Source organism: Osmerus mordax, chromosome 2 (genome assembly GCF_038355195.1).
Source record: "Osmerus mordax isolate fOsmMor3 chromosome 2, fOsmMor3.pri, whole genome shotgun sequence".
Lineage (NCBI taxonomy): Eukaryota > Metazoa > Chordata > Actinopteri > Osmeriformes > Osmeridae > Osmerus > Osmerus mordax.
The window spans coordinates 15,421,333-15,474,415 of NC_090051.1; the positions used below are offsets into that span (position 1 = coordinate 15,421,333).

The 53,083-nt window shown below is 48.3% G+C and overlaps 2 protein-coding genes across 2 annotated transcripts; one reads left to right on the forward strand and one right to left on the reverse strand.

The window, feature by feature from the left end:
* Window positions 1-13,974: 13,974 nt before the first annotated feature.
* Window positions 13,975-28,307, forward strand: LOC136961530 (coiled-coil domain-containing protein 138-like). The gene is made up of 16 exons (XM_067255138.1): window positions 13,975-14,117; window positions 14,449-14,494; window positions 14,600-14,723; window positions 14,971-15,071; window positions 15,252-15,442; window positions 15,547-15,684; window positions 15,879-15,998; window positions 16,245-16,322; window positions 16,449-16,562; window positions 16,760-16,906; window positions 17,051-17,167; window positions 19,683-19,881; window positions 20,815-20,988; window positions 23,469-23,607; window positions 24,325-24,607; window positions 27,695-28,307. The coding sequence occupies exons 1-15, from the start codon at window positions 14,037-14,039 to the stop codon at window positions 24,449-24,451; spliced, it is 1,896 nt and encodes a 631-aa protein (XP_067111239.1). The 5' UTR covers window positions 13,975-14,036; the 3' UTR covers window positions 24,452-24,607; window positions 27,695-28,307.
* A 1,204-nt stretch (window positions 28,308-29,511) lies between these two features.
* On the reverse strand, window positions 29,512-44,588 carry edar (ectodysplasin A receptor). Its single transcript, XM_067255137.1, has 12 exons — window positions 44,560-44,588; window positions 41,472-41,534; window positions 40,033-40,155; window positions 37,926-38,107; window positions 36,120-36,205; window positions 34,058-34,138; window positions 33,854-33,979; window positions 33,655-33,729; window positions 32,155-32,227; window positions 30,249-30,522; window positions 29,995-30,055; window positions 29,512-29,852 (listed from the first exon to the last, which is right to left on the reverse strand). Exons 2-12 carry the CDS (start codon window positions 41,517-41,519, stop codon window positions 29,512-29,514), a joined length of 1,470 nt encoding a protein of 489 aa, XP_067111238.1. The 5' UTR covers window positions 41,520-41,534; window positions 44,560-44,588.
* Window positions 44,589-53,083: the final 8,495 nt, after the last annotated feature.

The window sequence follows — 53,083 nt, forward strand, 5'->3', positions numbered from 1 at the left end:
GCAGCTATGCATTCTGGTGTGAAATTGAACATTTCGCAGGATAAATGCAGCTTTAAATATTTCAAGATTCTTTCCTAGTCATAGTGCCAGGACCAGCATTATTCTTTTCCACGACGGACAGCTGTGCAAGAGAGTGTGTGTTTGTGGGTGTTTTAGTGTCTCTGAGTGAGATGTCTGACCAGGTGGTGTGAGCAGTCATCTAACATTCCAGCTTCCTCTGCCAGTCAGACAGTAAAGAGGTCTCACTGCAAAACACTATGAGCCTACTCAAATTCCATGCTGTAGAAAATATTCTTCTCATAAAAGAGTTACAATGAATCTTAAATATATACAAATATATACAGAATGTACTGTATCGCTCTGGATAAGAGCGTCTGCTAAATGACTCAATGTAAATGACTAAATGTATCCTGTAGATGCTACATCCTTTAACAATGGATGCAGTTAATGAAGCTTGACGTGTATTTATTTTGTGATGGTCCCTCATAGCTGTAGCCCTACTGGACTTGAGTCGGGCTCTGATTGTTGCACTGGTAGCTGCTATCTTCTCTGACTTCCAGAGGAATTACATGTTTACATGTTCGTGTTTATTTTTATTTTTTTTACGTGTTCTTCTGTGCTGAGACAACCCAAATATAACCATAGATCATGACCAGTAAACAGTCTTACTCGTAACTATAAGGTGGCCTCCATTACTGCAGCAAGGGTCTCCATAGATCTCCAGTAATTAGTGCTTAGTGGGCTAGACCAGGGAGCAAGATGAGACTGGGTAAGAGAGCCAAGCAAGTACATGCTGCGGTGGTGGAGAAAGGGGACAGATCAACGGAGATACCACCCATGCCCCTACTCTCCTCCCCTTTCCTCTCTCCTCTCTCCTCTCCTTTTATTCTCTCCTCTCCTCTCTCCTTTCCTCTCTCCTCTCCTCTCCTCTCCTCTCCTCTCTCCTCTCCTCTCTTCTCCTCTCCTCTCCTCTCTCCTCTCCTATCTTCTCCTCTCTTCTCCTCTCCTCTCCTCTCCTCTCTCCTCTCCAACCTGTAGGAACAGTGCTACAACTCTGGCTTGCTCCTCATTAGCATTAGCATGTATCCTCCGCATCAGCATGTCATGCACTTATATGCTAACGGCACTGCACTCCTGCTGGCTGCCCGGGGGCGCACCACAGGCGCTTCCAGTCAGGAGGAGCCAGAGCAGGGGAAAGAGGAGATGAAGCAATCCCAGCACAGAGTAGAGGCAGGGGACAACTAAAAGGATGACAGCCGATGGGAAAAACGTAAGATGCGTCAGTTCACATTCACTACAAAAGTGGATGGAATGGGTAGAACAGTGTGTGAGACAACAAAAGAGAAAGATGTTTAGGAAATGGGAAATGCAGTCAAAATGTAGCATTCACGTTCGATTCGACTGAGAGAAGGTGTTTATTTTGCTTTCTTAAATATCCCTGACCTGCAGTGTAAAATACCAGTGTGAATAGTAAACACAGGGACTTCTTTAGGCTTTCTAAAATAGAATGTAATGAGAACAGGCTGAGCTGAACCCTGAGCCAATCTCCCTCACGCAATCTCCTCTCACAATGACATGACTACTCAACAGACATCTTAACTTACCTTTATGATTGGTCTTTCATACCGGGTTCATTTCATCTATGTGACAAAGATTTAATTTGACAAAGGGAGGAAATGTATTCTTGAATTGTTTATCTGGCTCGCATACTTATGCAGACATAAGACTGGATTTTTAAGCCAGGAAGCTCGCATGCAAGGGCTATGTAGACATTTGACTAAGCACTTTCTCTTGAGGGGCAGTTCTGGGTGTATGTGAAGCCCTCGGTGACATAGCTTGTAAAAAGGGCTTTACAAAGAAATTGGATTTGATTTGATCTACCCAGGTTTGGCCTCTTATAAGTTGTTTACTAATAACTATTTTCATAAACTCTGTGGTAGAAGGATAGAAGGAGGATCGGAGAGGAGAGAGAGGGGGTTGTGAAGATGTGAACAAAGCGAGGTCATCCAGAACTTCCAGATGAATGAAGAGAAGAATGTTCCAGATCATTCTATTCTGCTACTTACCCCAACAGTATAGCTTCCCTCTGTCAACTCTCTCACACATATCTTAAAAGCCAAGCTGATAAGATCTCGTAATCAAAAACATATAAGTGTGATGATTTGAACAGATGTTTTTTGGCCTGAGATTTAATTCAAAAGTACGACCAGGGGCTTAATGCTTGATTAAACAGGTCCTGTGTATCTTTGCTGTGGGTGTGGTTAATCAGACTGCGCCTCTAGATTCACTGTTCATGTTCCATGAGAAGTAATCCAACAACATAAACACTCAGGATGACGTGGCCCAACTTCTTTTTTTACTTTACTTCAAACTTGATCAAAGTCTTATCGAATGAGCTGTGTGGTCTTGTAATGAGGGTGACATGTGAGATTCTGCCAAACACAATCGAGCCAAACACAACCTCACTTCTCTCGGAACACTCGGAGCTCGTTTATCCTCTCCTTCCCTTCTTGCTACACCCAGAAAGTACCAGTGAGACCAGGCTAGGACTCCTGTCTTCTCCAGTCAGCCAAACAGAGAATGAGAGTGGAAGTGCTGATCTGTCAAAACATGGCCCCTGTCCCCATCCGTAGGCCACATTCCTGAGTAATTGAGCGGATGATTAGTCTAACAATCACCAACACAATGCCAGCTGTCTGAATGTGAACCTGCATAAATACAGACATTGGGCTTGTACGGCTAGACAGAGAGAGGCATATGGCAGTCATAAGCTAGCCTCAGTCCTCCTCCACCCCCCCCCCATCCTCCACTCTGCACACTCCCGTCCATACACCAGCTCTTCTCCCTACTAGCAGGGTAATTGGAGCTAATTTGCCCTCCTCATGCGAAGCAAAGGAGATGAAACACTAGATCCTGGGTGTGTTTAAGTATTAGGGGTGTGTGAGAGTATTAAGTGTGTGTGTGTGTGGGGTATTTGTGTAAGGGCCTGCCTTTTGACACAGCCTCTTTCTGTCAACACCAGTATCTAATGAAGAAGGCTGGGGTTGTTAGAAGACACGTGTCCCCCGATTAACCTTATTGGGGGGTCAGTTGCTTTTAGGTGTCACCTGATCGCTCACAAACGAGCACCCGAGGACACCCACAGAGCTCATGAGTGATAATGGATGCGCCCCCACGATCATAAAACCCTACTATTTAGAATGCCAGAAAAGATTGAAAGTGTCCAAATTCATGGTATGTCCTTTATTCCCCCCCCCCCCATTTTCATGTCTCTTCCACACAGTTTGGATGGATGATAAACTTCCACAACATGTACTGTAATCACCCATCTCACTGAAACCCCAGCAGACGGAACCCCACCAGACCTTTCCAATATTGTCCCTGCCTCTCCTCGCATATTTGGAATCTCCAGCACTGTGCCATGAGAGACACATGTCACTTCAGCATGTTTAACGATGCACAATATAGAGCGTGTTATTCCCTGTTTCAACCACAGCCGTGCTGTTTACATGAACGGCAGCCCATGGCACGGGGCTCTGAAACGATGCTTGCATGCATGTGGTCTGTTGGAACTAGCAGCTGACGGGGATGTACAATTAAAGTCAAATACAACAGTGAAACCACAGGCTCGGATCAACAATGATGAGTGTTTACAATCTGCAGTAAGAATATCCCCCCTCTACACCTGCCCACACAGCCTGGAATGAGGGCACATACCTCTCTCTTGATCGCTCGCTCTCTGCCTCTCTCACACTCATGTAGTCTTACTCTTTTTTTCCCTACCTCTCTCTTTTTCTGTCCCTCAGATGACACTGTCACACACACACACACACACACACACACACACACACACACACACACACACACACTCTGTCTCTCTTTTTGCCTCTCGTATACTAGTAGTCTTACTCTCTCTCTATCTCAGGGTCTCTCCCTCTCACACACACACACACTCCCTCACTCTCTCGCTCTCACTTTCACACACATAGTCACTCTCTCTTTCCCAACCTCTCTCTCTTTATTTCTCTCAGAAAACACTGCCTATCTCTTACACACGCACAATCTTTCTCTCACAAAAAATCTCGCTCTTTCTTGCTGTCTTTCCTCAAATGTTCCACTCCCCCATCTCTCTTTCTCTTTCCTTCTCTCTTTCATCTTCATTCTATGTCTATATCTCACTTAATTTCTCCCTTGTCTTAATAGACTGTGTAATAAAGCTTTAATGACGCCATCAAATGTTCATATGGGCACTGTGCGGGATTACTGTGGAAGAGGTGCTGGAGCCATGTTGTTGCTCAGGGGCACAAAATAAATGTAATGGATGTTAGTCTTTCCATGTGCTACATTGCCCTGGTAGTCCTGGAAACCGTTTTTGATTTGAAACGTGTTGTCAATGGTAGCCCTGGTACCAGGACCAAGCTATAGTGTATACTGTAGGTATGGTTACAGCCACAGTTGGACACAATGTAAAGTGTTAACTGAATTCCCTGTCCCGACATGGCTGTTTGTGAAAAACATGAGTAAATTAAACTCATGACAAACAGGGGGAACTGGTGAAGGAATAACGCTCGATCCCTAAATCCCCCTAAACATTTTGTAAATCTAAATTTGAAACCATTCAAACATTCTATTAAGATTGCAATGTATCATAATATTTTCAAATCTGAAGTGCCAATGTGACAGCCATGAGCAGCATCTGCTACTGACAACATAATGTTAAGAACTAATGGATTTCGGAGAAAAATAATGGATTTCGGAGAATTTCCATCAGAGCCAAAGATTCCCGTGGTAATTACCATTGAGAAAGTTGGAAGAATTGTTGTGTGTGTGTGGGGGAGACATGACATTAGGTGTAAGGTCTACACGGTGTCATTACCCAACAAGCCACCGCATCTGACATTTGTTGGATGTTCGGTGGATCTCATGCCACCTCATTTTCCAAGATAAAACAACATCCATTCGGACGCAGAAAGCCTTCTTTGCCATAAATAATGGGTGCTTGTCAACACACAGCCAACACATTTGGTCATGCGCGTCTGTTTGTTTCCAAGAGAAATCTACAGCACTGTGCTGTGACTGAAGACAAGATACAGTACCACGTGAGATGAATCCTAGAAATTGTGTCGGATTTGAAGAGGAGGTTTTGCATTCATTCACAAAAAGACAGACAGAGCCGTTAAGTCAGCCGGTGGACTCTCTCTCTCCCTCCTTCCCTCCCTCGCCAGACCCGGGTATTGCGCCAGGAAGCACACAGCCCAATGCATAGCTAACATTCCTCAGCTCTCTAATAGCAGATTAGTGGGCAGCCAACACCTGTTTCCCCTGCTCACCCTCACACCCAGGCTGTGGAGGCAGACTGCAGGCCTTTACTTTGCTCTGCTTCTCGGTAAGCATTCAGCCCCGTCCAGCACACTGTTCCAGACAACTCCTACCTGGAGGACAGGACTACGGATGTGTGTGTGTGCTCGCGTCCTGTTCCTCTCCCCCTCCCAGAGTTCCTGTGGTCTCTCTCCCAGAGAAGAATCCGACTAAACACACACACACACACCTCCCCTCACACACTGCCTTTGTTATTTAATTGAGTTAGAACAGAGCTGAGGGTTCATAGAGGAAGTCATCTGTCAGTAGCCTGTCATGTTTCCAATTACACTCAACCAGTGAGCCTTCATGTCCACAAGACATTTTGTAGCACAAAACATTCCACGGGTGACTGATGAATGTATTTACACTGATTTTGTGCACCTTTGGTGACAAAGTGAAAGGTTGAATCTCACTCACACACACACTCACGCACATGCACACCCAAACAAGTGACTGCCTGTGACAAGTGACATAGTGCCTTCCCCTGTGACACCTGCTAGTCATTCCTGTCCCTCTGCCCTCCAACCCTACCTGCTGCTACTGTCCCTAACTGCCCATACCAGGGATTCCAGCCTCGCAGAGGGACATTCCTTAAGCACTGAACCCTGCATTTCAGTGTGTCCAAAAAAAGGGGGATGGATGAGAAATCTGAAGGGACAAAAGATTAAAGATGCTATTGCCACCACACAGGACTCAATATTCCTATCATATCATACGGTTGTCTTCTTGTTTATTTCTGATTGCTGTTTAAAGTGGTAAATTGGTTCATATATACCTCTGCACTATGACTTATCCAAATCAGTGTCTGTTGCAAATCCTACAGTTCATTGTCTTAATTGTTAGATTGTTAAGTGTATACAGGTGGGCAAGCCACATCCATTAATTGACAACATCTGTTAGTTGGTAATAAAAAGTAGTTAAACTGTTTGGAAAGGAACCACAGAAAAGGACATGCTGAGTGCTTTGTATGGACATTGCCATTTTAGGCATTTTTGGGTTTTGAAAACACCATTGTTATTGTTATGTAACAGATTAGTATTACATTTGTAAAAAATGACTGTTTTACTTGAGCCGAGCTGTTTTCTTTTTTTTCCGACCCCTTACAGTGTCACCAGGTTTCGTCCCAGAGAGCAAATGACGCTTTGGCGAACGAGGAATCACGGATCCAAGTATGGAGGAAGCCGTTTGTTTGCGTGTGAGAGAGGGAGAGTGTTTGTGTGTGAGAGAGGGAGAGTGTTTGTGTGTGACAGAGGGAGAGTGTTTGTGTGTGTCCTGTGCCGGTCAGGCGTGAGCGAGACCGAGCCTGTGTGATCCTGACAGTGGAGAGTGTAATCTGAGGGATAACGTTCTTTATCCTGCTGATCCCCTCCGTCCTCAGGCGCTGACAGGCTGACATGCATCACTCCAGAGGGGAACTCAGACTAATTGGCAGCTAATTCCCTGCTCCCCTCAGATCCCCTACTGGCCAGGCTTTTGTCCTGCTGTCCAGCCAGACTCCCTGCAGCCCCTGACCTCCCTCTGGGAGGCCCCAGCAGGGCCTCTTGTCCAGGCCTCGGCCTGCCCACTGGGCCCTGTCACGGAAACCTGGGACTGGAGTTGGGAGCTTCCCCCCCTGCCGGGCATGTCTCTCCCTGGGTGACAGGAGAGCCAGCCCTAAATCAGCCAGGCCGGCCCCCTTGTCACATGCCTTACTCACACACCACACACACTCTACACCGGCAAATATTGCAAATACAGTGAAAGATTAACGCCCATGTTTTTACAGAAGTACACTTTCACCCTTTAACTTGGGAATGAAAACACACAGACAAACACGGACAAACAAACCCGCCCAATCTACACCACTGTACTTCTCTCCCTTCTGTGATAGTGATTGACAGGCGCTGTCAGAGGGACATGTGACGTATGTGAGTCCTTCCCTCCTGTCTTGTTCTCCTTCCCATGAAGCCTTTGTGCCGTGGGTGCAGGTGGCAGGAGCAGTCAGGAGCATGTCACACAGACAGGAAGAGTAGAACACACATACACACACACACGCACACAAACGCATACATTCTCTCACACACAAACACACTCTCTTTTGCACACTATGTAAACACACAGACAGACACACACATACTTTCTCTCTCTCTCTCTCTCTCTGTCTGTCTGTCTCTCTCTGTCTGTCTCTCTCTGTCTGTCTCTCTCTCTCTCTCTCTCTCTCTCTCTCTCTCTCTCTCACATACACGCACACACGCACTTCCATATCCCCATGAGGCATTAATAGTCACATCCTCCAGGAAGTGGGCTCTCTCGTCAACTCCTCCATCCGTCAGGTGTTCCTATCTGGGGTCCATATCGGGAATGCATGCCTCCTCTAGGTCTCTGCTTCCCAGCATCTACCAGGAGAGGCGTCAGGAGAAAGAAAAAGTGAAAGGAAGCCTTTTTGTGTAATATCCTCCCTGTGGATGAAAAAAGAGGGGGGTGCAGAAGGAATTTGAAGAGCTATATGCAATAAAAGAAGTGCAAATGCATGGAAGTTTGGAGTGTGCTGTGTGTGTGTGTGTGTCTATGTGAGTCGAGGCAGCGTTTGTGGAATGTGTGTTTGATATAAAGGCCATTGGCGGCTCTCCGCTGCTCTCATCGGGCCACAATGGTGTCTTTGACAGGCGGGAGAACAGGGGCATTGTGGGGCGTGAGGGGTGACACCACACAGTGTTGTGAATGTCTGGCATAGCTGGCATTCTCCGCTCTGTGCCCTCCTCAAGGCTCCGGGCTTATCAGGGATTCCTCTCCATTCCCTGCCCACACGGCCCATTGTGTGTCGGAGGAAGGCTGTTAACACACAGGAGGATGCAAATGAGGTCGGGGAAAGAATAGGCCTCTTTGAGTTCAGCTCTCTAAAGTTGACCGATTAGGGTTGAAAACTTTGATTTGGCTGGAAAGTCTTGGGCTGTTGGGCTCTGGGGCTCGTGCAAGCCAACCCCTCTTCTGTCAAGGCCTCAGCGTTTATTCCGTTTCACTGAGAAGGCAGTGCTGCACTTCCAGTGCTTCTCGAAATGAAATCCTATCAACATCCTCATCATGTCCTGCGTGAGGCTTGACCTCAGTGTTACGGAGCCGCCGAAAGGACGAGAGACACAGAGAGAGGGTCAAGAGAGTAACCTGGAGGAACAGATGGGGCCCACTGCTGAATGAACAGTACATACACTCGTCCATGCCATAGCGCTAATGAACCTGGTGGGTTCAAGGATGGTCTTTTATTCATGGAGAGCAGACGGGATCAGATGGGGAGCAGGGGCTTCTGGGAGTTTGCCTGTCTCCCCCGGCAGTGACACGTCATCGGAGAAAAGCTCATTGTTGTCGTCCTGATGCCAAGGAAATCGTCCATCTCCCTCCGCTACTTGGAGAGAGTCCTTAACTGATTGGTTTCATTTTGGTTCGGGGGGACGCTGAGGAGGAGGGGGATGAGGGAGTGGAGGAGGAGGAGGAGGAGGAGGAGGAGAAGAAGAAGCGAGAGGGCGGAAGGGAGGGGAGGAAAAGAAGGAGAACGAGGCTTCTCCTCTCTTTCTTTTTCCCCTTTATGATCATCTTTGTCTCTTTTTTGCCCTCCATTCTCCCTCCTTATCCCCCCTCCCCCCCACCCTCCCCCTCTTCTTCCACCTCTCGTCATATGTCTTCCCCATCGATGTGGTACAGAAACTAATTTATGAGGAGAAAACACGATTCTCTGACCTGTCCCGGTCCTGGGCCTTCACTGTCAGGGTGCTGCCTCCTTTTCTGTCACATACCCCTATTCGATCGGAGGCCTGCCCAACCCAAACTGGTCTGGTACCCAGATGGTTGTACCCCAATCTCTTTCCCTCTCTTTCAAGCTCTCACTCTCTCTCTGTCTTTCTCTCTCTCGCTCGATTTATCTTTTGGACACTCTCGAACCATGTGCACACATACGCACACATACTGTACATCGACACAAAAGCACACATGCAAACAGGCAGCTGTTGCTGTGCCCGTCCATTGCCAGGTTGCTTGTGTTTGATGTGCGCAGCTGTAACCTGAGGGTCTGCCTTTACTTAACATGTTTACATCTCCTAACCCAGGCTAATAGACACTTGGCAACAACAGAGTTGTGCTAGGCTCACTTCAAAGACTGCAGCTGAAGCAGCCCTCATCTGTCCTCCATAGGCAATGGGATAGGAAAATAATGCACAGCCATCATCTCAAATGAAGATGAAGTCATAAAATATCCTCATTGAAGTATATTCATAAACTGTTATTGTGAGCACCTGTTTCAAAATCCCATTGGAAGAGCCCCTACTTCTTTCTCAGCCAAGTAACAATTCCCCATGTCTGTCATCATCTATTTTGATGTCTGATGGTCTCCCACTTGTTTCCACATCACCACTCCCCCCTCCTTTAATGGGATGTTAGTCCCAAGAGGCAATAAAAATGGGGAAGTGAAATGTGATGCCAGGCTGCATTTTTCTACCTGTGTTTAGCATGCTGTGTTGGGTGGGATCCGTTTGATCCTTACAGTTCCCCTTTGGGGACCAATAAAGTTTTATCGTATGCATTCGTATTATTTTTTTCATTATCTTGTCGAAACAAATGATCGACCGTTACTGTACCTCAGAATGCACACATACTCTCACACACACACACACACACACACACACACACACACACACACACACACACACACACACACACTCATGGACAATTAACTTGTAGGATCTCCCAAGGTAGTACTGGAGTAGAGTCAAGCCCATTCCGTTGGACACAGCACTATCACTGTGGAAATAACTTTAACAAAAGAAATTAGCCTCTCCAATTCCACGAATACACCTGGGAACTTCATGTAATGTTCATGTAGTGTTCATGTGTGTGCATGTGTAGCGGTTGTGTACTCGTCGTGCGTTGTGTATTGATGGCACCCGTTCTATGCATGTGTTTGTACGGTATGTGTGTGCATGTGGATGTTGATTTGCAGGAACACTTGTGAAGTGCTACATGTTGTACATTTGTGTGTGTGTGTGTGTGTGCGTGCGTGTTTGCGTATGCCATATGAATGTACTCTCTAGCCTAGAGACACTACAGTGAAGAAGTCTGGCGCTCAGTACCTCACTCTCCCCGTCCCTGAGAACAAGGCCAATCAGCTATCAGTTATTCCCAAACACAAGCCTGGCTCAGAGCCTCATACAAATTCCACAACCTCCAGACAACTTGGACTGTATTTTCAGGGTAACGGTATTGGATGGCCAACATGACATTCCCAAAAAAGGCTGTTTGGCCCCAGACTAACCAGAGTGCTCCACATGACTCAACCGTATAGGAATTAGAACCCAGAAAGGGTCAGAGAAAGACTCCACAAGCCACCACAACCGCACCAACATTTCGCTCTCTCTCACACACAAACACACACACTGTACACTGCCAACAACAAACAGTTGTTTTACCAAAATGCTACAACTCTATCATGTAGTGATACTGGATAGTTGTGGCACAAATGGGAAGTTTACATGCACACACTTATAAACATGTGACCAAAGGAGAGAGTAAAAAGCTGCTCTACCATGTGCCCTGCAGTGGGGGTTAAAGTATGGGACTCGAAAGCACACATGTAAAGGGTGTCATAGCAGTAAAGACAGGGGCCAATTCAGCCAGAGAGCCGATCTGCAAAGAGACTTTGACGCAACTGAAATAATTTTTTCAAAGGCGGGCCAATCGACTCCCTCTTAACTCAGCTCTGACAGAGGTCTCGTGTGGGCAATTATCATTGGCAGAGCATACATCACCACAGGTCAGGGTTCACTCTGGTGTCATACAGTACCCCATTCTGAAGGAACATTCAGTCCAGACTGAGATCCACTCTCTCCATTGCACCACTCATCATTTCTTATCTGTTCATTAGGAAAGTCCAATGTTTGTAAAGTCTCAACAAAGTGAGAGAAAACAATAGAGAGAGAAAGTAGAGAAGAAAGTGAGAGATAGTGAGAAACGAAGAGAGAAACAGAGAGATTCAGCCTGATGACACAACAGATCCTTTTTTTGCCTTAGTCTTTCACGGCCAGCAGAAGCGTCAATTACTGCTCATTCATTCTCTCTGACAAATTTATGAAAACGATGAATGAAATTCAATCATCAATGATGAACATAAGAGGAGAGGATAGACTCCCTGGTTCAAAGACAACAGCAGCACCTGTCTTTCACATGACGATCATTAAAACTTCTGTAAAACTGGAGCAAGCAGCAGAAACTGATTCCTACAGCAGAAGTTATTAAGACAAGAGTTGAATGAGTTCCAGACAGAGCGGCCCTTGATTTATGCCAACTATATAATGGGTGCTGAAAAAACAAAGGGTATACCACAGGGTAGAGTAATTGGACCATGGCATTATCCTATGCTGCCCTGAGTTATACTGTGCCAGATTATATGGATATGGTTTAAAGTTGTGTCCGAAAAATCCAATCAGTATCAAAGTGTAAAATGATCATGCAGTGTAAAGAGCTAATCTAAAAGTCTGATTAGAAGCCGTGGTCATTGAATAATTCAAGCAATATAAGACATTTCTACAAAAACTCAGTTTTAAACAGTTTAAACATTGATTAGCTTTACTTTACCCAGAGGTCCCTTAGGGCTTATACAGTGGGTTAGCGGTAAACATTAAAATATTCATGCATCAATTAAATCTGCTTAAATTAATATCATAAATACAGCCTGACAGAGCTATTAGGCCACTTAAACAGCAATATTATTATGCAAGTAAATCCTGTCTAAATCTGCTTATAGTTTCATCTTTCAGAGCAGGTTGTTTGAATGAATTTAGAGGTGTGGCACACACACACACTCACTATAGTGGGTGACCTGGGCTGATGTAACAGTCTGGCCTGCACAGAGATCCCCCTCTCTGCCTGGGTCTGAGCAGTGTAATTGTGTTGGGTGTCCCTGATCCAGGCCTTCCTCTCACAGCCCCTATTAGCATATATAATGCATCTCTGAAGACACAAACCTACACCAATTGAAAAGCAATCAGTTTTACAGAATAGCGCTGCAATCGTGGTTTTAAAGTAATTGAGTCCCTGACTGTCTGTGTTTGTGTGGGTGCCCGGGATGTGTACTGTGTGTGTGTGTGTGTGTCGTGATTGCTTTGTATCTCAAGACAGAAGATAATTGGTTCAGCAGATCGTACTGAGATGTTCGTAATTGAGGGATTTGATGTTTATTGTCTTTGTAGAGTTGTATCCCCAGGCGGACTGAATGGATGGTGTGTGTCAGAAACAGACGGAATAGACACTAACTGTCTATCATTCTGAGAATCACACACACTTCCACATGTATACACACACACACACACACACACAATTAAGCAGGATGTGCTTTTAAGAGTCACAGTTATCTTGCTGTTCAGAGATAATCTTGTCTAATTTCAAAAACAGTGCTTATGCCAAACCAGAACAAGAATAACAGAGCCTTATTCCCCCTTAGAGGGTGAGTGAGACGAAAGAAGTTGGTGGTGAGAGACGGCAGAAAGGGAATATAAGTTACCGTGAGTTTGTGTTCTTGTGTTGATTATTTTCATGATGACTTCAGTAAATGTTGCTCCATATTTTTCTCTATTGCTTCTCTTTCTACAGTCCAAACATATACACACACATACACACACACACACACACACTCACCTTGTTTGCTCGTGTTTGGGTGCGTGGCCCAACACTGTCCTCCTCTGGCGAGAGCCATTAGAACACTAGATACACTTTTTGGGGGAAACAGAGAACCTATTTTACACTAATTCTAACAAATGAAATAGATCTAATAGAGATTAGAATGAGTACAATTAGATTCAATTGATGTGTGACCCCAGGGAGAATGAGATTGGTTGGGAATGGTTTCTAATGGCCTTGCTAATTACCCTAACACGGACTTCATCAATCTTCCTCTCTAGAAAAATAAACCCTCCAGCTCAGAGCTCACTTTATACCTCACAAAGGGACATAGGGCATCCATACTGTATAATCTAGGCAAATGGTCAGTTCAATAGTGTTTGTGGGTATTTGAACCCTAATTTAGATAGCAAACATTGATCCGTTTTTACCAAGTACAGAAAGACCGAGCTGTAGAGCTAAATAGTCTGTCAAACCAAAAACAAACCAAAAACAGGATTAATTTGGTCATATATACTATTTCTACCTCTCTAAAGAAGAGCTGGTTTTGCAGGTAAGGTTGGGGTTTGATACTATACAGATCACATCAAATACTACCACCTACTGGGGGAGTTTGTGTAGTACACTGACTGAATTAATGGGATACATCATACCCGTTTCGTAGACTATTTTTCTGTGGCTCATTTCTCACGGACGGGAAACAAAACTCAAATTACTATAAATGGGGTCTCATTTTTTAACTCTCCCCCTCAAGCGAGATGTTTAAATTAGAATTCTGCATAGCCAGTCAGTCAAAGTCAAGCCCTAACAAAAAAAAGCGCGCCCACCACACAAATCTCCGCCCCCATTCCCCGACATCTTCAGTTCAGTTCAAACTCAGATAGCCTACCCTAATAATTGTTAGCCTGGTATCACAGGACGCTGGTGCAGCATTGCTCACTGCAAACACAACACACACGTGCACTCATCAGTTCTGATCTGTTTGATTGTCAGCTGGTTAGTAACATAGCAAGCAGTTACGCAAATCTGATGCCAAGATGAGTAATACATCGTCTGAGACCGACGTGGACTTCACAATAGAGAAGTTAAAGAGGAAATACTTGGGGCCAAGGGAACTGGTAACGTTATACTAGCTGGCTAACTCTCGTCGTAGTTACTAGTGTTAACTATCTAAGTTACATAGAACTAGTACGTAGCTAGCCTACAGTAACGACTAGACTAGTTGGCGAGAGCTAACAACTTTGTATACAGTAGGCTAGCAGTCGTAGCTAGCACTGCTTGTCAACTAGCTAGCTTGACATAACCGTGGTTGCTAAGGAAACACATGCTCTAGTTTGGCATAATTAAACAACAGACTACAGTAACTAGCTATTAATGGTCACACATGCAAAATAGGTTGCTATCTAAAGCTAGTGAATGTAAATCTAACTTGTCCTCCCATCCTTATAGCTTTCATCAGACATTAGAACTGGGGGTACAATCTGTCATTCTAATGGTGAGAAAGGAGTGTTTCATTTGTTTTGTCATGGCAATTTGAAAACAACTTATTCAGCTGTCAAGTGTGTCTTTATTGCCGAGACATGTGCTGTATGTTTTAAAGAACCTCCTACATCGACGGTGACATCCTCCTCCAAAGTCAAAAGCCCCCACAGAGGCCTGAGAGGTTACAAAACGGCTCTAAGAGAACTGTTCAAAGCAGTCACCCTCACACCCCTGCCCGAAAGGTTTGTTTCTGACCATGACTTATCCCTATTGAGGCTCATCTTTAGTACTGATCTATAGGTAATTGACAATTGTCTTGTTTAAGAAACCAATGGACATTTCACTTTGCCACACTTACAAATATCTGCCTTACAGAGATAAGGAAGACAATAGAGATGTTTATTTGGCTTTCAGGGTTCCTATTTGCAAGTACACATTGTAATGTAGGCAACTGTTTTTGTGAAATTGTCTTTTCTCTGGTTATCACAGGCTGGACAGTGATGGTGTTATGAGTAGCAGTGCTGAGGACCTCAGCATGGACTACAAAACCTGCCCCCTCCTGGACACCCTGGCGCATTACACGGAGACAGGTGGGTTCCTCCAACAATGCCTAGTAGAGGCTGCACCGTATTCATTATTCAAGAGGACCACCCCATCTATACAGCATATCGAAAAGATGTGCGTTCTAATCCTGGGTTGATAACATTTGTGATGACTTATTGTTATGACTTGGAACATGGCTTCATGCCCTGTGCTTGCTGTGATTCCAGATGTGACCCTTCCCTCCAGCCTAGCCAGTAGCCTGGGCTCCAGGGAGACCGAGCCTGTGCTTGGGATGGCCAGAGAGGAGCAGGGGAGAGGGCTAAGGGAGCAACAGCCACAGTCCTACTCTCTCCTCTCCCCCACCCCTGATATGGGACAGGTGTGCCAAGAGATGCTGGTCATCTATCAACAGTTGAGAGTGAGTGGTGAAGAACTGGACTGGGCTAAAATCACGTAGATTTTCCAGTAGATTTATGAAATGATTTGCTTAGGAAGGAGTTTATCGTGTGTGTGTGTGTGTAGGCTGAGAGGGAGAGCCAACAGCAGTGGCAGAGAGAGCTCCAGGAGAGAGAGAACCGACTGCTCCAGAAGGAGCTAGCTCTCAGCAGGCTGCGAGGGGTGGAGGAGGAAGTACACGCACACATCCTGGAAGTTCAAGAGGCAAGAGGAACAGGAACGGCAACACGAACGGCAACCCCCCCCCCCCCCCCCCCCCCCCTATCCGTACATTTCCCGGTTGTGTGGGCCATCCTTTCTTTGCGGCTGTGAGAAGGCTGCTTCACTCTGCTGGTCAGGATAGACCTGCGGGGGTGAGAGTGAGGATGTGTGATTGGGCTCTGTTTGGTCCCGTTCAGAAACACCAGCGTGAGGTGAGTGTACTGCAGGAGCTGCTCAGGGAGCGGGCCAAGGAGAACAGGAGGCTCAAGTCCAGCTTCGACACCATCAAGGAGCTCAACGACACCATGAAAAAACAGGCAAGGGCCTCACGGGACCTCTTCCATAATTATAGTCCCTTTTGTTATTTGAATGCCCTGCAGTCGTTTTCTCTGCTTTAACCTTCCGCACTATGTGATAGTCGTATTAGTAGTGATATAGTGATGAGTTTCAAGATATTTGACGTGGGTTTTATGTGAGGAAGATGTAGAAACCCAGACAGACCAGGGGGTGGCAGTCATTTCTAAGCTGGATGTGAGGAAATGATTCGCTGTGCTTGTGTGTAGCTGAATGAGCTCTGCGAGCACAACAAGAGGCTGGAGGGCCAGTCCAGGAAGGTGCAGGCCCGGCTGGAGAACCTACAGGTAAAACTGTCCCCACCCCTCCCTGGGGCTTAAGGTGTGGAGTCTTCCTCCCCCAACGGCTAAGTACCGCTGCAGTCCCCAGTGTTTTGGAATACTGAAAGCCGCCACTCGTTCTGCGTTCTCCAGAGGAAGAACGACTACTCGCTGGCTCTGAGAGGTCGAGAGAACGTTAGTGTGAAGATGGCGGAGACCAGGGCTGCCAAACAAGAGAAGTCAGCCAGCTCATCTAAAACAAAGAAGGTATACGTTACCAACAACTCGGTATGTCCTCGACACAGTCCTCTACCATTTACGTCTGTTCTTTCTTGGGCCGAATCGCTGATCTTAAATGAGAAGATTGGAAACAGCTGTGCAGAGACACTTTCACCGACCCAGTCATGGTTTGGTCAGAAGTTGAGGACCTCATGCTAAAGACAGAATTTGATCTCTTCCCTCAGGGCTGTATAGGTCCCGCCCCTGTCAGGCTCCTGGCTCTGCTATTGGACTGGGTTGTTGATGGACAGTCCTTCCCCCCAGCAGCAGGAGACAGAGAGGCGGTCCTAGACCTCCCTCTGGTTGTCTCGCTCCACGAGAGGTGCTCCAAGGTAATAGAGAGAGAGGGAGGGCGGGGTCATTGTGCTGTCAGGGTGCCGTTTAGCATGTTCATCAATGTTGTGTGTTTCCAGCTACCGTAAGGAGTTTGTGTTGTTCGTGTTTGTTGTTTATGCTGTTGTTGTCTTGTTGTCGAGGTGTTGCCTCTGTTGGTAGAGCAGCTTCAGCTGACCTCAGGGTCAGATCCTTCCCTCATCCTGCCCCTCCTGCGCTTTACCTACCAGGCCCTCCGCCAGCTGGACAACACCACACAGGTACACACACACCCTGTACACAACACCACACAGGTACACACAGATACCTACAAAACACCACACAGGTACACACAGATACCTACACAACACCACACAGGTACACACAGCTACCTACACAACACCACACAGGTACACACACACCCTGTACACAACACCACACAGGTACACACAGATACCTACACAACACCACACAGGTACACACACACCCTGTACACAACACCACACAGGTACACACACACCCTGTACACAACACCACACAGGTACACACACACCCTGTACACAACACTACACAGGTACACACAGATGCCTACAAAACACCACACAGGTACACACAGATACCTACAAAACACCACACAGGTACACACAGATACCTACAAAACACCACATAGGTACACACAGATACCTACAAAACACCACACAGGTACACACAGATACCTACAAAACACCACACAGGTGTACACACAGATACCTACAAAACACCACACAGGTGTACACACAGATACCTACACAACACCACACAGGTACACACACACACTATACACAACACCACACAGGTACACACAGATACCTACACAACACCACACAGGTACACACACACCCCGTACAACACAGGTACACACACACCCTGTCCCACACCCACAGCTCAGTGTTTCCAACAGGAGTTAGTGAGACTGGTGAGTGGTCCTGGGACAGTCTGGGGGCATGCTGCCCTGGAAAAGAATGTTGTGCGTTTTAAAGTTAAATGCCTCAATCTGGTGTACTTTGAGAGCGAAAATAAGAAGTTAGAACTATGAAGAACTCTTGTAAACAATGTTGTGCTCTTGTAAACAATGTTATGCTCTCCTAGTAAACAGTGTAATCGTAAACACATTGGTTGTACAGATATGAACGGTGATGACATGGCAAAAAAGTCACTCGCAAAATATGGTATACGCAGATCACAAATGGTCAAAACACAAAATTGACTAGAGTATATTTGAACTGTCAAAGAAATGAAACAGTGGTGGTAACAGTAACTGGTTTATTTTTTAGAAGAAAACAATATATACTGGATTACAAAAAGCCTAATGTTACATGATGGGCCAACTTGCTCCTGATGCTGGAAATAGCTATGATTTCAGAGCCGCTGGTATTTTTTTTAAAATAATTAGCTAACGTTAGCTAGCTATTTGATATAATGTTATATATGTACAGTATACACGGTGTAATGGTTTTCATGACAACTAGTCGGATGTGTCTGTTGACATAAGCGGAGAGACTGACAGCCAACGTCGTTACTAGCTAACGTAGGCGTGAGCGATGCTTTGCTGAAGCAACTGTTCAAAATACAATATCACTATAACATATATTTTATGTTACTATGATTAAGTGTAAAAATACTTTCGGTTGATTCAATGACACTGGGGGGGGGGGGGGGACATTAATGGGAAACACACCCTGTACCACACCTACACAACATCACATAGGTACACACACACAGCTACCCTGTACCACACCTACACAACACCACATAGGTACACACACACAGCTACCCTGTACCACACCTACACAACATCACATAGGTACACACACACAGCTACCCTGTACCACACCTACACAACATCACATAGGTACACACACACAGCTACCCTGTACCACACCTACACAACATGACGAGCTGTCATGCTACAGCAAGGCCAAACACTAAACAGCATTTAAAGCCTCTTTTGATGTCCTCCATCCTATGGAGTTTTCCTTCAAACACTATTAACTGGAGTGCCCCAAGGTCCTGTGACCGTTCTGGATGGCGGGAGGACCGCAGAACAGGCTGTCCTTGCGGCTTCGGAGCAGCCACTCCACTGACTGTATAGGACCAGCTGTGTCAAAAGGCCTCCACCTTCTCCTTCCTCTTCTTCCACTCCTGGTTTGAATTACAACAGCAAGCTCAATAGTCAACAAGCAGCCGGCACAGATGTCAGCCCGCCTGTGTTGTGCGTGTGTGTGCGTGCGTATGTGTCCAGGGGTCAGGTGGACTCTCCTTGCCCCTAGCCCCCCCCCCCCCCTTCCTCCTGCCCCCTGCTCCACCGCAGCACCACAGCATCCCTGCCGGTGTGTCCGTCACGCCTTGGAGGGCCCTGGCCGGCCCTGGCCTCGCATGTTTGTTTGTCAGGGCATGTCCACCACTGCTTTCTGACGAGCTTGATGTTTCAACTGGAATCACATGTCCTATTACTGCAACATGTGGGTTTGCTCTAAAGCTGCCTGTTCCCTGGCGGGCCAGGACGCCTCGACGCCGCGTGTGTTTCCGTCCGTGCCGGCCCGAGAACGCACGCGCACACACACGCGCACTGGGGAGGTTTGTCTGTGTGTGTGAAAAGAGAGACCGAACGGGATGTGTAGGGAGGGAGACGTGTGGCTCAAAGACACTGGGAATGTATTCTAGAAGATTCTTACGGTTCGTAGTGTCCCATTGAGAATGGCTCTCTGCGTGCGTGCGTTCCCGATGGCGCGTTCCTGACTCTGTGTGTTTCCGCAGCCCGTGACTCTGTGTTCCACCCTGCGGCGTTTGGGAGAGGAGGTGTCCCGGCCCACAGCTCTCCAGCCTAGCGGCCCCCAGGACCCCGGTGGGGCCCTCAGGCCCAGGGGCCCCCCTCGGACCGCCCCCCTCTACAGGAGCCCCTGCCCCCACACCCGCCTCCTCTCCGCCCTCATCGTCCTCAGAACCGTCACTCAGGGTACGTAGGCGTGCTTCCGCGAACTGCCCAGCAGGGGGCAGCGTTCATCCTGCGGGTCGACGGAGGCCATCTAGTGTCGTGTCACCGAGTTAACGACGGCCCGGCACTCTGGGTTTTTATCTCTGCCGCTGCAGAGCTCAAGAGAGAGCCATAGTTTGATATCATTGAATCCAGTCGGTAGACTGCAGAACGGCCCGCCATCTGCCTCGGATTGTTTCACCACGTCCGCACAGCCCATCGGTCTCTGTTGTCTCTGTCAGCTTGGCACAAGCCTGGCCTGTTGATTGACGCGTAACTTGAGGTTGGAGAGTGAAATATTTTGTTTTTGTACTCCAGGATAATATTTAATAGTTACCATATTAAACTGGTAGCTCAATCCAAAAGGCTTACCGAACCCCTAAACCTCGAGCAAAGACGAGAAGCAGATATAATCCAAAACGGCCAGCCTCAAGCTGTTTGTTTTTCTTATTTTTATCATGTTTTTCCTCTGAGCAAATTACATACATTTAAGTTCGGTTTGAACCAACCAGACAGAACGAGTCTGGGTCATATAGAATAGATCTGGATCACACAGCTTGGCAGGTCAAGGGTCAGTGAGGGCTTAGGACGGGAGGACGGGGAGGAGATCGAAGGGAAAATGAGGCAAAGTGATTGGGGGGGGGATTTCAGAGCATGGTCAGGTAACCATGGAGAGATCATGAGATTGTAGCATGGAGACAGGGAGAGGGGGCCTTTGGACAACAGGAAGAGCGAGAGCTTCGTGGACGACGGTGGGTGAAACCTCTGGAGGCGGTGACGAATGGCGCGTTCCACCACCACGACGGCATGCTGTCGCAGGGGGTTCGCCGTGCGGTTTTTGCATGGGACTCCCGGTGTGTGTGTGTGTGTCTGTGATATCCACCTCCTCTCTCTCCCTCCCCTTCCCCCCCGTAGCGGACGTGCTGGCCCAGGCTCTGGACAGCCTCCACGGTGAGCTGGCGTGCGAGGAGAGCCGGGGTCTGTTCCTGCACCACGCGGGCCTGCCTGTCCTGCTGACCCTGCTCAGGGGGGGCCGCGGGGGCCTGCACGCCCCCGTAGACATCCTGCTCCGGCTCGCCTCGCCGTCCAGTAAGTACAGGACAGGACACGGGGGGGGGGGGGGGGGGGGGGGGGGGGGGACGTGAACCGAGTGAAGTCTAGGGGTGTCGAGGCCGGTAGTGTGCCTGTGCGTGCTGACACAGTGCAGAGCACGTATTAGTGGGCCGCGAGGGGCTGTAATGTAGCTTGGGAGCAGAGACGGGGGTGGTTTTACTAGGGGGGGGGGGGGGGGGGTGTGGGGGTAATGAGGGTAGACTTTAGAGAGGGGGTGGGGTTCACACCTGAAGGGGACCAGTAGACTTCCTCCCCTGTCTGTCTCTGGCTATTTTCTGTCAATGTTCACACACAGCCTCTGTTCCTCCAGATATCAGCTCCCACAATCCCTTCGCTGGCTACGTCTAGACCTTCCAGCTACTGTAGCTGCCCCGTGACCCTCCGGCCCCGAGCTAGCTCCCCCCCCCCCCACCCCCCCATATCCGCCAGCTCGCTCCCCCCCCCCCCCCCCCAGCTCCAGCCAGTCTCTACTTAGCTCTGCTGTTAAAACGTACTGTACAATTCCCCCATGCTGTTCACACCTGAAGGTCACCTGTAAACATACCCAGGTCACCCCCACCCCCTCGCTAGACCTGGCTACTGTCAGTGTCCACCCCCCAGCTGCCCCCGTCTAGACTCCAGCGACGGTAGCTAACCCCCGGGTCGGGTTCCAGCAGGACTTTGTCATGCTGTTCACACCTGAAGGTCACTAACCAACCCGACCCTGCTGGTTTGACTTATACTGGCCCCGCCAGTCTGCCCCTGCCACAATATGACTTTCATTCTGGTAATCCTCTCCATGTGGCCGTTCCTCCATAAAGAGAACACCACCCTGTCCTCCTAAATCACTTGGACATGGACCACTCTGTCCTAACCCATGCTGTTTGAAGTTTCCCTCCACCCATGAACTCGTCGTACCTGTGTGAAGATGCTGGGAAGCAGATGTCGTGCGTGCGTGCGTGCGTGCGTGCGTGCGTGCGTGTGTGTGTGTGTGAGAGAGAGAGAGACTGCACTCTTTGCCCTCACCATGTTGTTCTCAAGATGAGTCATATTCCCCTCAGAGCCAGCTACCTCTAGATCCAGGGCCTGGCCCCCCTGTCCTGGCCCCCCCTGGCCTGGCCCCCCTGTCCTGGCCCCCCTGTCCCTGGCCCCCCCTGTCCTGGCCCCCCTGGCCTGGCCCCCCTGTCCTGGCCCCCCTGTCCTGGCCCCCCTGTCCTGGCCCCCCTGTCCTGGCCCCCCTGTCCTGGCCCCCCTGTCCTGGCCCCCCTGTCCTGGCCCCCCTGTCCTGGCCCCCCTGTCCTGGCCCCCCTGTCCTGGCCCCCCTGTCCTGGCCCCCCTGTCCTGGCCCCCCTGTCCTGGCCCCCCTGTCCTGGCCCCCCTGTCCTGGCCCCCCTGGCCTGGCCCCCCTGTCCTGGCCCCCCTGTCCTGGCCCCCCTGGCCTGGCCCCCCTGTCCTGGCCCCCCTGTCCTGGCCCCCCTGTCCTGGCCCCCCTGTCCTGGCCCCCCTGTCCTGGCCCCCCTGGCCTGGCCTGGCTAACCTCTCAGCCACCTGAGGCAGGCCATGGGCAGACTGTGAATGTCCCGAGCCTTGCTGTCCTCCATCACTCCATCATTAATAGTGGCTCTCCCCCAGTGTTGGAGCCCCTCCTGGATCTGAGCCAGGCTGCTACAGTAGCCGCCTCAGGACCATATTGGCTCGTCACACACAATTACACCGCTAATTACACTCATTCCCCAGGTTGTTCCTCGAAATGTGCAGAGTCTGTTCTCAATCAACATACCTTACCTGGCCACACTATACAACGTGTCAGCTGTAGGGCTCGCGTCCCTCCAAACCGATCCTAAGATTGGAGTTGTTGCAACGTTGCATCAGACACACGACTTGGTCAAGACCCCTCCACTGTGAATTTCCATTGTGTAACTCATCTCGAGGCTGAAGTTTGATGGACAGGGGGAGTTGGAAGGGGCCGGCTGGCGCGAGGAAAACCGCTCTCACTGGAAGCGGACTGGTGTTTGGTTGCCATACGGTCTGTGTTTGCTTTTGTTGACAGAGTCGGGAGAGATCAGCAGCTTTCTTCCATCTGCTGACAGTCGCCTCTGCTCCGGTGTTTAATCTGTGAATGTTTATGTCCTCCCGGAAAGAAGGAAGGCTAGGGAGATAACTTTGACAATATGGACCCTGTCTTGAAAGGCGATCACTTACTGGTATTTGACCCTGTGTCCACTCTGCTCCACACACTGTTAATCTAGGGTGTGTGTGTGTGTCAAATCCAATTCCACAATGCAGATAATCCTAACTGGTAACACTCGAGAGTGAGAAAACGACTTAAAACGGTAAAAACAATCGCGGCACCATTACGACATCACCGCCACAGTGACGATCACATCAAGATGAAGCACCACGACACGAGACGAGGTGTGAAAAAAGAAATGACACAAAGAAAGTGCGTGTGTGTGTGTGTGTGTGTTCGCTGGTAGGGTTCCTGAGTCGGTTCCTCGAGGCGTGCAGCAGCGAAGGCTTCTTCCGCACGGCCGCCCTGCTTCTACAGAGCTCTCGTCTAGCGCTCCCCCTGCTGGAGAAACTCTCCATCCTGCTGCAGAAGCTCTCTACCCTCAGGTGAGAAACCCCCCAGTATACCTGCACCCAAATAACGCTACGGTCTGACACACGCTAACACTGTCCAGTAGACTTATCCACTAGACTTAGCATGTGGCTAACACCGGTGGCCAAATCCATAGGACTGAGTTAGCACGTGGCTAAGACTGGCTCGTAGCTTCCGCCGACAGGTTTGAGAGGCTTCAGCTGGACTGCTAGCCTTCATTAGGAAAGATTAGATCACAGGGCCGGGGCTAGAGACCGAGGGAAATACTCACCCTGTCATCAGCCCCCGTTCTGTGTGTGTGTGTGCGCGCGTGTGTGTGTGTTCAATTGGCAGTCCATATGTGTGTTGTGTGGGGGCTGAACTGGGTTCTGTAATTCAGTGATGTACTTTAAAGGCCATCTTCAGAGAAGGGAGCATTATGCTGAATATTGAGTCTATTTTCTTCTCCTTTCTGGCTCCTCTTGTCAACAGCATTATAAGATCATTGTTTACGGGAAGATAAATTTGTCCCTTGGAACACCAGTGTCTTCTTTGATTGGGTCACTCATTGGCCATTGTGAAATCGTATTATTGAGAACACATTCTCCAAAACAACAAATAACTAATGCAGGGAAATGCTTTGAATGTAGCTATTGGAGGGTTGGGGTGGTGCCACCATATGTCACAAGACTGAACACACCTATGTTAAGTCCCAGAGCTCCGTCTGATGTCACTTCCTGTGGTCTCCCCAGGAAGAACAAGCGTCTGTTCGAGCTCTGCTCCCTCCACCTCCTGCTGCAGGAGATGCTAAGGACCACAGACCCCACACACACCTTCCTTTGCCTCAACCTCAACTCCATCCTGCTCAACCTCAAGTGACGGGGCCCAGCCACCCGTCACACCCGTCCCGCTCCGGCAGAACCACCGCCCTGCTACGGCACAATTAGAATCTGGAGGGCGTCAGAAACTCTCGATGATGACCTTTAAAAAGGTGCCTCCGTCTGCAGTCTACATGTGTTTGTCGGCTGTAACTGTGTGAGTTGTTTGTCAAGGATTTGTTTGTACCTTTTTTCATGTTTTTTTCATGTTGCGCAACTCAAAATGGCGCGGTGACGCTAATCATGTTTGTCAAAGGCTGTAATGTTTGTCTCATGCGCTCTGAGGGACAAATCGTTTTTGCCGTCGGGCTTTTTAACAACAATAAACAAAGAACCGTCGAGAGACAATGGAGCACACATTCAAGGTGAAAAGCGTGTGTTTCGTGTGTGCGTAACTCTGTTTGTCAGTTGTCAAAGTGATGCCGGACATTCAACCACGTGTGATGTCACGCAGGTCAGGGGCTGCTGTTTGGGACGGCTGGAAGGGAATAGCAACCTGACAGCCATGTCGTAGCCGATCTCTCCCATAGGCTGTGCGATCCTCCCCCTGCCCCTCGACCCCAGCACCTTCACACACAGACCCACACACCTGCCCACTCCAAATGTAACTCAATCACTTCCAACAGGACTTTTAAGCTTGTGTGTTACATCCCAGTGTCACAGCCATTCCCTCTTTAACAGAGAACCCTATTGGAAACACAGAGGATTCTCACTTGACTTTCCAAGGCATTATCTTTTAAACACACACCAGATAGTGAGTTTGGTCCCCATACTGTTAGAAAGGTACTTCGTAAATAGTCCGGGTATCATCCTTGGCTGGTGGGAAGAGTTTGCTGGGATGAAGGGGGTTGCATGGGAGAGGTGTGTGAGAGCGAGGCGGGTGGGGGGGGGGCTTGTCAGACTCTAGTCTGCTCGGGCGGGATTCCCCCTCGTCTGAGCTCCGAGGAGATCATAATTAGCTGTCAGTCTGGATGTGATGATGATGAATCGAATCAGGCAGCACCAGCACAGGGGACGTTCCGTGCAGTCCAAGAGGTGAGGGTGGAACATCTCACCCACACGGCTGAGGGAAGTAGAACCGACAGTTCCGAGCAGTCGCCCTTCTCTCCTGACATACCCTCTGGTGAAGGTGCGTCTTGACGGAGACCGCAAAGTCCTGATGGACAAGCGAGGACATCTCTTCTGCCCTGCGGCACACTGCTCACCTCCCCGTCCTAGGTTCTTTAGATATCTACCCCTGCTGTTAGGCTCCAGGTTCTGGCCTGGCCTCATCCATCTTCCCCGTACTAAGATAGCACAGCTTCTGGTCTCAGCGGTGTGCCAGAGAACAGACAGACAAGTACCCGGGTGCAGCCGTGGTAGGGTTTGTACCAACTGTGAGAGTCTATTCATCATAGGGATTGACTGATGCTCCCACCCCGATCTAGGCCCCATTCCCTCCTCTAAGCCCTGGTCCCATCTGATCCCACAGCAGCCTCGAGAAAAGGCCTGAAAGGACTGAAACCTCAACTGTCATCATCTGATTTATTTACTTTCATTACTTCAATTACCGAGGGCCGGGTCCACAGCGGGCTGTGCTCTGTGTTCCGTACACACACTCATACCCCGCTAAGCTTCAGACACGGAGCTGCGGTCTCCGTAATTTATGCCGGGGCTTTGTCAACGGAGCGAATCTCAGTGGAAACTCCGTTTAAGAGTACCTCTCCTCCAATCTGGCAAGTAAACCTCATTAAAATGTTATTTGCGTTTTCTAAAAAAGGGGGGAGGGCGAGGACAAACATTAGTGGCTACGCTTCGCCAGGATATAAGGTCAGTCAATCACGTTTGACGTCGTGGACCACCGAATGTATATTATGTCCACCAGGCTGAGTATATGAATATAGCACTTGTGTAACGCAATAAATGCACGAGGCAGCAGTTAATCATATACCTAACTGGTATGGAGGCTTGGTAAGTGAAAACATCTGTCTGGATAGAAACTTGGTGAGCGCTTTCTCTCTCTCTCTCGCTGTAATGAAGTTGCCCCTCTATCCCCATTATGATTTGCGATGCTCCATTTGGATCTGCCTCAGGAAGGTAACCGTCAACAGATGCTCCCTGTGTCCTGAAGCCACGAGTGCCACCGATAGACCACAAAACAATAACACAACTAACCTTTTAAATCAAACAGCATTACTGTTTTGTTTTTTTTGGGTCATGATTCGGCTGTCCAGTTTATAGGCTATTTCTCGATCGAGCTAGAGGTTCATCCCAGCGACCTCTGATTGCAGCTCCGCGTCCCTAGCCCCTGGGCTCGTCCCTAGCCCCTGCGCTCGTCCCTAGCCCCTGCGCTCGTCCCTAGCCCCTGCGCTCGTCCCTAGCCCCTGCGCTCGTCCCTAGCCCCTGGGCTCGTAACTGGCCTCCTTCGCCTGCTGTGGCACAGAATACGTCCTTTCATTGTCAAGTCGCTTGGAAAACATTGAGCCCATTTGAGTTTTAATTGGTGCCTTCTCGCTCTCCTTTTTCCATTTCCCGTTATATACGTCTTTTCTGATACCTACTTTGAAAGGAAAGTGTACACTGTTTCCCGTATTTGTCTGCGTGATGGATGCCATCCACAGAGGTGGATGTGTTGCAACATGCTCTGCTATTACTCCGTCGGGATTTCACTCTGTCAATAGTCCTATTCACACTCAATAGTGTTCAATATGTTGCTGTAATGGAGGGCCACGTAACTGATGATTGAATACTAATAATATAATATATACTGCAAGGTGAAGGGCCCAAAACAGACCAGTGACCGGTAGTATGTGTCCAGGTTAACATTCCCTACTGGGGCTACTAGTGATTGGTTACTGATGGCCTCTTCCTATAGGCTATTTGCAGACAAGGGAACTGACAGGGGCGAGTATTAGCTGGCTGGCATGCCAGAGAGCATTAGCAGCAGTAGCTAGCTGGCAATGCAGCATGTGAGCTTTAATTACACTGTCGGCTTGCTTTAACTCACAGTTCGAATGGCATTCCCTGCCTCAGGGAGTCCATCACTCTCTCTCTCTTTGTCTCTGTGCTCATACCAAGCCAAGCAGTGAACACTCACAAAACGGACCCTCAGGTGCCTGTCACACACACATGCACGCGCACACACACACACCACACACAGCGGCTTTTAAGTGAGAGGATTACGTGGAGCTTCGGCTGTGTTTGAAACCCGATGAGAACAGCGCTGCCCGGCATCACCGAATCTGACAGTTCTTTTCTCCAACAGGCGTAAGATCCACAGCCAGGAGAGGAGACTGAAGCTAATCATTTATCCATCGGAGACCCACAGTACACACACATACACATGACCAGAGCTGCCGGTGAGGTGGCTGTCGCCACAATGGCTGACGTCATGCAAAAAATATATAGGTGGTAAGAGATGATGTAACTGGAACTCCCATCAATGCTCTGTAAGCATATCCACCTTCTACAAAGAGACCCAGTTCCCAGCTATTTTCACCCAGAATCTTCCCCATTGACAGAGCAGTGATCTTCCACGGATCAGGTTACATGCTTTCAAAACTTCAACGGAGCATGACGGATAGGTGCAGAACACTAGGCCCACTGTTCACAAACGCTCTCAGCGATCTGAGCCTCGGGCCGATGTGAGTGTCTGAGTGTAATTCATACAAAGAAAATGAAGGAAACAATACTTTCACAATTTATTGATTTTTATTTATTTATGAATGCGTATGTACAATAATAAGTTATATATACACTTACATTTGGTTCCAAAAAACTTTGCTTCCATTGTTTAGTAAATTCTACTCTTGTACAATGTGTTTCTGAGGTAAATAAAGAAAGTCTGTACAGACTATCATACTGTCTCAACCTATCTTCTATAGCTGTGTTTACTTGTGTGTGAGGAGACAAAAAAAAACGTATCAATACATGCTAAATGATGAACATTGTACATGCACATTTATTCATTTACACTACCGGAGTCCAGCCCCTTTACAAACTGTGATTGTGAAAATCCATCAGAGAAAAACATGACAAGGTATTGTCTTGAACTGTGCATGTTGAACCCTTGATGGAAAACGGTCATAAATCATTAATTCCACCCAGAGGAGCAAAAGCATACAGCTGACGATCCAAAAGCTTTCGAAAAGAAATCTAAACCAAGGTCAGAAGGCCTTTTTTGTCTATTTTGCTTGTATCCTAAAGCTTATGAGCTAAACAGTCCTGGAAATGCAAACGTTTGCTTTTCTTACCTCCCATCCCCTCTCTTTCCCTCCCATATCCTCCCCTCTCCTCAAGTCTCCTCGTAGCTCACCATAGGGTCCCTAAGGCAGTAGTCCTCCGTGCTTCAAACTGGCCTCTTTTTATAGTTTTTCCACTGGGCTTTGGTGGTTAACTGGCTGTAATGGTTAATTGGGTGCTGGAAATCACAGGCACTTTGCACCAGGCCTGTAAACCACAACACTTCAGCCTATTAGAGGCGAGACCGCCACACGACAGCTAATCAGGGGCTGGCGGCAGCGCCAGCCCGCAGCGTTGGGGGGGGGGGGGGGGGGGGGGGGGGGGGTCTGATGGAATGGAGCAGCAGAGTGGTTTCAGAGGTCTGGAGATTGTGTACGTCTGAAGTTCGGTCTGTTTAGGCAAGCCCTGAGGCCAAGGCAGGGCAAACAGATGAGTGATGTGTCCACTTGTTGTTGTCACTGACTGGCAATGTATGAGACGATTATAAAAGGTTTTCACTTTTGCACCCAGCGCAATGTCCGTTCACAAGTCCTGTGTCCACTATGAACAATAGAAGTACTCCAAATCGAAGGGAGAGAGACGGAACGAAATCTCAATATAACCTCAGCGATTCCGGTTCATATCCTATTTTCTTCCGCCCCCCCCCCCCCCCCTCCCCCCGGCCGACAGTGATACTGGGGAGGTTTGCTGACATTCTTCATGTGAATGGGTTTGTGTTTGTGTGTGTGTTGAAGTGTATTCACGTCTGGATGCGTGCGAGCGTGCCTGTGCACTGGAAATGTAAAGCGTGTGTACATGCCCGTCCTCCCCCCGTCCCCCCCCCATTCCCCGTCCCCTCCGTCACACACTGGCGCAGCGAGAGGACAGGGCGGGGCCGCTGACGTGCACGGCCCCTCCCTCGGTGCCCCCCAGCACGTCGGAGCACAGGGACTCCACGGCGTCCAGCCTCTCGATCTGCACCAGGCGGGTCAGCAGGTCGGGGATGCTGTAGCCCGCTGTGCTCACCCTCTCGAACAGCTGCAGGCCGTCGCTCATGCCCCCGATCTCGTCCCGCTTCAGGCCGAAGCTCTCGGCCAGGTGCCTCCAGGTCTTCACCACGGCCGCCTCGCTGCTGTAGGACGAGCTGAGCATGCGGCTGGCCTTCTCCAGGCAGTCAAACGGTAGCTCGGTGGGGCTCAGTCCTGGAGGAGGACGGGAGGGAGGTAAGAGGGGGGGTTAGAGTCTTGGAAAAGCATCCAAGCAATGTGGATTCACGGGAACACTGTGTACAAGGGTGCTGTCCATGCTAGTGGTGCTTGAGTCCAAGTAGTCAGAAGCGCTCACCGTCTGCTACGCTGCAGGCTTTAGCATACAAGTCCAGGATCTTTTTCCTTCGACTCTGAATCTGTAGGCAGAGAGAGTGTGACAGGGGGAGACAAGGGATAGTTTAGCCAGTCCGATAGAGTCTGTTACATTCTTATCTTGCTCGTTCCCTCTTGCTCATGGCCTCTGATAGACCTGAAACGGTTTGTCTGAGGTTATCATGAGGATACAACACAAAGTGATGTTTTTGGCTGTCGTACTTGAAGGGCACTCACCCCTGTCGCCTTGTTGTTGTTGTTATTGTTGATGGTGTTGGCGTTGCTGACGTTGGTGGAGTTGCTGATGTGGTTGGCCACAGTCCCATTGGGGTGCTTGTCCCTGGTGAGCAGGCCCAGGGAGAGCAGGCAGAGGTCGGGCTTGTTGCCCAGGTTGAGGAGACAGAGGTTGGGGTTGGGCTCGGCCGCCCCCTGCCTCTCCAGGGCCGCCTCCTCGTCGCTGTCGATGCTGCGACTCAACAGCTGCTCGTTCTCCGACGAGGCGTCGTTCTCACTGGAAAGAAGCACACACGTTGGACTTTAGACAACTAGCAGGCCACGGGGGGGGGGGGGGGGGGGGGGGGGTGTGGGCGGAGTGTAAGATGAGGCCCTGGGATAGGAAGATGAAGATGTTGTGTTTCCTGTGGCTGGGGTCTTGTTTTTTGGGGGGTTGTGTGCTCATGGTTAAACGTGCTAGACTGCCTTCCAGATTCCCTCTCTCCTGTCCTCTCATTTCCACTCTCCTCATTCTCATCCTCCACATCCTCCTCCTGCTCCTCCTCTCCTCTAACCTCCTCTTTTCTCTTTTCTTCTCTCTCCGCTCGCCCGGACTTTCTCCCAAAAGCACCTTGTTGACAAAGGCCCTCAGAGAAGCGCACACAATGGTATTGTTTCACAGGCTTACGCACGTACACACACACGCACGCGCAGACACACACACGTACACCCACGCACACACACCGAGGAGATGCTTACACACGGGCATTGTTTCCGCAGACATCCAACACCCAGTCTGGCAGCGGTTGTAGTGAGATGGCACATCCTCTGTCACGTAGCTGGCCACACTTCTCTACACTCACTCTGAAGGGCACACTGTGTACATGTGTGTGTACGTGTGTGTGCGTGCGTGCGTGCGTGTGTGGAAGACGTGTGCGTCCGCGAGCATTTAGTGCGTGCGCGCCTGTACGATTGTGTGTGTGTTTGAAATGAATGAATGTGGTAATACAATGCAGTTCACAAGACAGATCCACCTGCGTTATTAGTGGTTGCCTGTGTCTATAAATCCATCTTGATGTCTGCCCGTCCTGAAGAGTGCGTGTGCGTGTGTGCCCCTGAGTGTACAGGATCTCTTCTGCTTGCCTGTCATGGTGAATAACGCTTCATTGTCTGATAAGGAGGTGAAGAGGCAGACAGAGAGGGGAGATTGAGACAGAATCTCCTCAGGCAAAGACACCACGAGAGAGAGGAAGAGTTTAGGGCAAGGAACTGCCATCCTCCATATCATCCTCTGAGAGATCCTTTCACCTGGCGGTTTGACTGAGCTGAGGGAAAAACGACTTTTTGCATCCCTCCTTCCCTCTCTCTCTCTCACCCTTTCCGTTTCACCCCCCACCCCCCATGCCAGGCTGCAGGGCTCATCTGTGCTCAGCTACCTCACCTTCCAAAGCCACATAATGACTCTGCTTTTTTACAATTTTAATCCTCAAGTGAACTTGTTTTTCCATGTCAGCACACACACACAGAGACACTCTCTCCACACGTACACACAAACAAATACACACACACAAGCACACACACACACACACTGAACACACAGACCCAGACTGAGCCAGTAGGCTAGCAGCACCCACTGCAGTAACTTGTCCTGTGGTGGCTGAATTACGGGCAGATCCCAGAAACCAGATAAAAGCTTCTCTCTGTCTCTGGGGCCCACTGTCAAGCCCTGACACCACACAGTCCAACCCACACACACAATACTGTACACAAAATACTAATCCTGTCCTGTTTACAACATACACGCATTGCAGACCAACTCCTTCTGTGACGTTCTTTCACGAAACTCTCAGTGTTGGGCTTCAACGTATAGTGGGATTGTTGGTTTGTTTGTGCTATGTGTCTTTTAGTAATACATCATATCGTCTCTTACCTTTTGACCGGTTTCGGAGGCGGCGCTTTCAGCTTGTCGAATTCATCCTTTTCAGCGTAAATGACAACGCTCTCTGGAAGAGTGACAGAAAGGAAGAGAGAGAGTTTTATCTTTGTACAGTCACATGGGGTACACTCACATATTTTCCAGCGCACTGACCATCCATTAGACAGAGACCAGATGCTCGTCCAGTTAAACTGTCCTTCCATGACACTAAACTTTGACTGTACCAGTGCTAAAAGAAAGACAGGGAAGTCAAAGTTCTCTCCCCGAGGACACATTGATTCCGCGCGTGCATCTCGGCGGGAGAGGGAGCGCTTGTGTGACTGTCAGGGTGTGTTGGCATTGCCAGCTTGTTTGTCTGACACTGATTAGAAGGACGCTCCCATTGCTCCGAGCCCTGCCGGTGCTGTCACTCAAACACGCACACACACACCTACTTAATGAAGCCCTCGCATGGAAATGTATATCTGTTTAACAATGCCACACACAAACAAAGACGTGTGCACATTCATTCGCATGAAGTTGTCAAATCACGTTCACGAAGGTAAGTCAGGAATACTTACATTTAAACACAAACTTGTGCAGACGTCGTATGCCAATACAATAATCATTCAAAACCATGTTCACCCTTACACTTAACCCTCGTGCTGCCTTCGGGTCACATGACCCAAAGGTTCATAACGAACCATCGTTGTGTTTACCCAATTTTACCCAATACAAAAACAAATAAAAATAATTTTCTTTAAACCTTCGCAATGTGGGGGGTCTGAGACAGCCCAACGGTTAAAAGAAAATGCTTCACTTTGTTTTTGTATGCGGTAAAGTTGTCGCAATACGACGGTGGGTCACAATGACTGATGGGTCAGAACGACACGAAGATAACACAAGGGTTAAACCGCCCGGTACCTGACTTGAACGTGGCTCTATTTCGTGTAGGAGAACACAGAAGACAAAGATATCAGCTGCATGCCTTGTTCTTCAGCCATGCATCTAGCATTAAGTCAGTCAGTAAGTTGCTGTTAAACAGAACAGTATTGTGATGTGAGTGGCATGCTTGTGGCCTAAAGCTACCACCACAGCCTTAGCTAAACATTCCATCCACCTAGGCTCACTACCCAGGCGGAATGCACATCACAGGACCGTCAACCATACACACACACACACACAGGATTGTCAAGCCCACCACAAACATCCCGTTAAGTGAAATCCAGCAAGTATGGAAATGTCTCTTCACGCTAGTCTGAGGAGCTAGACTCAAGTCATAGCCCCAGGACGTAGTCTATACAACACAGCCCACGCAACGCAGCCCATACTACACAGCCCACGCAACGCAGCCCATACTACACAGCCCACACAACGCAGCCCATACTACACAGCCCACGCAACGCAGCCCATACTACACAGCCCACACAACGCAGCCCATACTACACAGCCCACGCAACGCAGCCCATACTACACAGCCCACACAACGCAGCATCTTTATCTCTTCTGTCTCACCTGGGACGTCTTTCTTGTCCTCCGATTTGTTGGTCTGCGCCTCTACGGCCTTCACCCCCTGCCCTGAACAGCAGGCTGTAAACACACACACAAACACACACACCATGAGTCACACGCAAACCAAAACTGTGAGAGGTTTCAAGAAGTCTTCAGCCAGCAAGGTGTCGGTTCGTGTGCGTGTCATGAGTGTGTATCTCACCCTGGCCACTGGGCTTGGCCTTCAGAATGTAGAACATGATGATTAGGACGATGGCAATGGCCATGATGAAGATGGTTGACATGGCGATGATGAGAGCGGTTGCTAGGTGACCCTGCCCAGTCGGATCTAAGGGACATGCAGCCGATCATGAGTGTGCGTGTGTGTGTGTGTGTGTGTGTGTGTGTAGGGTGTACGTGTGTGTACCTTTCACAGGGTGGGGCAACATAGTGGTGCTGCTGCTGTCGGGGGGCACCCGGCCTGATGACACAGAGGTGGTGCGCATGCCTGCAAAACGACACACAGCTGCTCAGACTGGCCGGTCAGCAAGGCTACTTATATGAACAATCGAGACACACAGTCAATACTGAACTCGTCCTCCATTTACGGCTATGACCGAGAAGCTTCGAGTTTGGGTTCCAATCCCAAGTTCTAGTGTTTCTCCACCGAGTCTGATCATCTGTCATGAATCACCCGAGGAAGGCTGGTTTAACCTTTCATCACCCTCCATCACCCCTCCACGAACACCCCCTAGTCTTTAGCAGCTGTGGTCAGAGAAACCTGGTGCCCCGACAAAACAGCATTGTGGGCCTGTTTGACTGCTTAACAGCTGTTTGTAATGGAGCTAAAAGCCCATAAATCAGCATTTTTATCAAATCAAATCATTCCTTTCGTACAGGCCTCTCGCATCAGCAAAGGCAATGTACCAATTTCATTCTGTGGTCCCACACACACACACTCTCTCCAGCATCCCTGTGGTCACATATACACCAGTTCTCTGCTTGTTTGTTTGCTTTCTCTGGTTAGAACAGGACCAGATCCTGGTATCCTGTTTAGCCGAGGGTAATTTCACATCTTAATCATGATTCAAATGTGCTCCGACGCCGCAGAGCTACTTGCAGGCGAACCCCACTCGACGGCACGGCCGCGTTGAATTTCCGCGTTGAAGGTTCCGACATGCGCACGCAGTCGTGTTTGCCGTCATTCGACAGCCTTCTTCCAGTTGACGTGAGTGTTTGTTCTTGAGCAGATACCGTGTCGTTTCCCTGCATTCAAACGCCCTGTGTTTGTAATTGCAGACGGCCCTTAACAGCTGCTTCGCAGTCATGCGGAGATATGCTGGGAGTGTTGAGAACTCAAAGTGTGGGTGGACTGGGAGCGCGGAGGCAAGCCTAAAGGATGTTCCATAAGAATGAATGGAGAAGAGCAAGAGTTGAACCCCTGTCACTGATGCACCGTGTTTGAGATGGTTGACTGGCTGCCAACGGGTAGCACTGTCGCTGCAAGCACACACACGTTAATCATCTTTCTCATACCCTCCAAACTTTTAATTATCACACCAAGACTCCCTTGGGAGCTTGAAGGGAGCACTGCAGGAGAGAGAGAGTTATTCGCAGATGTTGGCGAGTGCTGGCCTGTCTTCTACCCAACTCCTTTTTTTTTTTCTTTTTTTTTTTTTCAAGGCCTCATTGAAAGCGTTTAATTAAAACGTACCATTGCATGTCTTCACACTCTGTTTCTCGCTCTCCCTCCCTCCCTCACTTCCTCTCTGCCTGACAGAAACCATTCGTGGACCGTTGAAAAGGGATGAGTTTGTTGGTAAACACTCGTTTTTCATTCTCAGTCCTCCCTCGTGGGCCCGACTCTTGTTTTTATATTTCAAAACACAGTCATTAAAAATGACACAATAACAATCCAGTAGATTTCCGGACACTGAAACCAGCTGCCGTTTCGCTGCTGGTCTATGAGCGATGGACGATAAAATTAATTCCCAGGTCGCGTATCACAAGAGTGGCAGTTTGAGAGCCTCTCAATCTCGCTTTGCTCCGCTGGCTCTTATTAACGGATGCCTCTCAGAAGACTGAGGACATGTGAGGACTCACAACCAGAACTGGACTCAGACTAAGACCCAGGGAGTCAGTAAGGAGCCCGAAAATAATGAAATACATTCATTTAGCGGACGCTTTTATCCAAAGCGACGTATGGAGAGAGAGGGGGGGGGGGGGATCTGTGGTCAAAGCCTCTATATCAACTCTGGTTCTGAGAGGCAGAATCCACACTGCCTCATCATCGCCCCCTCAAGCTCTAAACCTGCAGCGACAGCCTCAACGACCCGGACCCCAGGTCGTCTCCGTCTCCACCCCGACCTGCTGGGAGTCTGTGAGGGACTGTTCCATCTCACTGTGAAGCCACTCTCCATTTCACCCTTGAATCTTGTAGATGTGATCTAGGTCTGTCGGACATAGCTAACAGTTAGAGGGAGCCTTACACTCTTTGGTGTTGTGCGGGGCGTTCTGGCAGGAGTGACACACCTTCCCATACAGGTTCCTGGGCCGGATCTCCTGGATGTAGAACCTGAGACAAAGACATGGGAACATTTAGGAAGCAAATAGCAGACTGTCCAGAGAGGCCCAGACCCTGACATGGTGTCAACAGTATTTCGTAGCCTCACAATCTCCGAGGAACCTGGGAGGACAGCTTCAACCTCAGCCGAACCCCTTGAGCCAATTCCCCTCGGAACCCTGAAGCCTTATACCATAGCAGTAAGCTCCCGTAGCGGGGGTGTGATTACTTCCTTCCTGTCATCTTACTGCCAAATGTTTTCTTCTATCCTCCCTATCGCAACACATGTACTGAACACCAATCCCCCTCTGTTCTAGCAGAGTCATCCACTGATGTCTGTCTGCTCCTCAGCCGGAATCAAAGTAGCTGAGGTGAAAAGGTTACATTTGAATAAACTTTATTGATTCCCAGAGGGCAGCAGCAGGCTGAATGGGGCTGGCTGCAGCAGGCCGACTGTTAGAGGAAGGGAGACGCTTCTGAGCAGGCCTCCAAGCTACAACTTCTCTTATTGATCTTTCTCACTGCACGGGAAACTAGAAGAGTGATTGCCTTTGAATGCATGGCAATATATAGGCCTCTTTTCACTGTTAGGCATGTGTGGACAAACGCACGCACACACAAATACACAGCGGAATCTCCAGAAAAATGCTTGAAAAATAGACATAGAGCAGAGATGGAGGGAGATGAAGAGGAAAATGTATTCTGAATTCAATTTTCAAAGATAATTCAATCTTCGCATGTTTTGCTTTAGACCAGATTTGAAGCAAAACATACAGTCGATACGACAGCTCCAATTCTCCCTTTTTAATACAGCATGACCACACGCAACATTTTATATAATCCCCTTTAAGAAGTGCCTGGTTAAGTATGAGGCTAAACGCTATTATAAAAGAACCATGAATCAGCAGCCAGCTTGCTGTATGAGACATGAGCAGCTGAAGGAGTATATCAAAATCAGCCAGTAATGCTGTTAAAAAGCCCTAGTTTGTATGTTGACGTTAAAGTGAATTGGAAGCAGACCCTGTATAAGGGGTGGGCACAGGAAAAAGAGTTGTCTCATCTGGTGGGCCTGTACCACATCACCACAAAGAGGGGAACGGGGGGGGGGGGGGGGATGAGAGGGTGGGGGCAGTACAGAGACAGATGCAGGAAAATAGAGTGAAAAAGACAGAGGGGAGGGAGGGAGGGAGGGAGGGAGGGAGGGAGGGAGGGAGGGAGGGAGGGAGGGAGGGAGGGAGGGAGGGAGGGAGGGAGGGAGGGAGGGAGGGAGGGAGGGAGGGAGGGAGGGAGGGAGGGAGGGAGGGAGGGAGGGAGGGAGGGAGGGAGGGAGAATCAGAGACAGAAGTCAGCCATTCAGCCGTTCAGGTCACCTGTTAACTGTTCCAGGGGGAGGATGGCAGCTGTGTAATAGAAGTGTGCAGCGTGGCCAATCCAAGGATAGGTGCATGTGAGATAGTGGCAGGAGTGTGTGTGTATGTGTGTGTGTGTTATTGAGAGGGAGTATATTTGGGTGGTCCGATCCCATCAATGGAACTCTGCTGTAGTGTGTGTGTGTGTGTGTGTGTGTGCAACATATCATTGATAAGCACACTACCCTCATACTTAAAACCTACTTTGCATTTTGGTGGAGAAAATACATGAATCTCTAGTAAAATGTATACGCTTACATGCATATGCTTCAGAAGACATTTTGTCTATTGACAATAGTTGTGTGTGTGTGTGTGTTCCATACCCAGACAGGCAGGCTCCACATTCAGCATCGCTGTCAAGTGTTCCAGGTAAGAGAACGGTGGCTCGGTAGAGCGCGTGACAGTCTTTGTGCCGTCGGCAGATTTCATACTTCCCTTTGGAGTACTTCCCCGCCGGACACGCCACACACGTAAAGTCCTCATCCTTACTGCCGTAGCCACAGTTCTGAAATAACACACACACACATACGCACACACACATACGCACACACAGATATATGCTGAGTCTCCATGTTTCCCAAAGACACAGGTTGCCTCTTACAGAGCTTCTTTCTCCACAAACATGTCATCAATGTGATCTCATGGTTGTGCAAGCACATCTGATCGATGTGGTGCTGTCCTGGGTGGGGTGTGGAAGCACCACACACACACACACACACGTATGGATCTCAGAGGGACTTGTGTGACCAATCAGATTTCTTAGATGTCCATTTTTGTGTCTCATACCAGCATGTCACATTGACCAAGGTTACAAGGGAAAACAGATGGCCACACACGTTTGTGTGTGTGTGTGTGTTTGTCTGGGACTGTTTAAGATGACCTCTTCATAACAATTTCCTCTTTGCCTCCTCATGTTCTGAACATAGTAGGGAATCACACAACAAAGCTTGCACAAACACACTCCTATACAAACACACACAAACACACACACGCACCCAGGTCTTTCATCTGTTTTTATTAAAACCATCCTCGGACGCCAAACCACCCTGTGTCTTATTGAGTTCTTATTGAAATCTAATATAGCTCAGCTTTTCAACTGTATTTTCCCATTCTAGATGTACCCATTATGATTTTCAGATTTAAACAGCATTAACTTATCAGTACAGCTCTGTCACGACATATCAGACCGCTGTTAGATCTTGTATCATGAGCCTGACTTTGGTTTCTCCTCATTCACATCAAGTTCCAGACGGGCCAGATAAAATCCAGTTTCTCTAAAAGCATTGTTGTCCTGTCTCCCTGGGGCTAAGGTACAACATATCTGTGCTGTAAAAGTCAGCTGGAAAGCCAGCTCTGCTCAGGCCAGGTCAGACGACAGGAAGAGGACAGGGGAGGTATGGAGAAGGAGAGAGGCCAAAACGTTGCGTTTGAATCTGTTTCTTCATTTCAGACTCACTGGGTTCCATTGGGTTACGTCGAGATGGGAAATGTGATTGAAAGATTCTTCTTCTTCTTCTTTAAGCGTGTGTGTTTTGAGGGTTGGGGGGACACTTTACTGAGGTGGAATTATCCACTGTGATTAGTGGTGAATTCACACACACACACACACACACGCACACGCACACATGGGGAAAGCACACAGCTGAATTACAGGCTAACCCAGCACGAGATCACAGACCTGGCCTAAAGAGCTTTCCCACTGATTCTGTCTCTAATCTCACTGATTGAAGTTGCTTTTCTTCCCTCCTAACACAAACAGACAAATTGTTCTTGGAAGGAATTATGCTTTTCAAGGGCATCTAGTATTGATATTTTTGCAAATGGATAAATGGAGTTGAATAGCTACAATTTGAATTTACTGGTGTAAACATCAAAAGTTAGTTATTGACACATGCTTGATCTCACCTTACAGGAGTATTTAGATATTTTGCAGTCAGCTGGAGAGTTTGTCATTTTGAGAAAAGCATTGCCTCGTATAGTGATAAAACTGCAGTAATGTGTTATCGTTTTTTTTCCAGTTAGCTACAGCTGCTCTTTATCAGTGTCCATCTGACTGACTGCCTGTCTCATTGACTGTCTGATGGACTGTCTGACTGACTGTCTGACTGTCCAATTTACTGACTGACTCCCGCAACCACTGATAATCTGAGTGACAAACTGTGAAAATTGTTCATTACCATGTCTCAATCAAGTCTGACTGAAGGCTTCCAGCAGTGTGTGTGTGTGTGTGCGTATTGAGTATTCTCTGCGTGGGTGGTCTAATCAGTCAGATGAAAATGGGGTCAGGGGTTCACAAGCAACCTGTAAACAACTCGGGACATGAACCGTCTTTGCCCACGGGTGTGTCTGGTATACTCACATGCGTGCACGTGTGTGCGAGTGTGTGTGCGAGTGTGTGTGTGATGTGTGTGTGATGTGTCTGTGGCTCACCATGTGGGGCTCCTGGCCTGGCTGACATTGAGGACAGGCCTGGCAGCTATTGCTGGTCTGGTTGTAGAACTCAAACTCCCCACAACCAGCGTACTCTGCTCTAAGGGGGGGCACACAGCACACCTGGGGAGAGTGGAGAGAGAGAGGGAGGGGCGAGGGGTGGAGGGGGTTAAACAGACAGACACTCAAAGACGTATGGGGTCGTATATCCAGATATGCATTGATCCCATAACCACAGTGTGGCTCTCCTCTCTTCACGTCCCAAGATCAACTATGATGATGGTTCCTTATAGTAATGGCTGCCTCCTCAAAACAATTCAGCAGACAATACATCTCATTGTTACGGGAACTGCTGGCGTGACATCACTATCACAACCACCACTGAGACCGCAGAACAGACAAAAAATCTGTACCCACGGCTCTGAGGGATATCAGAGGGGTTCTCTTAACTAGGGACAGACATTTGATTACTGTTTAAACAGGCATTTGGATGATTTATGAGAATGCTTAAGCATGCTTGTGTTTTGTGTGTGTGTCTGTGTGCATTTTTTGGGATGTGTGTGTATTTATCTACATGTGTGTCTATTTGTGAAGAAGACCAGGTAGGACACACACTCACAGTCTCTGACTCAATTTCTCTCTATCTCTCTGTCCCAAACACACACACACACACTCTTTAGTTCTGGGATCCCCCAAATCCAGCATCACACACACACACACAGTTAGGATCTGAAGATCAAACAAGCAACCACACACATAAAGAGACGTAAATTGAATCCAGTTTCCGTTTGAAAGTAACTCCCTACAACAACAACCACAGGAGCAGCTGTGGCAAGATAAATCTGAACATGGGGGTACCGTGGTGCCAAGGGCAGGGGTGCGGGGGGGGGGGGGGGGGGGGGACGACACCAGACCGCAGGATGCTTTTGGTCACTGGTCATGACCAGTGGAGAACCACATGACCAGTGGAGAACCACATGACCAAACATCTGACCTCATCTCCTCTCAACTCAGTGAATGAAATGTTGTTTACCATCCACTGACTGCTACTTTTCCACACCTATCCACTGCCTGCCTGTCTGTCTGTATTTATATATCTATTTATTCATCTCTGTATGTATAATTGGTCACTTCTAAGGGGTGTTTAAAGGATATCAATTGATTTAGAGTCTCAGAAGGTTGACTCCTGGGAGACCAGCAAAAGGGTTTCAACATCAAAGCAAGGAAAGAGAGAGAGAGAAAGAGAGAGGGAAAGAGAGAGAGAGAGAGAGAGGGTAAGTTTGGGTGGTTTGTTGAGCAACTTGTTGGCAGTAAGGAGCTAAAGTCTGGCAGTACCTGTGCCAGTAAGCTTGTGCCAGTGTTGTGTCTCTCAGGTTGTTCACCTGGTGAGGGGATGGGGCCAGAGGAAGGGAGGGGCGGGGGGGGCAAGGTGGACTTACCAGCAGGGACAGGAAAAGGTACTCCATCTGACTTCCTCTCTGAATCATCTTCACTCGTTCCTCCTGACGTAAGAGACACACAAAGAGAGATATAGAGAGAGAGAGAGAGAGAGAGAGAGAGAGAGAGAGAGAGAGAGAGAGAGAGAGAGACAGAGAGAAGGAATGACGACATGATTAAAGGCTGGTCACGATCAGGTCAGATTGACGACCCTGCAGAGGAAGCAGTGTGTGTAGACGGCGTGCGGTCGGTCCCGCAGTGTCAAGGCGTCATTCCTCCCAGCACAGCAGCTCCACTCATCGCGCAGCGGTGTCTCCTGCCCCCCTTTCCTCCTCCCCCCCTCGTCACAGCTGTGAGTGTGTGAGTGCCAGTATGTATAGAGGGGGGGGGGGGTGCTTGTTGGCAAAATCTCTGGTTTCACGAAACGGAATGTGAGTGAGGGATGACATGAGGTAACAGTGCGAGCATCGCCCTCCGTCTCTTTTTGTTTATCAATGCGGGACGAGTGAGTGTGAAAGCGGAGGAGGGAAACCTCGACGGCTGACAGAAGCGAGCACCATGACCAGCCTTCTCTGTCCGCACTCTGATTCTCTGGTGGGTTATGGGTAAACAGTTATTGGAGGGCTCTTGGGTGTTTGTGTTAGCAACTGCACTATTGTCACATTTCTGGAAGCTTCTGCCAGGAGTAGATTCTCTAGTTCAAGCACTCCCGGGTAATCTACACTTCTGACAGAATAATGTCAATAGAAAATAATTAGAAGTTACTACATTTGATGGTGTTTATAGCAACACTATATGTAGTGTCTGTCTGTGCGTGTGTGCGCGCTGTGTGTGTTTGTTGCCAGGCCTAGCCCTGTGCCTTATCTCTACCTACAGGAGACTGTCTTTTATTGGCCCTCTCCCAGCGCTATAAAAACAGTGAGGTCTTATTTCTCTCAGTAAAGGATAAATGAGTGTGTGTGTGTGCGCATGCATAAATAGTGTCGTCACTGTAATTGAAAGGAGATGCGTTGGCGAGGGAAAACTCCCTCAGCAACACCAATTAAACCTGGTCTAAACAGGAACAACCAATCACTTCTATACATTATGTGGGCTTCAGTACTATTTTCACAAATACAATAATCCTTTCTCCTCAGAGATCAAAAAGGATTTGTCATATGCCTCCGCCTCACGGACACACACGTATACACACACGCACATACACACACACACACACACACACACACACCCACACACACTGACTAATGACTCTGCTCGTTATTGGAGCTTAGCTGGACGTAAACAAACACAGATTTTTACTGGAGACTAATTGACTGCAGCATGCGTTCTTTCTCACCTGCGGCGTGAATGTGTGTGTGCGCGCGCGCGTGTGTGTGTGTGTGTATGTTGCCATGGTGTAGAGGTAGGGAGTGTGCAGCCAATAAATTCTGTGGTATCTGGCTCCTGATGGATATCCCTGCAGTCATAGACAAGGATTAGACTATGAGCCGTTGCCTTGTTGTCCTGAATGTTTACTTGCACCAGCCTGAAGTATCTTCAACCAAACACACAGACACAAACACACACAAACACACACAATCACAAACAAACACGCGCACACAAACGCACGCAAACTGCCTTCAAGACCGGGGAGCGGAACACAGAGGACCAAATCCGAGTGAAGGAACGACCTGTCCTTGTTTTGTGCTGCCTGGGATGTATTCTGACTCGATTAGTAATGGCTGGTAACCGTCAGTTCATGCCACCCCTCAGAAGAACACTGCCACGTTCCTACCTGCCTGTGAGGTCTTCGTTTCTGTCTGTCTGACAGCTTTATGACTGGAGATAAAAACCCAAGCACGGGGAAGGATCTCAGATGCCCTCCAAATAACGAGTATTAGTAATTCTACCACTCTATCACCATAGGCAAGCTGTTCTTCCTGAACGGGGTCATCGTGAACTATTACATAAGTCAGAAGTTTGGTGCTGGCGTACCTTGGAAACCACCAGCCTGCTATGATGAGACGCATCTCATCAATGATCATGGAAGGTCTTGCGATCGTGGCTCCGGTCATGTTACCGTCGTGCATATGAATACCGGCACAGCCAATCAGAGCTCCTCTGTCGCACGAACATGTTGAGCCTAGCTGAGGATCTGAGGGAGGAGTCCTGCTCACAGCCGTACATCTAGTCAACATCTAAGCATTTCTTTCATTCGAAATCATATTCACAGCAAATATGTGCATTTGAATTGTAACCAGGACAAACACCGTCGCCTACCCAACTGAGAGAGCGTGCACGTGCACGCGCACACGTGCACACACACACACACAAGCAGGTACACTGTAATTATTGTATCAAGAAAATTTCTCCAGGAGTCTCTTTGACAGATAATTGCAGCATATGCAAGAAACAACAGGTTGCGAGCGTTGAGACAGAGACAGCAAGAGAGAGACAGCTAGAGAGGGGGGAGAGAGAGGAGAGAGAGAGAGAGAGAGACAGAGGAGAGAGAGAGAGAGAGAGAGAGAGAGAGAGAGAGAGAGAGAGAGAGAGAGAGAGAGGAGAGAGAGAGAGAGAGAGAGAGAGAGAGAGAGAGAGAGAGAGAGAGAGAGAGAGAGAGAGAGAGAGAGAGAGGAGAGAGAGAAGAGAGAGAGAGAGAGAGAGAGAGAGAGAGAGAGAGAGAGAGCGAGGAGAGAGAGAGAGAGAGAGAGAAGGAGCAGGAGAGACAGAGAGAGAGCAAGGGAGAGAGAGAGAGAGAGAGGAGGGGGAAGAGGAGAAAAAAACAAGGGAGATACAGACAGAAAAAGAGTGTTATCAGTGTTTCAGAGTTATCATCATGTTGCCCTCCTCTGCGTACAGAGTGCTGCGAGTGACAGGTAACAATGCCAGACACCACATTGCTGTTTCCGGAGGTCTCTACTCAGTGGGCTGCTACTGTACGTGATCCGTGAACACAGTTTAGGATCACATCCAGGATAGGCCCCATGTTATACGGGTCCCTCTGACACTCTACACCCCCTTCGAGAGTCGGATGGCATATCACCCTCATCTTCTCCACCCTCAGACTCCACACACACACACACACACACTCAGACAGACGCACACACTTACACAAACACAAGTAGAGAGAAAGGAAGACTGTGCTCTTGTTCTGTTTTTTTCTCTCTGCAGCACCGTATATTTGGGATGTTGAAATCCTTTCAGGTCACGGTGACCCAGCCATGATAATCTGCAATAATACAAATACATTTTTGATAACATCTGATAAACATCAGACATGCTATTAGTCATTCAGTCAGGCTCCATCAGATTAGAGTGCTAGTGTTTTGTGGGGGTGGGAGGCAGCGCGGTGGTGATTCTTTGAGGGGAGGATGGGTCTGTAGAACACATTTATCATGGCTCCACCTCCCCACTCCCGTTCTGTAATACGCTTCCAGTGTTCCACATCGCCGTGGTAACCTGAGTGAAAAAATAACACATTCTGATGTCGCCCGAAAAGGGTCGCGTCCCTTTCCTTTTCATCCTGCTTAATTACAGCCTTAACACACACACACACACATATCTGCATCTGACCTCAAATGAGCTTAATTGTGCAAATCCTTGTGGAGCAAAACCACAACCGTTTGTGTGTGTGTGTTTGTGTGTCAGTGCGTGTGTGTTGTGTGTGTGTGTGTGTGTAAGAAAGGGTGTTCAGGAGACCAAGTGGCGCTGCTGGGCTTTCAGGATAAAAAGGAGTACATTTAACTTTTTGTTTTGAAAAAGAAGCTTGTCTTTTTATCAGGAAGTGAAGCCGTCTGCCAAGCAGCTATACACACCCGAGGCCACTCATTATCAGACTAAACGAATGCACACACCCCAACACACACACAAACACTCTTCACACACGCGCACATGCGCGCACACACATCAGAGTGCTTTCATCACCCTCCCAACCGTGCACCTCGCTGGCTCCACAGACCCCCACCCCACAACCCTGGACAGGAATGCACCTCCATATTTGAAGAGTCTGTCTGTCTCTCTCTCTCTCTTTCTCCCTCTATTCACACATCCTTTTCTCTCCATCACACTTCATCCACGCTCGTTCTATTGATCAACCTCTTGGTCTTTTTCACTCTCACTGTCTCTCTCACTGTCTCCCACTTTGCCTCTGTCTCATACAGTATGACTATTCTCTCTCCCTCTTCCCCACCCCCCCCCACCCCATCCCTCCACTCCCTGTCAGAACTTGTAAGTGTTGAAAGTCGACTCGCAGACTCTCAGCCTGAGGGTATTAATCTTCTAACGACCACATAATCTAAGATAAATACCCTCAGTGTCATATCTCTGTCATTAACAGACCTGACAGAGCCAGACCCCAGGCACGCTCTCTCTCACACACACACACACACACACACACACACACACACACAAACACACACAAACACACAGCAGACAAACACACATGCACACACTGACACAGTAAGGAACAGGGGTCAGTGTTCCTTGCATCTCTTCCTCCTTGTTCTGTGAGTCTCTGATCTAACGTGGTTGTGGTTGCTTTGTCCAGCGTTCTACAGTTCCAGACTTCCTGTGTGGCCTGCAACTGTCTGCCTCCAGTCTAAAGGGTATCAATTATCACCTGAATTACTAGGAGCTGCCCTGTATCCTATAACTGCCATAACACTTAAACATGTATTACTCTAATAACATACATAGAGTGCATAGCACAAAAGAGGCTCCTTACCGATACAGTTTATCATACTTTACAGCAACAGTGGTGTAAAACTGGGAGGCTCTGGTTGATAGTGATCTAATGAGCTGATTTTATAGCATTAACCAGAGTCATTATTGGGCTATTTAATCCTGTCAGTGTCAGGTTCAGGGCCTGATTTATGGAAGTCCCCCCCATATAAACCAATCATCTACGCACACACACACAAACACACACACAAACACAAACACACACAAACACACACACGGAAGAGACGTGACAGGGAAACAACAAGCCTCTTCAGATTTGCAGTGATTGAGACGGTTTGCATCCTCCTGCCGGATGGGTTTTCATCTACCTCTCCTTCTCTCCATCCTGAACTGGCTCCCTCTCCCTCTCCCTCTCTTTCATCCTCTCTCCATCATCACATGTCTCTCTCTCTCCCTCTCTCCATCCTCAAAGGTCTCTAACTCTATGTTTCTGTCACTTCTCTTTCTCTTTCTCTCCAACAGTGGGTTGACAGCCAATAAGACATCTTTGACCTTTGAGAGAATTCTCAAATATGTGCAGTCCACAACAGGCCACTGTGACTCTTGTGTGCCCCCACAGTGATTACAGCTAGTTTCCGTCAGCTCAGGGGCGATAGGGAAAAACGACTCCTGACCATGAATGTTTAACCCCGTCCTGGATATTTAATGTGGGAGCCGATGATGATTCGCTGTCAGATTAGGAAACAGCTCCTCAAACGGTCCAATCAGGGAGGAAGTATAGCCAAAAAACAAACCCTTTTCCTGGGTTCTTTCCCAGTGTTTTATTTTTGATGACAATTAAACAAACAGCTTAATGAAGTGGAGTTCTGTAATCTCTGCCGCAGCTTGCTCTGGAGGATGTCTGTTTTCCATTCCCTGATCACCCCCCAACCCCCCCCTCCCCTTTTCTATACTCTCCCTGCCTGTATCCCACCCTCCTCAGTCTCACTGGATCCAATGCTCCACTCCCCCCACCCCCTACCCACACATTCACACACAAACATACTTCACATCAATGCTTAACCAACTGGTATACATGTTCTGTATGTATTTATACATGTATATGTTCCCTTGATATACCAGGGCCAAACTTGAGAGAAGGACAGACCGAAAAGCACTGTTGTAGCTCCTAACAGACTCACATGCGCACATACAAACACACACACGACCGCTTCCCATCCATAAACAACTCCTAAATATAATCAATGTTATACTGGGAGCGTTTATTTCTCAAAAAGCCAATTATTTCTATTCTTCACTGCACAGACCTGGACCAAATCCTGCTAGATCTCAAAACACATGTCTGATAGAGAGAGAGAGAGAGAGAGAGAGAGAGAGAGAGAGAGAGAGAGAGAGAGAGAGAGAGAGAGAGAGAGAAGAGAGGAGAGAGAGAGGAGAGAGAGAGAGAGAAGAGAGAGAGAGAGAGAGAGAGAGAGAGAGAGAGAGAGAGAGAGAGAGAGAAAAGGGGGGGAGGGATAGAGAGAGAGAATAAGAAAGAGACCGAGGGAAAGTTAACCAGACTGTGTTCTCATCAGAACACGACTTTAAACCTGCGGTTTCTGGTCAAGAACCCAACAACCAATAACAACAGAAAAAAACGGATTTGCCAACAGTCAGATCATACTGTTCAATGAATTGTTATTGCAGTAACTCCTCTACCTCTTTACACCTCTACCTCCACTTGGGACAGTTAAGACAAATTATTTCACTTTTAGAACACCCCAATAAGTGTTCCTGCTTTGTCAGGGCACTTAGCGTCAGTACAGACTCGATGGGTGGAATGTTACTGTTGCGCGTTTTTCTGTTTGATCTGTCCTGCTCTAAGCGAGGGGGGATGGAGCCATTGTCAGAGGCCTGAGATGGCAGAATGCGAGCAGCTGTGACTCAGAGCTTCAAACTCGATCCAGGACCCAGAGCCACGAGCACAGGACATGCACTGTCCTAATCTCCCTCAGTAGCATCAACACGCGGCAAGTATGGGGCTCTCGGAGTCAGGAAGTCTAGAGGATCAAGATCCTATTTGTGTGGGCTGTATGCTTAGCGGAGTGTGTGTGTGTGGGTGTGTGTGTGTGTTTGTTCATCTCACTTCATCTTTTGATTGCTTTAATTACAGACTTACTGTCAGTTCTCCTCTCAGAGAGCAGCAAAAACAAACTCTTAGTGCACATGAAAAGATGTCCCTATCCACACACACACACACACACACACACACACAGACACACGTACAGACACCATACACCTCCAGCTCTAGTCAGTGGTCCTTTGATTCCCTGCCTGGCGGTGATCTGTCTTTCATCGTCTCCTCCGCCTTATCCCTCGTTCCTCCTTCACCCTCCACTGGTTGCAGAAAGGCGCTCCCTCCCTTCGTCTCCCTGTGTTTCTCTTCAGCACATTAATACTGTAGGTGGGCAGGTTCATTTACTGACACTCTCTGCTCCTCGGTGGGAACAAATCATTTAGTCTGAGCCTCCTCCCTTTGTCTCCTATGGCTCAGTTAGTTCAGCCTGCCTGCCTGCCTGCCTGCCTGCCTGTTTGCCTGCCTGCCTGCCAGCCTGTCTGTCTGTCTGTCAGTCGTCAGTCAGTCAGTCAGTCAGTCAGCCTGCCTGACTGCCTGTATGATTTGGTGCAAATTGTATTTGATACTTTCCACACTCCTGTTTGGATGATGGCATAAAGTCTGTTTAGATATCTCTCAAATAAAGGCTATGCAATTACTTTCAGCTAAAAGAACGGTCAATATTTATTCAAAGCAAAATATTTAGATAAAATGGATGAATACATGAATTACTTTAATATACTCCAGCTGCATACATTTGTCAGAGAAAGTCTACGAGATAACGAGCTCTAGATAAGGTGTATCTAGAGTTTCTGGATATTTAGATTTTCCTGTTATCCCTTTAATCCTTCAGACGCCATATTCAATCATTTGAAGATGACATGCACTTTTTCCACTTTCTTTGCTCTCTTTATCCTTTCTACCTGAAACATGAAAGAGTCAGAGGTGCAGATGAGGGGCTGCGGCGCTGGGGGGAGAAAAGAAGAGGATATAGAAGGATAGAGTTCCACCCAGAGAGGTGCAGCAGTAGTTCAAAGAAGCAAGACTTCTGAGGAGCGGCAGGACCCAGCATGTTTCGGCCGGGCTGAGCTGCTAGGACTGCGGCAGGACTTCCCCCCGAGGCCCGTGGATCGGGACAGTCAGGCGGCACCATAAAAACAATTATGCGCGCAGGGACACAGTGAGCAAATCACACATACCGGGTACAAAGACACACAATTCAAGTTAAAGCCTTCTCTTTGTCAGAGCTGGGAGCATGCTGCAAACTATTAACCTAAACGGACGTTTAGAGAGAAAATTATGCACTCTTACCCCATGCACTAATTTCCTATTATGCCTAACACGCATGATCACATGCGAGTCTACTGACGTCAAGCCAATTGAGTGTAATGATTAAGGTCAAAATAGTTGTTACACCTCCAAAGCTAATGTGTGAAAGAAAAAGAAAAAAAACGTTACAACGAAACCGAAGCCTATAGCCATTCTATCTTTCTATTGAAACATCAAAGATCAGATTTATATTATTTTGGTACTTTTCGGCTATGCAACAAATGCAAGCAACAATAAGATACGCTTATTTTAAAGTATACAATTACAGACTATACTGTATATGTCTGTAACATAACCAGTCCAGGAATTTCCCTAAATCTTGCTGCAATGCCTCTTAGCATTCCTGAAAGCAGAGGCGCCTTACCTGCGAGTAGATAGTCGGGGCAGGGCGGGAGGCTGCGGGTTCGTCTCCAAGCAATAGCGGACCGGCCCAGCGCTGATGTCGCTCTGTGCGAACTGCGATAACTTATCAGTCTTTATCGAGAACTTGGACAGGCATCACCAATAAGTATCCGGCTGTAAAACAATCCTCAATCTCTAAGTCTCTCTCCGCCGTGGATGTAGAGAGGTTAGAGTTGCTCCTCCCTAAAAAGAAAAAAGTAAGAAGTTTCCTCCGCCCCAAAAAAGAGATCTAAATTAACCTTATTCAGGTAGGTGTGAAGGGCCTGCATTAGACTCTAAACTACAACTCTAGTCTGCCATCTAGCGGTATAATGGACCTAGTATCATTCCTTTTGAGATCTTACATCTTTTCTGCAATAAGCATTCAAAAGAGTGCCTAGATCCCACATTCACCTACAGTAGGCTACCACACTTGTAATTTTACTAATCTGAGGATAGGAAGTGGGTTGAGGTTGGGGTAAACAGGATTAAAGGGATATTTCCAAATCAGAAAACTCAGATTTTCTTAGACTTGGGCCTATCTAAGCATCGTAATTCATCTGCACTTGAGTGATCTACAGTAGACAGCATGTTTTTCATGTGTTGTTTGTGTGGTTCAAATGTTTATCGTGCGAGCAGAGAGCAGGTGTTTCCTTCTGGGTCTGGCGCCAGTCATTTGGATCGGACCAAGCCGAGGACTTGATCCCTCGCTTCTCTATCTCCTCTCTTTCTCTCCTTCTCCTTGTCCTCGCATCCGCAGGAAAGAGCAGATAAAAGACGTGCTTTGAGGGCTCCTGGAAGTCCTGTAATTACCCCCCCCCCTCTCTCTCTCTCTCTCTCTCTTCTCCCCCTTCTCTAAGAGTCCAGTGGTCCTCAGATCCAGCTGACAGAAACACAAATCAGCTTCCTGACTGGGGGAGACTGGAGCATAGGAAAACAACTATCGGGTTACTACGCCACAGTACCTTAGCCAGGACAAACAAACAGCACCGTCAATCTTTCAATGGAGCCTTCAGTCAGGACCCACATCAAATCCTTTCTATGTCCGCTGTGGAATTACAGATTTGTTATCCCCTTCATTTGGGGATAATCAGTAAACTATCCAACTTTCCCCCTAAAATAGCAAGGAAACAAACAGACATTATGCTGTCGATGAATACATGACGTGCAGGTAGATTCCTGTGTCCTGAGCATAGGGTAGGAATCAAAGACAAACTTCACATCCCAGATGTAGGAGAGATGACCTCTAAGTGCTCCGTAAACACAGGACACATACAGACACACTCACTCACACACACACACACACACACATGTCCTCTAACAACTCCTCAACAGAGGAGCAAAGAGCTGGTTACCATGGTGACTGCAGTGTCAGCTAACCTACTTTCCATGAATGAAGGCCATTGGTTGATCTGGGAGGTGCGTGGTGTCGGGAATAGGTACACAAACTGAACATCGAGATAGTTCCGCCACAGCATCAATGTCAGTCTGTCTTTCTTCAGTCATTGCTAATGACTGCCTATTATAAAAACACTCAAAACACGTCAAGAAAAAAGCTACAAATGAACAATCGCCGTTTTAGTCATTTTTAGCTGCTGCCACAGTGTGAGTCATTCACAGATCTGTGATGAATTGCATCAGTGAGCCTTTTGATGCAGTCATCCTGATGCAGAGGTAACAGGCATGCTTGCCAAGTCAAAGAGCAAGAGGCAGAGTAGGAGGAGAGACAGAGATAGGTGGAGATATAGAGAGAGAGAGTGTGTGTGAGAGAGAGAGGTGGAGACAGATAGAGAGATCAGTCACCCCCTCTTGGGCTACCTCTTCTTCCAGGCCGACAAAAAACAAAGAATGTCTCTCTGTCACACACACACAGACACGCACGCACGCACACACACACACACAGACACACTCCCTCTTCACCCTGACACAAGCCTCGAGGCCTACCTCTCTTCTTCTCTTCGTGGGTGGCAACACGCTTGCCCCCTTCCCCCTTCTAGACAGGATGACAAATCAGTAGGCCTGTGCTTTACCACACAAACACACACACACACACAATCACAGCATTCACAAATGCACAAACACACACAGACACACACACAGACACACAGACACACACACACTGCGTTCTCATTCCTCCTAATCTCTCAGCACCCCCCAGGCCGTCGCAGGAGCCCTCCCGGGGGGTTGGGGGAGCCTCGCCGTGAGAACTGGGCAGGTCCCGGACAAGACAGGTGAAGTCATCTTGGCATGTCGTGAACGGCTGAGAGGACATCGCCAGCCCCAAACACACGCATGCAGGTCTCCCCCAACAGCAGCAGCAACACTGCTGTCTACCAGGAGTTATGGAATGTGTCTGTTTTGTGCAAAAGCCCAAACAGGAATGTGTCTTCGGTTCTGTGGAGCTGAGAGAGTTGCAGTCTGAATTTAAATAGTCTATTTCGTTTCTTGTCATTTTGATGGAACAGACCTTGAGCTGTTTTGAAATGAGGAATAGGCCCACGAATGCGAATCCTATGCATGGACAGGCAGCCAAAGTCTTACCATATTTCTTACTCACAGTAAGTTATTTGGCTCACTTCACAGTTTCCCCGGAAGGGGACGCTAGATACCACTATTTAGCCCGTTGGCGCTCAATGTTATCTAGTTGAAATGTTTTCCCGTTGCTTTCAGACAGTATTTCATGATCTGAGTTGATATTTTCCACCGCGTACATCTACTGTGATTATATCTAGAGACAGATTCCTCTAGTTAATGTAAGCCTTGCGTCATATTCCAGGCCTGAATGCGCAAAACATTGTTAATGTCATGTAATTCACACTTCTGTTTCTCATTTAGCGATGTGGGTTTGTAGCCTACTATGTTTATGAGTAGGGCCTATGTAGGTGCGTTGATTGACGATGCTCTTTGACAGACAGTGATATCTTGCCTTTGCATGAGAAGGATAATTACCATGATTTAAACCAATATGTCGTCATGCTCTGCAGGTGTTCTTCTGCACTGTAAATTTAGAACAAACGCATCAATTAGAGCTCTCCCTCTGCGCTCTGTGTTAATATCACCGCTGTATTCATATATACACATCTGGTTGTGGTTCAGTTATCGGTAAGATCCGTAGGCGTTTATTACCGTGAGAATAACAGGTAATTGTAG

Coding starts and splice junctions, on each gene's coding strand:
- LOC136961530 (XM_067255138.1), top strand. CDS start 14,037: ATGAGTAATACATCGTCTGAGACCGACGTGGACTTCACAATAGAGAAG. Junction 15,443..15,546: donor TCATCTATCAACAGTTGAGA/GTGAGTGGTGAA, acceptor GTGTGTGTGTAG/GCTGAGAGGGAGAGCCAACA. Junction 16,323..16,448: donor CCCGGCTGGAGAACCTACAG/GTAAAACTGTCC, acceptor TGCGTTCTCCAG/AGGAAGAACGACTACTCGCT.
- edar (XM_067255137.1), bottom strand. CDS start 41,519: ATGATTCAGAGAGGAAGTCAGATGGAGTACCTTTTCCTGTCCCTGCTG. Junction 38,108..40,032: donor CAGGCCAGGAGCCCCACATG/GTGAGCCACAGA, acceptor GTGTTATTTCAG/AACTGTGGCTACGGCAGTAA. Junction 33,980..34,057: donor GTTGCCCCACCCTGTGAAAG/GTACACACACGT, acceptor CATGTCCCTTAG/ATCCGACTGGGCAGGGTCAC.